The following is a 72089-nucleotide window of genomic DNA, read 5'->3' as shown; positions in this document are numbered from 1 at the left end:
AAGCCCCCAGACTGCTGTGATTGGAGCGATCGATGATGACATCGATCGCTCCAATCAGAGTACCTGAATACAGGTGACCAGGCGGTCACAGGGAGGTGTCACCCCTCTGTGACCCCCTGTGGTGCGTGCTCTGCTCCAGCCATGTCTGATTGGTGCAATCAGTGTCACCAATCAGATGGCTGGGGCACAACATGCACCACAGGGGGTCACAGAGGGGTGACACCTCCCTGTGACCGCCTGGTCACCTGTATTCAGGTACTCTGATTGGAGCGATCGATGTCATCAATGATTGCTCCAAACAGATTACCTCCACCTGTCACCACCCCATCATCACCCTGTGACCGCCCTGCAGACCCTCACATTTGGTGAGGATTTCTACAGAGCGATCACATCTGATGTGTCTATGCTGGGCCTTGTAGTGCCACAGAATATTCTGTGACACCACAAGACCATCTTCTCACTGTTCCAGTCGCTGCTGCTGCCGCTGCTCCTGGATCTTCTGTTCCAGCGTCCTGGATCTTCTGCTCCAGCTCCTGGATCTTCTGCTCCTGACCTGCTGTGGTTCCTGCTCCAGAGCCTGCTGCTGATCCTGCAGAGAAGACTTTGGTAAGTCTGTTCTCCCCTCATCCACCCCAATCCCCCCTCCCCCCTCTTTTTACCCCCCCTTACCTTTTTTTTCTGCGTCCTGCAGCGGTCTCCAGCTCTGGTCCGAGTCTCCAGCTCCACTCCCGGTCACCAGCGCCGGGCTCCTGGTCACCAGCGCCGGGCTCCTGGTCACCAGCGCCGGGCTCCCGGTCTCCTGCTCTGGGTCTTCTGTTCCAGTCCTGCTGACCCTTTGGTAAGTCCATCTCTGATCTCCCCTCATTCACCCCAATCCCCCTCTTCCCACTCCCCTGTCTTTTTACCCCTCTTCCCACTCCCCTGTCTTTTAACCCCCCTTCCCACCCCAGTGTCCCTGTTAATTCTTTTGCTTCTGATCTCCAGCTCCAGTACCGGTCTCCTGCTCCGGGCTCCTGGTCTCCTGCACCGGGCTCCTGGTCTCCTGCACCGGGCTCCTGGTCTCCTGCACCGGGCTCCTGGTCTCCGGCACCGGGCTCCTGGTCTCCTGCACCGGGCTCCTGGTCTCCTGCACCGGGCTCCTGGTCTCCTGCACTGGGCTCCTGGTCTCCTGCTCCGGGCTCCTGGTCTCCTGCTCCGGGTTTCTGGTCTCCCGCTCTGGGTCTTCTGTTCCAGTCCTGCTGACCCTTTGGTAAGTCCATCTCTGATCTCCCCTCATCCACCCCAATCCCCCTCTTCCCCCTCTTCCCACTCCCCTGTCTTTTTACCCCTCTTCCCACTCCCCTGTCTTTTAACCCCCCTTCCCACCCCAGTGTCCCTGTTAATTCTTTTGCTTCTGATCTCCAGCTCCAGTACCGGTCTCCTGCACCGGGCTCCTGGTCTCCTGCACCGGGCTCCTGGTCTCCTGCACCGGGCTCCTGGTCTCCTGCACCGGGCTTCTGGTCTCCTGCTCTGGGTCTTCTGTTCCAGTCCTGCTGACCCTTTGGTAAGTCCATCTCTGATCTCCCCTCATCCACCCCAATCCCCCTCTTCCCACTCCCCTGTCTTTTTACCCCTCTTCCCACTCCCCTGTCTTTTTACCCCCCTTCCCACCCCAATCCGCCTCACCCCAGTGTCCCTGTTAATTCTTTTGCTTCTGATCTCCAGCTCCAGTACCGGGTTCTCCTGCTCCGGGCTCCTGGTCTCCTGATCCGGGCTCCTGGTCTACTGCTCCCGGGCTCCTGCGCCGGGCTCCCGGTCACCAGCTTCGGGCTCCCGGTCAACAGCGCCGTGCTCCTGGTCTCCTGCACCGGGCTCCTGGTCTCCTGCACCGGGCTCCTGGTCTCCTGCTCCGGGTTCCTGGTCTCCTGCTCCGGGCTCCCGGGCTCCTGCTCTGGGTCTTCTGTTCCAGTCCTGCTGACCCTTTGGTAAGTCCATCTCTGATCTCCCCTCATCCACCCCAATCCCCCTCTTCCCACTCTCCTGTCTTTTTACCCCTCTTCCCACTCCCCTGTCTTTTTACCCCCCTTCCCATCCCAATCCGCCTCACCCCAGTGTCCCTGTTAATTCTTTTGCTTCTGATCTCCAGCTCCAGTACCGGTCTCCTGCTCCGGGCTCCTGGTCTCCTGCACCGGGCTCCTGGTCTCCTGCACCGGGCTCCTGGTCTCCGGCACCGGGCTCCTGGTCTCCTGCACCGGGCTCCTGGTCTCCTGCACCGGGCTCCTGGTCTCCTGCACTGGGCTCCTGGTCTCCTGCTCCGGGCTCCTGGTCTCCTGCTCCGGGTTTCTGGTCTCCCGCTCTGGGTCTTCTGTTCCAGTCCTGCTGACCCTTTGGTAAGTCCATCTCTGATCTCCCCTCATCCACCCCAATCCCCCTCTTCCCCCTCTTCCCACTCCCCTGTCTTTTTACCCCTCTTCCCACTCCCCTGTCTTTTAACCCCCCTTCCCACCCCAGTGTCCCTGTTAATTCTTTTGCTTCTGATCTCCAGCTCCAGTACCGGTCTCCTGCACCGGGCTCCTGGTCTCCTGCACCGGGCTCCTAGTCTCCTGCACCGGGCTCCTGGTCTCCTGCACCGGGCTCCTGGTCTCCTGCTCTGGGTCTTCTGTTCCAGTCCTGCTGACCCTTTGGTAAGTCCATCTCTGATCTCCCCTCATCCACCCCAATCCCCCTCTTCCCACTCCCCTGTCTTTTTACCCCTCTTCCCACTCCCCTGTCTTTTTACCCCCCTTCCCACCCCAATCCGCCTCATCCCAGTGTCCCTGTTAATTCTTTTGCTTCTGATTTCCAGCTCCAGTACCGGGGTCTCCTGCTCCGGGCTCCTGGTCTCCTTATCCGGGCTCCTGGTCTACTGCTCCCGGGCTCCTGCGCCGGGCTCCCGGTCACCAGCTTCGGGCTCCCGGTCAACAGCGCCGTGCTCCTGGTCTCCTGCACCGGGCTCCTGGTCTCCTGCTCCGGGTTCCTGGTCTCCTGCTCCGGGCTCCCGGGCTCCTGCTCTGGGTCTTCTGTTCCAGTCCTGCTGACCCTTTGGTAAGTCCATCTCTGATCTCCCCTCATCCACCCCAATCCCCCTCTTCCCACTCTCCTGTCTTTTTACCCCTCTTCCCACTCCCCTGTCTTTTTACCCCCCTTCCCATCCCAATCCGCCTCACCCCAGTGTCCCTGTTAATTCTTTTGCTTCTGATCTCCAGCTCCAGTACCAGTCTCCTGCTCCGTGCTCCTGGTCTCCTGCTCCAGGCTCCCGTCTTCCTGCTCCGGGCTCCCGGTCTCCTGCTCCGGGCTCCCGGTCTCCTGCTCCGGGCTCCCGGTCTCCTGCTCCAGGCTCCCGTCTTCCTGCTCCGGGCTCCCGGTCTCCTGCTCCGGGCTCCCGTCTTCCTGCTCCGGGCTCCCGGTCTCCTGCTCCGGGCTCCCGTCTTCCTGCTCCGGGCTCCCGGTCTCCTGCTCCGGGCTCCCGGTCTCCTGCTCCGGGCTCCCGGTCTCCTGCTCCAGGCTCCCGTCTTCCTGCTCCGGGCTCCCGGTCTCCTGCTCCGGGCTCCCGGTCTCCTGCTCTGTAATCTGATCTCCCCTCATCCAACCCAATTCCCCTCTTCCCACTCCCCACACATTTGTGCGCACATCCAGCAGCCGCCGAGTATTGATCGGTGGCATAGTTCACCAATCCACACTCGTGCTCGCTGTTTGCACCACATACAGTATTTCCTTTTTCCACACACTCTAAATAAAGTACTGACACACACACACTCTCAAAGAATTGACACACACGCACCACATACACAACAAACAATGTCCTGCTCATCCCAAACTCATTATTCAGCGGAGGAGGCTTGCGCTATTCTTGCCTCCGACACTGACAGTGAGGGTGAGGATCCCACATTTCTTTGTTTTTCCGACTCCTCGTCGTCTTCTTCCTTCTCTTCTTCCTCCTCTTCCTCAGGTTCTGCTGGCCTGCCCCGCCGTCGTCACAGGAGAGATGTTCCAGCGCCCCCCACTACTGAGCCTATATGGACTTCGCCCCCCCGAAAATTATGAGCCGCTGATTCCTGATTTCGTAGCGGAATCAGGAATCAAGTTTGACACCACCGGCCTCACAGAAATAGACTTTTTCAAAGTCTTTTTCTCTGAGGATTTTATAAACCTCATGGTGGGCCAAACTAATTTATACGCTCATCAATTTTTAGAACAAAACCCCTCTTCATCATTTTCTAACTGGTCTCCTGTAGACGTAGTAGAAATGATGAACTTTTTGGGCCTGGTCCTTCTTATGGGGATCTTGAAGAAGCCCGAGCTTCGGCAATACTGGAGTGTTGACGTTTTGTATAACACTCCAGTGTTCCGAATAGTCATGCCCCGGACACGTTTTCAGGCCATCTACAAGTTCTTGCATTATCAAGATAATGCAAGGTGTCCTGCACGCGATGATCCGAACTTTGATCGTCTTTTCAAAGTTCGGCCGGTCATCGAACACTTCAACAACAAGTTTGGTGAAGTGTACGTGCCCCAAAGGGACATTTGTGTGGATGAGTCCTTAATTTCTTTTAAGGGGCGGCTTGGATTCTGGCAGTACCTGCCCAGTAAGAGGGCAAGGTATGGGATCAAGCTGTATAAACTTTTTGAGAGTACCTCAGGATACACTCACAAGTTTAGAGTTTATGAAGGGAAGGACTCCCGGATTGAACCCCCTGAATGCCCCCCTGTTCTGGGAGTGAGTGGGAAAATTGTGTGGGACTTGGTGCACCCACTGCTTGATAAAGGTTATCACCTCTACGTGGATAACTTTTATACAAGTATCCCGCTCTTCCAGTGCCTCTCTGCGCGACGTACCGCAGCCTGCGGTACTGTCCGCAAAATTCAGAAAGGCCTCCCAAAGACGCTAATTGGGCAGCTGCTCAAAAGGGGTGAGAGCAGAGCCCAATGTAGCGACCACCTGTTGATGGTCAAGTACAAGGACAAAAGGGATGTCCTTTTCTTGACCACCATACATGGTGATGGCAGCACACTCAGCACTGTACGAGGTTCCACTACACAGGTCGTCAAACCAGACTGTGTAGTGGGGTACAACAAGTACATGGGGGGAGTTGATCTCTCTGATCAAGTCCTCCAGCCATACAGTGCTTTTAGAAAGTCCAGAGTGTGGTACAAGAAGCTGGCCGTGCACATTGTACAGATGTCAATGCACAATGCTTTCCTTCTGTCACAATGTGCAGGCCAGACTTCTGCGTCGTACCTTCAGTTTCAGGAAACAGTTATCAAGGCCCTGATATTTGGCAGCAGTGACAGAGAGGGCCCCAGTACTTCTGGAATTGAAGGACCAAGAATTGTACCAGGCCAGCACTTCCCAGGGCAGATCCCTCACAGCGGAAAAAAAGGAAAGTCACAAAAGAGGTGCCGAGTGTGTTATAAAAGTGGAATACGCAAGGACACCATTTATCAATGTGACACCTGCCCTGACAAACCTGGCCTGTATATGAAAGACTGCTTCAAAAGGTACCATACTTCGATGGACTATTGAATTAATTTCTGAAGTATGACAACCTGACGAACACTGCACAGCTGACGTAGTGTTGGTCAGGTTGTCATACATCAGTTGTGTAGTGTTCGTCAGATTGTCCTACACAACTGATGTATAACACTACATTACAAAATTCAAAAATCAACTAACAATACCAAAAAGGGGGCACTTGTTAGGCATTTCACTGTTTAGGCACATCAAGGGCTCTGAGAACATGACATGACGCCCGCAGACCATTCCATCAAAGTCTGCGTTCAAAAGAGTCACTCCTTCCCTTCCGAGCTCTTACATGCGCCCAAACAGTAGTTTTTTTCCAACACATGGGGTATATGAGTACTCAGGAGAAATTGCACAACAACGTATGGGGTGCAATTTCTCCTAGTACCCTTGTGAAAATATTTTTTTTTGCATTTTTGTGGAAAAAATGTTTTTTTTTTATTTTCACAAGTCAACATTATGATTTGCTGAGAGGCACCTGGGGGTTCAATGGGCTCACCACACATCTATATAAGTTCCCTGGGGGGTCTAGTTTCCAAAATGGGGTCACTTGTGGGGGAGCTCCAATGTTTAGACACACAGGGGCTCTCGAAACGCAACATGGTGTCCGCTAACAAATTGGAACCATGTCGCGTTTGGAGAGATCCTGTGTGTCTAAACATTGGAGCTCCCCCACAAGTGACCCTATTTTGGAAACTAGACCCCCCAAGGCACCTATCTAGATGCATAGTGAGCACTTGGAACCCCCAGGTGCTTCACAAATTGATCCATAAAAATGAAAAAGTGTTTTTTTTTCACTTATTCAATTTTACAAATCAATTTGTGAAGCACCTGGGGGATCCAAGTGCTCATTATGCATCTAGATAGGTGCCTTGGGGGGTCTAGTTTCGAAAATGGGGTCACTTGTGGGGGAGCTCCAATGTTTGGGCACACAGGGACTCTTCAAATGCAACATGGTATCTGCTAACAAATTGTCGGCTCAAATTGTTAGCGGATACCATGTTGCATTTGAAGAGTCCCTGTGTGCCCAAACATTGGAGCTCCCCCACAAGTGACCCCATTTTGGAAACTAGCTAACAAATTTAATGGAAAATCGGCTCAAATTGTTAGCGACACCATGTTGCGTTTGGAGAGCCGCTGTGTGCCCAAACATTGGAGCTCCCCCACAAGTGACCCCATTTTGGAAACTAGACCCCCCAAGGCACCTTTCTAGATACATAGTGAGCACTTGAAACCCCCAGGTGCTTCACAAATTGATTCGTAACAATGAAAAAGTGAGAAAAAAAACACTTTTTCATTTTTATGAATCAATTTGTGAAGCACCTGAGGGTTCCAAGTGCTCACAATGCATCTCGATAGGTGCCTTGGGGGGTCTAGTTTCCAAAATGGGGTCACTTGTGGGGGAGCTCCAATGTTTGGGCACGCAGCGGCTCTCCAAACGCAACATGGTGTCGCTAACAATTTGAGCCGATTTTCCGTTAAATTTGTTAGAGGACACCATGTTGCATTTAGAGAGTCCCTGTGTGCCCAAACATTGGAGCTCCCCCACAAGTGACCCAATTTTGAAAACTAGACCCCCCAAGGCATCTATCTAGATGCATAGTGAGCACTTGGAACCCCCAGGTGCTTCACAAATTGATTCGTAACAATGAAAAAGTGAAAAAAAAAACACTTTTTCATTTTTATGAATCAATTTGTGCAGCACCTGAGGGTTCCAAGTGCTCACTATGCATCTAGATAGGTGCCTTGGGTGGTCTCGTTTCCAAAATGGGGTCACTTGTGGGGGAGCTCCAATATTTGGGCACACAGCGGCTCTCTAAATGCAACATGGTGTCCGCTAACAAATTTAACGCAAAATCGGCTCAAATTGTTAGCGGACACCATGTTGCATTTAGAGAGCCGCTGTGTGCCCAAACATTGGAGCTCCCCCACAAGTGACCCCATTTTGGAAACTAGACCCCCCAAGGAACCTATCTAGATGCATTGTGAGCACTTGGAACCCTCAGGTGCTTCACAAATTGATTCATAAAAATGAAAAAGTGTTTTTTTTTTCACTTTTTCATTGTTACGAATCAATTTGTGAAGCACCTGGGGGTTCCAAGTGCTCACTATGCATCTAGATAGGTGCCTTGGGGGGTCTAGTTTCCAAAATGGGGTCACTTGTGGGGGAGCTCCAATGATTGGGCACACAGAGACTCTCTAAATGCAACATGGTGTCCTCTAACAAATTTAACGGAAAATCGGCTCAAATTGTTAGCGACACCATGTTGCGTTTGGAGAGCCGCTGTATGCCCAAACATTGGAGCTCCCCCACAAGTGACCCCATTTTGGAAACTAGACCCCCCAAGGCACCTATCTAGATGCATTGTGAGCACTTGGAACCCTCAGGTGCTTCACAAATTGATTCATAAAAATGAAAAAGTGTTTTTTTTTTCACTTTTTCATTGTTACGAATCAATTTGTGAAGCATCTGGGGGTTCCAAGTGCTCACTATGCATCTAGATAGGTGCCTTGGGGGGTCTAGTTTCCAAAATGGGGTCACTTGTGGGGGAGCTCCAATGATTGGGCACACAGGGACTCTCTAAATGCAACATGGTGTCCTCTAACAAATTTAATGGAAAATCGGCTCAAATTGTTAGCGACACCATGTTGCATTTGGAGAGCCGCTGTGTGCCCAAACATTGGAGCTCCCCCACAAGTGACCCCATTTTGGAAACTAGACCCCCCAAGGCACCTATCGAGATGCATTGTGAGCACTTGGAACCCTCAGGTGCTTCACAAATTGATTCATAAAAATGAAAAAGTGTTTTTTTTTTCACTTTTTCATTGTTACGAATCAATTTGTGAAGCATCTGGGGGTTCCAAGTGCTCACTATGCATCTAGATAGGTGCCTTGGGGGGTCTAGTTTCCAAAATGGGGTCACTTGTGGGGGAGCTCCAATGATTGGGCACACAGGGACTCTCTAAATGCAACATGGTGTCGCTAACAATTTGAGCCAATTTTGCGTTAAATTTGTTAGCGGACACCATGTTGCATTTAGAGAGCCGCTGTGTGCCCAAATATTGGAGCTCCCCCACAAGTGACCCCATTTTGGAAACTAGACCACCCAAGGCACCTATCCAGATGCATAGTGAGCACTTGGAACCCTCAGGTGCTTCACAAATTGATTCATAAAAATGAAAAAGTGTTTTTTTTTTCACTTTTTCATTGTTACGAATCAATTTGTGAAGCACCTGGGGGTTCCAAGTGCTCACTATGCATCTAGATAGGTGCCTTGGGGGGTCTAGTTTCCAAAATGGGGTCACTTGTGGGGGAGCTCCAATGTTTGGGCACACAGGGACTCTCTAAATGCAACATGGTGTCCTCTAACAAATTTAACGGAAAATCGGCTCAAATTGTTAGCGACACCATGTTGCGTTTGGAGAGCCGCTGTGTGCCAAAACATTGGAGCTCCCCCACAAGTGACCCCATTTTGGAAACGAGACCACCCAAGGCACCTATCTAGATGCATTGTGAGCACTTGGAACCCTCAGGTGCTTCACAAATTGATTCATAAAAATGAAAAAGTGTTTTTTTTTTCACTTTTTCATTGTTACGAATCAATTTGTGAAGCACCTGGGGGTTCCAAGTGCTCACTATGCATCTAGAAAGGTGCCTTGGGGGGTATAGTTTCCAAAATGGGGTCACTTGTGGGGGAGCTCCAAAGTTTGGGCACACATGGGCTCTCCAAACACAACATGGCGTCCGCTAATTATTCAAGCAAATTTTACAATCAAAAAGTCAAATGGCGCTCCTTCCCTTCCGAGCCCTGCTGTGCGCCCAAACAGTGTTTTTTCCCAAAATATTGGGTATCTGCGTGCCCAGGGGAAATTGCACAACAAATTTTGGGGTCCATTTTTTCTTGTTACCCCTGTGAAAATAAAAAAAATTGGGTCTAAAGTAACATTTTTGTGAAAAAAGTTAAATGTTCATTTTTTTCTTCCACATTCAAAAAATTCCTGTGAAGCACCTGAAGGGTTAATAAAGTTCTTGAATGTGGTTTTGAGCACGTTGAGGGGTGCAGTTTTTAGAATGGTGTCACTTTTGGGTATTTTCTGTCATAAAGACCTCTCAAAGTGACTTCAAATGTCATGTGGTCCCTAAAAAAATGGTTTTGTAAATTTTGTTGGAAAAATGAGAAATCGCTGGTCAACTTTTAACCCTTATAGCTCCCTAACAAAAAAAAATTTTGGTTCCAAAATTGTGCTGATGTAAAGTAGACATGTGGGAAATGTTATTTATTAACTCTTTTGTGTGACAAATCGCTCTGATTTCAGGGCTTAAAAATTTAAATTTTGAAAATTGCAAAATTTTCAAAATTTTCGCCAAATTTCCGTTTTTTTCACAAATAAACGCAAGTGATATCGAAGAAATTTTTCCACAATCATGAAGTACAATATGTCACGAAAAAACAATCTCAGAATCAGGGGGATCCGTTGAAGCGTTCCAGAGTAATTACCTCATAAAGTGACAGTGGTCAGAATTGTAAATATTGGCCCGGTCATTAACGTGCAAACCACCCGCGGGGTTTAAGGGGTTAACAAGACGGTTTTAATGCCCCTTGGAAAAGTGGTGGAGGTCACAGTAGCTTAACAAGACGGTTTTAATGCCCTTCGGAAGAGATGTGGAGGTCGCAGTAGCTTAACAAGACGGTTTTAATGCCCCTTGGAAAAGTGGTAGAGGTCTCAGTACCTTAACAAGACGGTTATAATGCCCCTTGGAAAAGTGGTGGAGGCCACAGTAGCTTAACAAGACGGTTTTAATGCCCCTCGGAAAAGTGGTGGAGGTCGCAGTAGCTTAGCAAGACGGTTTTAATGCCCCTTACAAGAGCCATACAGTACAGCATCTTAAAAATATTATTCCCATTATTGGGGAGTGGGTCTCCCATAGTATTTGCTTAAGCCTTCCTAGCAAAAGCTGCCAAAAATTAGGACGGAGGAACTTGCAATGCCCCTTACAAGAGCCATGCACTTCAGCATATTACAAACATTATTCCCATTATTGGGGAGTGGGTCTCCCATAGTCTTTGCTTATGCCTTCCAAGCAAAAGCTGCCAAAAATTAGGAGGAAAGGCAATGCCCGTTCGAAGAATCGTGGAGGTTAGAGTTAATTAAAAACAACATTTCAATGCCCCTTGGAAGAGCTGTGGAGTTCAGAGTGGTTTAACAAGACGCTTTTAATGCACTTCGGAAGAGACGTGGAGGTCCCAGTAGCTTAACAAGACGGTTTTAATGCCCCTCAGAAGAGACGTGGAGGTCGCAGTAGCTTAACAAGATGGTTTTAATGCCCCTTGGAAAAGTGGTGGAGGTCACAGTAGCTTAACAAGACGGTTTTAATGCCCCTTGGAAGAGACGTGGAGGTCTCAGTAGCTTAACAAGATGCTTTTAATGCTTCTCGGAAGAGACGTGGAGGTCGCAGTAGCTTAACAAGACAGTTTTAATGCCCCTTGGAAAAGTGGTGGAGGTCGCAGTAGCTTAACAAGACGGTTTTAATGCCCCTTACAAGAGCCATACAGTACAGCATCTTAAAAATATTATTCCCATTATTGGGGAGTGGGTCTCCCACAGTTTTTGCTTATGCCTTCCAAGCAAAAGCTGACAAAAATAAGGATGGAGGAACTTTCAATAATGGCAACACGGACCATGGTCACCCTGGTGGTATAGTATTGGTTGAGGCTGAGGATAAGGAGAAGAACATAAAACAGCCGAAAAGAGGAAGCGTATACCCATGTGTGTGTGTTAAGCGGTGCATGTGAATACACCTCCCGAAATAACACAGTGGATTTGACTTTATGATACTCTGCTGTCATTTGGTGGTGATGAGAAGTCTGGCCCAATCCAGCCCTTGTTCATTTTGATAAGGGTCAGCTTGTCAGCATTGTCAGTTGACAGGCGAGTGCGCTTATCAGTTATAATTCCCCCAGCAGCACTAAAAACACGCTCCGATAACACGCTAGCGGCAGGGCAGGCCAGGACCTCCAAGGCATACAGAGCGAGTTCATTCCAAGTGTCCAGCTTGGATACCCAATAATTAAAAGGCACAGAGGAATCACAGAGGATGCTGGTACAGTCGGCAAGGTACTCCCTCACCATCTTTTGAAACTTTCCACTTCTTGTGAGAGTACCCCGCGCCTCAGGGTCTGTCGGAAGGGAGGGTCTGAGAAAACTGTCCCAGAACGTTGACAGTGTTCCCCTGCCTCTGCTGAATTGGAGTTGCGTCTCTCTCGCATGTACGCTTTGTTTGGGCAATGAACTGTGACCTCTGCTGCTAGCATTTTCAGATGAGAATTTTTTTAACAGTTCTGCAGCAAGGGCCTTCTGGTACTGCCCCATTTTTGTAGACCTCTCCACCTCAGGAATAAGAGAGTAAAAGTTCTCCTTGTAGCGGGGGTCTAAAAGTGTCACCAACCAGTAATGACTGTCACCCAACATTTTGACAACGCGAGGGTCACGGTTAAGGCAGCGTAACATAAAGTCAGCCATGCGTGCCAGACTGGTAACGGGCAAGACTTCCGTGTCCTCACCAAGATGACGACTGACCATGCTCTCCTCCTCCTCCTCCTCCTCCCCCCTGTCCTCAGGCCACCCACGCTGAACCGACGGTATGACAGTTGTACAGGTACTATCGTCTACAGCGCATGACACAAGCTCCTGTTCTTCCTCCTCCTCCTCTCCCTCTTTGTCCCCCAATGCACATTGGGATGAGATGAGGCTGGGCTGTGTGTAATCGACCGCTACGGCTTCTTGATCCATCTCATCATACTCTGGCTGCAATGCCTCCTCTTTAATTCTCTGCAGAGAGCGTTGCAAAAGACAGACAAGTGGAATGCTGACGCTAATGATGGCATCATCGTCACTCACCATCTTGGTGGACTCCTCAAAGTTTGTCAAGATGGTACATATGTCAGACATCCAGGTCCACTCCTGAGATCTTATGTGTGGAGTCTGACCTGAATATCGACGGCCTTGTTGCAGCTGGTACTCCACAACTGCTCTCTTCTGCTCACAAATCCTTTGCAACATGTGGAGGGTAGAGTTCCAACGTGTGGGGATATCACACACCAGTCGGTGTGACGGAAGCTGCAAACGCTGCTGCAACACAGCAAGGGCGGCGGAAGCTGTAGCCGACTTGCAAAAATGAGCTGACAGGTGGCGTACTTTGACGAGCAGATCTGGCAACTCGGGGTACGATTTAAGAAACCGCTGAACCACGAGGTTAAGCACATGAGCCAGGCATGGTACGTGTGTGATCTCGCCTCACCTCAGAGCCGCCACCAGCTTATGGCCATTGTCACACACGACCATGCCTGGATGTAGGTTCAGCCACAGATCTGACTGCTCTTTCACAGCTGTCCACAACTCACAAGCAGTGTGAGGTTTCTCACCTAAGCTTATGAGTTTCAGCACAGCCTGTTGCCGCTTGGCGGAGGCAGTACTGCAGTGCCTCCAGCTTGTAACTGATGTGGTGATATCTAAGATGGAGGCTGAACATGAGGAGGAGGAGGAGGAGGATGATGCGCAGTAGCTGTACACTGTGGGGGCAACTCTGACTGACATAGGACCCGCAATCCTCGGTGTGGGGAGGATGTGTTCCGTCCCAAGATCCGACTGGGTCCCGGCTTCAACTATGTTTACCCAGTGTGCCGTCAGGGAGATGTACCGTCCCTAGCCACAAGCACTTGTCCACGTGTCCGTTGTCAGGTGGACTCTCCCAGTAACTGCGTTGTTGAGGGCACGGCAGATGTTTTGGGATACGTGCTTGTGTAGTGCGGGGAAGGCACACCGGGTAAAATAGTGTCGGCTGGGGACCGAGTACCGAGGGACGGCCAGTGCCATAAGGTTGCGGAAGGATTCCGTCTCCACCAGCCTAAAAGGCAGCATTTCCAACGCAAGCAGTCGTGAAATGTGCAAATTTAGGACTGTGGCCTGTGGGGCGTTAGCTGCGAATTTCCGCTTTCGTTCAAAGGTCTGGGATATGGACAATTGAACGCTGCGGTGGGACGTTGACGTGAACGTTGATGCTGTTTATTGAGAAACTGCCATAACAAGTGAAGACTGAGAGGAGGGGGCATCTTTTCATGCAGTATGGACAGGGGATTGCCTTGCACACACAACAGGGGGTTCTATTGCACGCACAACAGCGGAAGAAGCAGTGGTGACACCCGCTGACACTGGTCGTGGACCCTGGGGTTCACCCCACAAAGTCGGGTGCTTTGCTGCCATGTGCCTGATCATGCTCGTGGTGGTCAGGCTGGTAGTTTTGTCTCCCCTGCTGATGCTGGAATGGCTGGTGATACAAATGGCCTTTTTGGGGTTATCAGCAGAGTCTTTAAAAAAATTCAAGACTCTGGAAGACCTACCGGTTGTACTGGCAACGTCCCTCGTGTTGGTGTTACAGGGAACTGTTGCCTGCCTTCTGTGTGCGGCCACCACACTGCTTCTTCCTGCCTGTTGGGGTACTCTGCCTCCCTCACCCTGTGTGCTGCTGGCCTCGCTCTGCATGTCCTCCTGCCACATTGGGTCAGTTACTAGATCATCCACCACCTCCTCCTCTTCCACTTGCGCACCACGATCCTCCTCCTCACTTCCTGGCAAATGTGTCTTGTCATCGTCCACCTCTTGTGACAAATTGCCAGCGTCGACTTCCTGTGGCCGTGGCTGTTAAAATATTTGGGCATCGCTACATGGGATCTCCTCTTCCACCACTTCAAGCGGAGCAGGCGAGGGGCACAAATTTGGAAATGGACCAGTGAACAGCTCTTCAGAGTGTCCAAGTGTGGGATCAGTTGCTGTCTGACGACACTCGGCATGGTGGGAGGAAGGAGCATCAGGGTGAGGAGGAGTATGCGGTTGAGACTCACGGCGACTAAGATTTGACCGTGTGGAAGACAGACCGGAGGTGGTGGTGCCCAGGTAACTGGAAGTATTATATGCTATCCAATTAATAACCTGTTAACACTGATCAGTTCGCAATACTGGTGTTGTTCTGTGCTTCCCTAGTAATTCGGTCAAGAAGTGGGAGTGAGAAGATGTGGCTGTTGGTTGTGGCACATTTTCACCTCGGCCACGGCCCCATCCTCTGCACGCACGATCACCAGAACGTCCAGTTCCACGTCCCTTGCCACGCGCCTTGCCCATTGTAAAGGAAGTAAAATAGCTTACACTCGCACTATCAATGGAAAAGGGGTAATAGAAAGTAGATTAGAACTGTGGAAGAGGAAAACCACAGTTCTATTTCTCTGACCTACAACCGACTCTTTTAAACAATCTGAACAATCAGGGAGAAACTATTACTGTTTTTCTTTACGGAAAAAATACCAAAAGCTGAATAATAGAGATTTTTTTACCGTGGAATGGCAAAACCACAGTTATTGTTTACTGGGGTATGCCAGACAATTTTAAATAGATATATTTGCGGCTGAACAGTGAGAGACACACTCAAACTGTTTTTTTTAGGCAAAAATGGCCCAAAAGTGGATAATACAGAGGTTTGAACCGTGGAACAGCAAAACCACACTTCTATTTCTCTGGCCTACACCAAACTATTTTCAACAAATATATTTGTGTCTGAACAATCAGGGAGACACCATTAAATTTTTTTTTTACTGCACAAAATACCAAAAGCAGGATAATAGATATTTTTGCCGTGAAACGGCAAAACCACAGTTATAATTTACTGGTGTATACCAGACTCATTTAAACAGATATATTAGTGTCTGAACAATCAGGAGACACTATTACTGTTTTTCTTTACGGAAAAAATACCAAAATCTGGATAATAGAGATTTTTTACTGTGGGACGGCAAAACCACAGTTATAATTTACTGGTGTATACCAGACTCTTTTAAACAGATGTATTTGTGTCTGAACAATCAGGAGACACTATTACTGTTTTTCTTTACGGCAAAAAATGCCAAAAGCAGGATAATACAGAGATTTGACCCGTGGAACTGCAAAACCACACTTCTATTTCTCGGGCCTACACCAGACTATTTTCAACAGATATATTTGTGTCTGAACAATCAGGAGACACTATTACTGTTTTTTTTACGGCAAAAAATGCCAAAAGCAGGATAATAGAGATTTTTCACTGTGGAACGGCAAAACCACAGTTATAATTTACTGGTGTATACCAGACTCTTTTAAACAGATATATTTGTGTCTGAACAATCAGGAGACACTATTACTGTTTTTCTTTACGGAAAAAATACCAAAAGCTGGATAATAGAGATTTTTTACCGTGGAACTGCAAAACCACAGTTCTATTTCTCGGGCCTACACCAGACTATTTTAAACAGATATATTGGTGTCTGAACAATCAGGAGACACTATTACTGTTTTTCTTTATGGAAAAAATACCAAAAGCTGGATAATAGAGATTTTTTATCGTGGAACAGCAAAACCACAGTTATAATTTACTGGTGTATACCAGACTTTTTAAAATAGATATATTTGCCGCTGAACAGTGAGCGACACACTCAAACTGTTTTTTTTAGGCAAAAATGGCCCAAAAGTGGACAATACAGAGGTTTGAACCGTGGAACTGCAAAACCACATTTCTATTTCTCTGGCCAACACCAAACTCTTTTAAAAAATATATATTTGTGTCTGAACTGTCACAGACACACTTTTTTTGGGGGGGTGGGGGGCCTACACCAAGAGGTTAATAAGATGGGTATTTGTACAGTGTGAAGGAGGAAAAAAAATAAAGATTTAGATAAAAAAAAAGGATTTTTCCTGGCCCCGAGACCTGGAGCTAAGTCCAGCAAATTCAGCAACAGGAGCACACAGGACTGTAATGCAGCATTTGCTGGTATAACCACTGCGTCTCCTATACAGCCTGCCTGCCTGCCTGCCTGCCTGATATCTGGGATGGATATTAGTCCTGAGAAGGACGTTTGTTTGATCTGGCAGCCTTTACAGATCCTACACTAACTATTTTGCAGTATATATCTCTCCCTAAATCAGCAGCGCTGTCCCTACACTGTCTGATCCCTGCCGTCTGTGTCCAAGATGGCGGCGCTCGGTTTTAAATACTCGAGGTGACGCTGTGCGGCCAGCCAATCAATGTAATGCCCACAACCAACATGGCTGCGGCATTACAGTGACTGGCTGGCAATCCCTGCATGTTCATTAGCTCTGTAAAGAGCGCCAAACATGCAGGGCGGAGACCCGAGCTCCCGCCCGAGTAACCCGGAAATGCTCGGTGCTCGCCGAACATCCCGAGTAGCGTGATGCTCGGGCGAGTTCCGAGCAGTGTCGAGCATGTTCGCTCAACACTAGACTTTATCCTTTATTAATTTGATCACTGGTGTAATGCTATGCAAGTCACATGTACTGCAATGCATTATACCTGTCAGTATTACACTGACAGAAGCCTCTTAGACCATGGTGCTAGCATGGTCTAAACAGGCCACCGTAGCTGGCAGACGCAGAGGTCATCATCATGATGACCTTGGGTTGCCATAGCAATGATTGGACCCTCGCGATGATGTTGAGAAGAAGCCGATCGGAAGGGAGAGGGAGCCCCCTCGTTCTCCCTGCCTTTTAAATGCTGCTAAATTTTGGGGATTTAATAGACCAGGGTTGTGCGGGTACCACTCCTAGCGGTGAAAGTTGGGGCTCGGCTTTCAATTAAGCTGAACTGCCGGCCGTGATACTGCGGACACCACTTCTGTGCCACATGAACCCCTGTCATGCTAGGTATGGAGAGAACCCAGCACATAACAAGAGGAAAAGGGGAAGGAGCGCTTCCACTAGGGAAAGAGAGAGTGTAGACCCCTAAACAGATCTAAACAACGAACCCTAACTCCCCTTTAGAGCCTAAATAGGTTTTGCACCTATCGCCGAGCAGGAAACCTGGCCCTAGCTGACCCTACGGCTAGGCCCTAGGTAGGGAGCGGGAGGGTGAACACTAAGTCAGCCCCACTACAAGCTAAAGTACACACAGGGGAAACAAACAGGGCAATACACTGAGCTGCAAAATGACGCTGGAGAAAGCACGGCAACAATCCAGGAAAGAACTCCAAGGTAATTCTAGTCGACTACTAGAATCCCAAGCCTGAATAGGTAAAACACGCCATCACCAGCAACTCTAGGAGCAATCTGAGTGTATTTAAGGACACAGCAATGAAGTGCTGATTAACAGCAGAAAGGTGAGGATACCTCAGGGTCCTGAATGGAAAGGTATAATCCCCAAGCAAGGTGAGGATCACCGCTGGGTCCTAAAGAGAGGAATCATAAAAGGATCAAGGAGATGTTTGTAAGGCCAAATGCAGTGATCTTCTACAGCCGGACACCGTATGGCTGTCTGTCAACCATGACACACCCGTAACAACCCCTTCCTGACCATGGTGTAAACTTACGTCAAATGTCGTGAAGGGTTTAAAGATTGAAGCTGCTAGAACGTGTGAACTTTTATTTATCCACTGAATCTTAGCAATGGATCAGTTACCAACAAATGAAACACTAATGAAAATTAAAGTAGAACCTTCCGCATTTTTATTCAGGATACTTATAATACTGAGAGAATTCTGTCACTTACTGAACAGAAATGCGCGGGCCCACCGAAGACAGTTTGCATTGTTTGTCCAGCAGCTCCATCCTCCTGTCCTCCTATAATCCTGTCAGAATGACTGAGATAAATGTTCTTAGTCAGGCAAAGGGAGGTTATCTTCTGCTTTAGTCGCTCTGCTCCTCCGCTTGTCTTGTCAGGTTCAGTGAACAGAGGAGTACGTGTTCAGGATACCTGACTGGACACGATACACTCGCCCGATGTCTGTCGGGAGCAGACATCTTTACGTAGCTCGTCTTACTATGTCATAGTTGGGATGGCTGGTAAACTGCTATGGGAACTGACATATTTAAAACCCTGACAGGTCACTAAATAAAGATGACCTTTTTGCTAAATTTTTGCTAAAGATATTTAGTAAACTTTATAATATTTGAATGTATTTTATTTATTTTATTCAAATTCTCAGAAAAGCCCTGTAAATGGTTGAGTCTAATTCACAAAACGGATGAGAATAGGACGTTCTCTGAGTCTCCTGGACAAGAAAAACGATCAGTTTTTAAAGAGAACCTGACAGATGATAGATGCTGCCCAATCCGTAGGCAGCATGTATCAGGCACTGGCTCTAAGATCTCAGCCAGGTATGTTTGACTTGGGGACTGAGACTGCGCTGTAGATTTGTTGGATAGTTGGGTCCCCGATGGCTTCTCTCCACCTGCGACCAATAAATGACAGGTCTCTGCCTATAAACTCACATAGGCAGAGACCTGTCAATCCAGGGCAGTGAACGGGGAGAAGCTGTCGGGGAGCAGACTGCCCGACTGGTCTATAGCACAGTCTCAGTCCCCAGTGACTATTACAGTATTTTTTTTCTGAAACACCGCAGCATTTCAGAATCAAACATACCTGGCTGATATCATCCAGCCAGTGCCTGATACATGCTGCCGATGGACTGGGCAGTATGTATTATCTGTCAGGTTCTCTTTAAAAACTGAGGTGTGTATGGATCAATGAAACTCTATGCATCAGTGTGATGTCTGAATAAAAAAACAGACAGCACGCGGACATGTCAAACGAATATGTGACTGCAGCCTGAACAGTATAAAAGATAAGATTACTCCTTTTTGGGAGAGCTCTGCTATGTTTTTGTATATTTTTTGCATATAGTCAAAAAGGCAAATAACTTGTAGATTGTGAGCCCTCGCGGGCAGGGTCTTCTCTCCTCCTGTACCAGTCACTGACTCGTTTTTGTTCAAATTATTGTACTTGTTGTTTGCTATGTACACCCCTTTTAAACTTGTCAAGCGCCATGGAATTAATGGCGCTATAATAATAAATAATAATAATAACTTATAGTAAAGGCCTGGCCTCGGATGCCCTTTAACATCAACCCCATTAGCCTCTACAAGCAATAAAGATAAAATACTGATTGTTAATGAATTACTCCTCTTATGATTACTATTGGAAAAATAGAGAAAGTCACGCCATATTCAAGAGTAAACATATTTTTTCCAGCGTATATTGTTATACACTTTATAACTATATACGGAAATATCTCATGTTAGTGAACAACTGCTGGAACCAGTCTGCCATCTTATGGCTAAAGGAAGTAAACTGCAGAGTTCTAAACATGTAAAAGCAAAGATCATAGATTGTAATGTTGCAATGCAGTATTATAGTGTACAAATAGCAATAAAAAGGTAGTGCCTAATTGTAAGCATAGTCTTAAGATTATTGTAGATTATTATTATTATTAGTAGTATTATTATTATTATTATTATTATTATAGTCTTGTGCCCAGCAGTGCCATACATTGGCCAAAAGAGCAGCAAAAATAAAAAAAACAATGTACTGTAATGTTCCTTTGTAACAGTGTTATACATTGTGTAATTAATAGCACCATACAGTACTTGTATAATAATATAAGCTTACGTGACAAAATATTATATAAATAATATTAATATTTGTGGTGGTCAAACCATCTGGTCTATCCGCACACAGGTAGTAAACCCCTAAGGTAAAGCCATGTTGAAATGTACTCCATTTAGAAATTCAGTCCACAAGGTGAGATCTGATGGAACCACAAACTGGGAGCAGGTTTCTTTTTATTATGAACACATGCTTTTAATACTGCATAAAACACAACGCACAAAAAAATATTTCTATACCAATATTTATCTAATTATACCACTATAGGGACCAAATATTACAGCCTTAATGTGGTTAAATATAACCTGTGGTCAATATTATCAGTGATGCCACCATTTAAGTGTCAAACTAATATCGCAACACCATGACGTTGACATTGCTAAATAGCCACTAAGTAACATCTCCGTGCTGTAAGTTAATAAGAACCACTATACAAGACCGATATAACCAACTAAAAGTGACTATATAGTGATCATTTACCTACAAAATAAAATAATGCACTCCTGTACATATTATTGATCGACCCCTCATGCCATACAATTCTACTAAAAACTTAATGGTTCAATACCATGATTTATAGAATAGGCAAAAAGTAACAGATGGATAAGGTGAATAACATAGTATGTTTATTTGTATCAAAACAATTACTATATTTTTCGGACTATAAGACGTACTGGACTATAAGACGCACCTAGGTTTTAGAGGAGGAAAATAGAAAAAAAAATGTAACCAAAAAATGTGGTCATGATGCACTATTAAGGGGGAGGGGGTCTGCTGCTGATACTGGTATAGGGGTAATGTCCCACAATTCTGCCATGCGCCCTCACACTGTGAGATGCTGTGCCGGAAGACTCACTGCTCCCCACACTGGGACTGTGTGCGTGGGGAGCAGTGACCATTCATTCTCCCTAATAGCGCTCACACTGTACCGCAGCACGGCTCCTGCAGCGGATGGCGGTCTGTGTGCCCGCTATTACAGTGCATGAATATGACTAGCCCAGGGGAATGGGGATGACTCGGTACCCGGGCCTTTAGCCTTAGGGATGTCGCGGTGGTCGGCTCCCGGGCCCGTACCCTGGGGTCGCTCCTTAAAAGGGTTAATAGTTGTTTATGTTATACAAGTTCGTGACGCCACCTGTGGCTTCTGGTGAGGATCACCAGTGCTGCGCAGTCCACTGAGGCTGGTGATAAGGCAGCTCGATGGTATAGCTCCCCACAGGTGGAGCTAGGCCTCAGGGCAGTGTATGATGGGGAATGCAGGACAGATGAGACCCAGCCGGGTCAGAGCAAGAACGGGGACAGACACGATAGTCACTTCAGTACCTTTTACTGATGGAAATTCAGGCACGTCCCGGAGCACTGTAGGGTGAAGGGTGTATGTCAGGAACCTCCCCAATGAGCGGGCTTTGGGCCTCCTGCTTCTTGCTTCTGCGTAGTAAGTTTCTGACCTGCCTGGAGCTAGGCCTAACTTTGTCTCTGTCCTGCACTGGCTGACCTTGTGGTAGGGCCTTTTCTTGGAGTACACGCTCCTTAGCTGCTGGCCTATGTGTCTCCTGGTTCTGTTACGTATCAGCACTTTAGCGATCCTGGGACTTGTAGTTCTCCAGGGATTCCGGTTATATCTTACTGGGTCATAGAGATCCCAGTAAACTTCGGACCCGGTGTCCGGTAAATTCTTCGGGGTGAGCAAGTTAAGCTCCTCTGCCCCCTATGTACTAACTCTCCACTCGCCTTCAGCCTACTCGGGCCCTCACTAGGCTACTCACACTAACAGCAGCTTGCCGCGCTTCACCGATCTTATGGCGCCGGCACACCTAAAGCTCACCTCTCTGAGCTACGCGGAGTCTTGATCTGGATAAGCTCCACTGCAGGATGGCAATTGCAGGAGCTGGAACAGGCTTTTGTCCTCTGAGGTTACTCTTCTCAGACTGCACTGGACTCACTGCTACACCAGACTCAACTAGACTCACAACTCTGACTAACTGCTGCCTGGCTCCACCTTCCCTATTTATCTATCCCTAGCGGGCTCCATCTGGTGGTCTGAGGTGGAAGGTGGAGATGTGTGAATGGTTATGGGGGCCTCTTGTGGAGGAATCCATCAATACACCCTTCTAGGATCTGTGATACCAAGCGCAGCTGGGCGTCACAAATATTCACTACATCCCATGGGAGTGGAGCCGCGCTGTGGGTACAGTGTGAGCGTTATTAAGGAAAATGTATATTCATGCACATGGGCGTGGGGAGCAGTGAATATTCATTTTCTTTAGTGTAGGCTGCAGCAGGCGGCTCCTGCCTCCTGTGCTCGCTCCTCCGCCACTGCCGCTCCCCCACCACCCACAGCCACCATATACAGCCATATACATTCGGACTATAAGATGCACCCCCCCACTTTCCTCCAAAATTTTGAGGAAAAAAGTGTGTTTTATAGTCCGAAAAATATGGTAATCGATAACAATTCTATGTAAAGGGAAAAATTAATAAATGTGTCACGTGAAGATACCAGACATTAGTGAAGGACCAAAATCATGTAGTGTTCTCACAACGAAAAGATCCTGCACTACGAAGGCAAAAGAAACTCCAATACCACACATCAAAGGTGAAAATAGTATAATATCTGCCATATGTCAACATGCTAGGTACCCCAAAGGTAACATGTAGAGACATCCAAGTGAGTCCATCAAAGAAATCTGACACCAGTTTTTGGCCGCTTAATCTGAGAGCAGCCTAAAGTAGAAACAGAGACACTGATTACAATCATGCATCAATTACTGGGCTGCTTGCTGTAGTTTTGATAAAATCCATGTTTGATCCGCAGGTGATAATCATTAGAAGACTAGTCAAGCATAATCATGAGCTTGATAAAACCAAGCCCCCACTGTTAACAGGTACGCGGATACAACAGTGCAGACAATGAGAAGACAGTGATACTTAAACCAACAACTATTTATTAGATTAACACAATTAAAGGGTTGCCTTCAGCACAATATCATGGGATGGCGCAAACAGTGAAAATTAAACAAGCTATGTTACAAGAAGAATACAGTAATTCAAATGAACGGGATATTGACACAATGCTATTTATACACTATTGTTCTATTATTACATTAAATAACTGTTATCGTCAGTGATGTCTTAGTCCTTATACCCCAAATAAAGGGCGTCACTTTTACTGGGCCCGTCACCGTCATTAATCTCTAGGCAACACTAAACTTCACACAGTCCCTCACGGGAATTGATGTTTCTCGGTACTCTCATCACACTGGTCACCTTCGTTCCCTGAGGCGCAGCCCGTACCCACTTTGTACCGCACTACATTTGAAGCGACAGCTCACATGAACGTCCCTCTGCAGTAGTCTAGTTGTCTCTCTCTGTGCCCTGGTTCTGCTCATTCGGCTCAGGTCTCCTGATTACGGTCTCTCTCAGCTCCATTATTCAGGTTCTGGTCTCTTGACTTCTTTACCCGCATCTGGTCTCCCGACTCCTTTACCTAGATCTGGTCTCTCAACTCCTTTACTCGGATCTGGTCTCTCAACTCCTTTACCCGGGTCTGGTCTCTCAACTCCTTTACTCAGATCTGGTCTCTCAAATCCTTTACTCAGATCTGGTCTCTCGACTCCTTTACTTGGATCTGGTCTCTTTTAATGGAGGCTATAAGTAAGCTCACTGTACTGCATGTCCGTCCTGCTACAGGTTCGAGTGCCAACTCTTCCCCCTTCTTGGCCTTCCTGGACCTTTTATAATTACTAACTGCGCCACAGCTATCACTTTACTTGGTGTCTCCTCCAATCTCTTCCCCGAGGGAACATGCACCTCACTCTTGAGTTATTACTAATGCAATTCTTTCTGATTTTACTTTCTCTATCATCTTTGACCAGCAGATAGCAGTGTTTGCTTGCAGCCACTCCGTTAGGCATTAGCTGTGTACGTCTTTTCACTTGTCTATCTCCTTACATCACCACTGTGGCAGCTTCCTGTGTACACTGTACATATCAAGAAAAACAGGGAATTTATCAAAATGATAGCAAGCAGCTCGGTAAATTACATATTACTGGAATTAGGATCTCTGTCTCTACATTAGGCTGCTCTCAGATGGGATAGAAAAAAACTGGTAACAGATTTCAGATAAGAAAAAAGGTGAACATAATAGATTCTAGTCCACAGTGCAACAACAATTATGCTCTCACTGTACAATGCAATACATAACTGAAAAAAAAATCCTTTAAAGCGCACGTGTCAGCAGGATTGTGCTTAGTAAACCACATACACTGTCAGGTGGGCACCATTACACTGAGTAAAATGATACCTTTGATGATGAAATCCGTCCAGAGGTTCTTTTATAATCTTTATTTTCAGTTCTGCCATAATAATATGCATGTGGGGCGGGACTTTAGGAAGGAGCTGTAGCTGGTGCTCTCATTATGAATGTCTATCTCTGGCCTCTGACAGGTCACTGTGCTTTCAGTCACCTGCCTACCATTTGCTAGAGGAAAAAGAAATTTGCCTGCAGCAATATGGCCCACGCCACCCGCGCTTACGCAGTAGCATTTCTCGATTGCCAAGAGATGTTACTGAGCAAGCACGGCGCCATATTGCTGCACCCAAATTCTTTTTCCAAAAGCAAAATGGCGCCCGCGCATGCGCAGTAGCATCTCTCGGCAACCGAAAGATGCTACTGCACATGCGCGGGCATCGGCGGCCATTTTCGGACATGTAAATTTCACATTGGCAGAGAAATTACAAAAGCAAAATTTAAAATAGTAGGCAGATCACTGAAAGCACAGTGACCTGTCAGAAGCCAGATATAGACATACATAATGTGAGCACCAGTTACAGCCCCTCCCTAAAGTCCCGGGCCAGAGCACAAGCATATCATTATGGCAGAACTGAAAATAAAGATTATAAAAGAATCACTGGAAGGATTTCATCAATAAAGGTATCATTTTACTCAATGTAATGGCACCCACCTGACAGTGTATGTGGTTTACTAAGCACAACCCTGCTGACAGGTGCGCTTTAATGCAAAGACCACATAGACTAATGAAGCACACTATAAGGGCACTGTACATAACATTTTGCACAATGATTAGTGTAGTAATGCAAAGTAATGTGGCTCAGTGGTTAGCACTGTAGTCTTGCAGCGATGGGGTCTTGGTTTCAAATCCTACCAAGGACAAAATCTGCAAGGAGTTTGTATGTTCTCTCCATGTTTGGGTTTCCTCCCTGTATGGCACTGTAAGTCTATAAACTACTAATTCATTTTTGACATTTTTTTTTAATATTAGCACTTTATTTGCCTTATAAAAAGCAGTTTTCTTAAAAGCACCACTCAAGCTTTTTTTTTAATGCAGCGCTGGAGTGGTGCTATTAATCTAAGTTTGCTGTCCCTAGTCTTATATTTACCAGCTGCTATCATCATCTTTTATTGGCACCGGTCCGGTTAGTCTCCAGCAGTTAGTGACCTGCCGGATCGCTCCAGTGTTTACTGGATGAGCCGAAAGTCACAATTCAATGCATTGTAATCCTAGGAGAGCAAGAACAAGGATCACAAAGACTTAGGCCTCTTTCACACATCAGTGTGTCCAGTACGTGTGGTGACAGTTTTCACACGTACTGGAGACACTTACATATGTAGACCCATTCTAATGAATGAATGTGCACAGACCCATTCTAATGAATGAATGAAAGAATGAATGTGCACAGACCCATTCTAATGAATGGGTCTGTGCAAATGTTCACCTCAGTGAGTACACCGCAGGTCGGGGGTCCTCTCTCACTGCATCGAGACATTCTCCTTTGCTCTTCAACGTGAGAGACTGCCTCAAGTCACCGCTTATGTTGATGAGCAAATATCACACAGATGGATTACGGAATGAGACACTAGGCATTCTTTCAACTTCGGACAGGTGAGGGACATTGGTTTTTTTTCTTAATTTTACACTTGTTGTAGACAGTGGGGGCTGATTACAACTCTCAACATTGTCCCCTGCTGACACTGATCTCAGCGTGAGCAGGGGACAGTGATGAGGATTACCTCCAGCACCCGACGCCAGGAAACAGTGCCGATACATGTGATACAGATGCGGCACACGGTTGCCACACATATGCCACACATGGACACACAGACACACGGACACTGATATATCCAGTACTGTTTTTTCCAGTACTGGAAATATCAGGAAGTGTGAAAGAGGCCTTACACTGAGAACTTGGGACCGTTATCTTCAACTTATGGTCAGAAGTTCCGGTCACAAGATGGTAGCGCGCGAGTGGAGCGTTGCTGGGAACAGTTGAAGAAGGCAGCTGTATAATACTAGGGTCAGGGAGCTAAGATTAATAGCACCCCTTCAGCGCTGGAATAAAAAAAAACATAGGAGCTTAAAACATAAATAAATAAAAGAATCCCTGACTGTAGAATCCATTGACTCCACAGCAGTTTAGTGAAACAGAAAAATACTGACCTTACTAGTGATCTTGCACAATGCAGCTCTGACAGCTCCTACCTTGTGACCAGGGAACACAGGCAATTATCCCCATGGGTAGCTATATCAGCAGTTTGCTGCTATTGATTATGACATGAATTGCTTAACTAACAGACTGGAATGTTCTCAATTCTCCACAAAGTCCTGGGAACAAACACATTTTTGTTGCTTTTGGACAAAGGTCCAAAATAAAAGCAGCCCTGGAATATACCGGTAGATAGAAATCCATGCTGTGTTACTTTTGGCTAATCACTTGTTTGGGCAGTAAACAGGCCCCCGTAGCCATTAGATAGCTGTCAGCAGGACAATCGTTCAACTAACAGCTATTTCTCTTTACTCCCCCATCACAGAATTGGCGCTGCCGGACTCTTCTCATGGCTTCTTATCTCGGGAAGAACAAAAGAATCCAACATCCAAAAAGTTGTATCGTTCTCTCTCCTGCCATCATCAGTCAGGGAGAGTCAGAAGGCCACCATACACGTAAGGCCACGGCCCCACTATCAGTATTTGGTCAGTATTCGGTCAGTATTTTTTCTCAGGAGTGGGAGCCAAAACCAGGAGTGGGTGATAAATGCAGAATCGGTGACTTCTTTCTATTATACCTTTTCTCTGATTGTTCCTCACCTGGTTTTGGCTCCCACTCCTGAAAAAAATACTGACCGAATACTGATAGTGGTGCCATGGCCTAATGCAGATGTCGGTGACAGTCTTATGTGTATGGGGGCCAGTAGGGTAAGGACAAACGAAATGGCCACTAGATTGAAGTGTGGCCACATCACACCTGAAAACCGCAATGGCGACAAGCTGTTGTAGCTTTTTTTAAATTGCTTTTAAAACAATCACTTGACTTTGTGAGACATGGCAGCTCTGTTTGGTATTACCCGAAGTATATATGCACACAACACCTTTATTCTAATGGCGAAACAGTGAAGGTTTTCCTGGGCGAAGATGCTTCATGTAAAAGCCTGCTGTCTTTTTTCTGAACCGGCTTCACCTTCGATTTTTGCAGCAGCTCCACTGTCATCGTCTTTTCAGCAAACTGTCAACTATGAATAGTGAACGGCTTCCAAACGAAGACACACAAAAAAATGAACGTGCTGCTTTTTTAACCGTTTTACGGTTTCCAAACCCTGAAGCAGTTAAAATATATGACATAAAACTGAATATGTGCACAGCAATGTCGCTTTTACATTGCTGTGCATTATGTTAATTTTTTGCAGCGCTTTGTCAGGTGGATTCCGCCTGGAAAAGATGTTGTGTGCACATATCCTAAAACTAATCATAATGTAACAAATCAATCGCCCCAAATAACAGATCTGAAAACACATCTTATAACATCAAAGTTATTTACTATTGTGCAGTTTAGTCAACCAGAGAAGTACATGTAGGGGAAAAGGAAGGCAAGGGGTCAAGATTCCTCCTTCTATGTCTCAGCCAGGCTTGCACAGAGCAGGTTTTGCAAGAGCTGCCGCTATGGCCACTTATTGAATAGATATTTACACTTTGATTGACATTGTATATCTGAACTTTCAGAAAATACAGAGCTGTATGCAAAAATCCCATTTCATCTATAGACTATAATATCCACTAGCCCGTTCATTGATCGATGCCACCACAAATAACAGGACTACACTCCGCTGGCATTAGTGTATATAGTAGCCACTCTGCTGCTATAATAGTGCCGCCTGTTGTTTACAGGCAGCACTATTAATGGGGCACACTGAAAATGCTGACTAAAGAGACAGTCGCGCTTTCATTATTTGGAAGTGTTATCTGAATACTGTATAATGCCATTATTTATTAATACAGTATGACAGTTTTATTCATGTGCACTATATGGCAACATACAGCACACTAACATTGTCCATATACAGGCTATATTGAGATTACTTTTTAACTTTGTAATGACTGAACCTAACAAGTGTTTTGTGTGTGTGTGCATGATGCATAAAACTACCTGCAATCCTCTCTTGATGAAAGCTTGCTTACGTTCCTGTTATGCACAATTTACCAGTGTAGTAGTTCTTCATTATATATGACTAGCTCACAGGCTACAGACTTTGAATAATCTAATAAATTTGTCACTCGTTGGGGTAATATAAGTCATGTAACGTAACAGATGACACATGAAAGGCATAGCATGTGTGACGCTACTCGCTATTCACGGACAAGCCATGAGGCTGGGTAGTCACGAGGTCCGAGGTCAAATGCCAGGAGGGTATATCATAGACAGGAAATGGTCCAACGTCAGAATTCCACGAAGATAACGGATCACGACAAAAGGGCTAGGCAAACGGATAGTCAAGGCAAATCGAAGGTAGAGCAGCAAAGATCAGAAAACCAGACTAGGAAAACAGAGCAAACCCACACCTCTTGAGCAAAGCTACAATTGACAATGACCTAACATTGGCTGGCAATTATCCAGAAAGGAAAACACCTGAAGGAAACCCCCAAATACTACACTGACAGCCCAACACGCCCCTGCTATCCATAGGGCGGCTGAGTTGTCACACATAGCCTCTCTGGACAAGTCCCCCCTTGGGCTGGACGGACTTTCCCGCACTTTCTCTTTGGGTACTCCACGATGGGCAGGTGCATCTTGCCATTTCGCGCCGCTCATCGCCATCTTGTCATGAGTGTTCAGCACCATCTTTGTTTCGACTGGACCCTTCCCCGCAACTTTCAAGCTTGATTGATGCATGGATCTATTCTGACGACTACGCCAAATGTAAGGTGCCCGAGTGGGGTAGACGTGGGCAAGCTACAGCTCCTGCACACTCTGGCAACCCTACAGGAAAATCGTGTCCCATCCTCAGGGTACTGTAAGGTGTGGGGTGCATCACACTCACTTGTGGGCCATAGGCCTCTACTGATTCCAGACTTCCATCTTCCGGAACTGCCGCACACAATCCAGGGGACACCAAGTGCTTTTCATTAGTCAAACTTTTGCTAAACAGTTCACAGTCATTACAGTGGAGCATGTGGGATAGGACACAAAAGGTTACAGTCTTTCCCTCAGGTACCGGATGTAACTTCAGGAATAGACACAATGGTCCTCAAATATAATAATGGGGATCCCATCAAAAGCTATGCATGTAACCTACAGAGAATCATGAAGGAGTATATGATCCAAAAAGCGAACCATCATACCAGTGCTTATATCTCTAATTAGTATATTTGGCATCTACCGATAACATGCAAAAATATAGTGCATATGGATCCAAGTGCTCAGGCTATAATGGTTGAAATTATAAGCCTAGCCCGTATACAGTTGTAAAGAATCATATGAAAGACATAATATGAAGTAAATGTCTTTTATAAATATAGATAAATTCACCATTACCTGAAGCCATGGTAAACCACATGATATGTAAATGGGGCTGCCTAGGACCTCCGCACCTCAACGCGTTTCACCGCTCCCTGCGGTTTCGTCAGGAGGTAAGTGTATAACGATCTAGTGATTGGTGTATATATAATATGTCTCATTTGTAAATGAACCACACCTGAGACCCCAAAATGTTGCCGCCATGCCAGGACCCTGAGATATGCCGCCTGACATATCCAGAACGCCGCACCACAAAGCCCGAGGCAGCGCATGAGTGGTGCTCGCTGACAGGAAGGCTGAAGGTAAGAATAAGACAGAGTATCGTATGGAACATAGTGTATAAGGACTGATCTGCAATGGGCAAAGTTACTATGGTACGAGGGGGTAATCCAGATATACATAGACCAATAATGAAAGGTATTTAGGAGCAGTACCTAAAGGGCCAACATAAGGTCTACACATAACTATTAAAGGCCCCTGTATAAAGATGGAAGGAATTATTCTGACTTGTACCTAAATTATCACCATCACTGAGGAGGATGCCAACTAATGTGGCCCTTAGAAACAACTCCATATTAAAAATGTTTATCTGGAATATTCTAAATATCTATCGCCAGCTTACTATATCAAAAATGCATATATACTGTATACAGACACACATGAACACAGCATAAAGTGTGTTCATTAAATCTGTAAGATGTCCTGATATCTTGTCATGAAGAATAGAAATGTGATAGATGGCAAGGAAAAAAATATAAAATATAAACAGATAATAGTGCTCCTATGCTACAGTTATAACCATCTTGAATTCATTATATAATAAATTCCACAAGCATGCGTGGTCCTGATACTAAAATCACTACAATAGGGGACATAACGATACAAGAGTAATGACCTTACCCATGCAGTAAAGATGTAGGAGCAGACTAACTCAAGGTGCATTGCCATAAGGGTGCCATAAAGAATGGAAATTGACATTGACCACAGCATACTTGTAAACTATACTCATATAACAGTCCGTGTTTAGATTGGATGTACATGGCGATTATCATAGTACGTTATTGTATGGTGTCATGCAGGTTGCAGAATAGACACATCTTCACAAGACCACAGGACCCACAGCAGACAGTCCAAGCGCCAAAAGAACAGCCAAAGGTCAGCCATTGGAAAGACAACACAGCGGTAAGTATTGTGCACAGAAACATGAGACATATCAAAGATTTAATATAAAAAACATAAATACATATGTGCACATTAAAAACAACAAATTATCCTATAAAAACATACACTAGATAAAGGGTCTGAAGCTCAAACTCTTGTTCAATCCTTTTGGTGCCATGGTGTTAAGGGAGACGATCCATTTGCATTCTCTTCTTAATAATTCTGTCTTATAATTAATTACTCCCGCTATCACCCAGGTGGACAAGGTCAATACCCCTTGACTTTCAAGTGTCTGGGGTTACTGTCATGACATGCCCTAAAGTGTCTAGGAATGGTTTTGAGACTTTCCCAGTTAGTAGCAGTGGATGTATTTCTAATGTCTCTGGCATGCTCCAATACCCTCACCCGAAGCTGTCTAGTTGTCATACCGACATATATAAGCGGGCAAGGGCAGCGCATATAGTACACAACCATCTCTGATTTACACGTGATGTGGTGTGTAATTTTAAAGACTTTCCCACCATCACTATCTGTGAAGATGTTGGTCCTCTCCATATAGCTGCATATTGAACAGTCACCACATTGAAAAGACCCCCAGATGGGTGCCACACTCCCCGTAAACAAGTATCTAGTTGGAGGTAGATAATGACTGCGGGTGATCAGGTCTTTTAATGAGACAAATAGACGAAGTAGCAAAAAATAACGAGGTGATTATTATGGGGGACTTCAACTACCCCGATATAGACTGGGAAACCGAAAGCTGTAGATCTCAGAAAGGAAACAGGTTTCTGTCAATTATCAAAGACAATTATTTGTCACTAATTGTGCAGGAACCAACTAGAGGGACGGCCCAGTAGGGTGCCCAGCAAGGAAGTCACAAAAACACTGAACTTCAGGAGGGCAAAGTTTGATCAGCTAAGAGATGCCCTTCACCTTATAGACTGGGATAGTATCTTTAGTAATAGGAGCACGGATAGAAAATGGGAAATTTTCAAAACAGTCCTACATAGTCACTGTAGAAGGTACATACCTTATGGGAATAAAAGGGCGAGGAATAGGAGGAAGCCAATGTGGCTAAATAAGGAAGTCAAGAGGGCAATGAAAAACAAAAAAAGGGCTTTCGGTAAACTTAAACAAGAAGGCAGCGAGGAAGCGCTAATAACTTATAGGGAAAAAAACAAAACCTGTAAGAAACAAATAAGAATAGCAAAAGAGGAGACAGAGAGACTAATTGCCAAGGAAAGTAAAACGAATCCCAAACTGTTCTTTAACTATATAAACAGTAAAAGGATTAAAACTGATGGAGTTGGCCCATTGAAAAATAACCTGGGTAAAATCATAGAGGGCGATGAGGGTAAAGCAAACCTACTCAATAGCTTCTTCTCCACTGTTTTCACAAAAGAAAACAATTTATCGGAGGAAATGCAGAGTGATAAAGTAAACCCTCCGCTAAATATCACCCACCTAACCCAGGAGGAAGTTCAGAAACGCCTAAATAATATCAAAATAGACAAGTCACCAGGCCCAGATGGCATACACCCCCGGGTACTAAAAGAATTAAGTACTGTGATAGACAGACCGCTGTATCTTATATTCAAGCACTCTTTATGGACAGGGACTGTCCCACTAGACTGGCGCCAAGCAAATGTGGTACCAATATTCAAAAAGGGGTGTAAAAGTGACCCTGGGAACTATAGACCAGTAAGCTTAATGTCTGTTGTGGGTAAATTGTTTGAAGGATTTCTTAGAGATGCTATTGTAGAATATCTTAATGATAATAACTGTCTAACTCCATATCAACATGGATTCATGAGGGATCGCTCCTGCCAAACAAACCTGATGGCCTTCTACAAGGTGGTGAGCTCACAGCTGGACCGGGGAGAGTCAGTGGATGTTGTATACCTTGACTTCTCCAAAGCGTTTGATACCGTGCCACACAAAAGGTTGGTATATAAAATGAGAATGCTTGGTCTGGGGGATAATGTGTGCAAGTGGGTAAATAACTGGCTGAGTGATAGAAAGCAGAGGGTGGTTATCAATGGAGTAAGCTCAGGGTGTGTCAGGGTTACTAGCGGGGTGCCTCAAGGGTCTGTCTTGGGCCCTATATTATTTAATATATTTATTAATGATCTAGTGGAAGGGTTGCATAGTAAAATAGCAATATTTGCAGATGATACTAAACTTTGTAAAGTAGTTAATACAGATGAGGATAGGGCACAGCTACAGGAGGATTTAGATAAATTGGGGAGTTGGGCCAAAAAATGGCAAATGGGGTTCAATGACAATAAATGTAAGGTCATGCACATGGGAAAGAAAAACAGCAGTCACCCATACATATTAAATGGGAAAACGTTGGGGAAATCTGACATAGAGAAGGACCTGGGCGTCTTGGTTAACAGCAAATTAAATTGGAGTGCCCAGTGTCAGGCAGCAGCTGCAAAGGCAAATAGAGTCATGGCATGCATCAGAAGAGGAATAGGGGCATATGATGAGAACATTGTTCTTCCTCTGTATAAAGCGCTGGTAAGGCCGCACTTAGAATATTGTGCACAGTTCTGGGCTCCTGTGCTCAGGAAAGACATATTGGAGCTAGAGAGGGTACAAAGGAGGGCGACTAAGGTAATAAAGGGAATGGAGGGACTAGAATACCCAGAGAGGTTGTCAAAATTAGGCCTATTTACGGTGGAAAAGAGAAGGCTTAGGGGAGACCTCATAAACATGTATAAATACATCAGGGGGCAGTACAGAGATCTCTCCCATGACCTGTTTATACCAAGGATGGTGACAAAGACGAGGGGGCACACTTTGCGTCTGGAGGAAAGGAGGTTCCTGCACCAGCATAGATGGGGATTCTTTACGGTCAGAGCCGTGAGACTCTGGAACTCTCTGGGAGAGGAAGTGGTGATGTCCAACTCACTTAATGAGTTCAAGAGAGGCCTGGACGCCTTTCTTGAGAACAATAAAATTACATCTTATGCTTAGTGATAGTTAATTAATCCAGGGATTTAATCTGACTGCCAGATTGGAGTCGGGAAGTGAATTTTTCCTCAATGATGTAAATTGGCCTATACCGCATGGGGTTTTTTTGCCTTCCCCTGGATCAACGCTGCGGAATAGCTGCAGTGCACAAGAAATAGGCTGAACTGGATGGACGCTTGTCTTTTTTCGGCCTTATAAACTATGTAACTATGTAGGTGTGGCGGATTTGTGGATAGGTTGTTCGACTTGGTTTCCCTCTCCCAAACCACTCAGATTTCCTAAAAAATCGCCACATGATTTCTCAGATCTCAGAGATGTCACTGATGATGACCGGGATAAAGGTCTCTTTGAGTTGGCTTTATATTGTCACTTATAAACTCGTTTGTTGTGGTAGTCCTGAAGATCCCGCTGATATTTGCGGGTTTTTAATTCCTGAATTTCTTTCTCCCACTTAGATAGATCCTTATCTAAATCTTTATCAAACTTATTGCACTCTTCTGGTGTTAGCAAAGCTTGGATCTTAATTTTAAGGGAGTCAATCTTGCTCTCAATAGCTTCTAAGGCTTTTTTATTACATCCAATAAGTAATTCTGGGAGTGTCCGGGAGCACTTAGTCAGGATAAATAAAGGATTAGTATTATCTATAGTGGGTTAGATCTGAATATGCAGTGTATAACTGCATAACTTCAGCCCTAGCACTCGTTCCTGATAGATCATCCATTTCCTTCTGTCTCCACTGCTTCTAGGGATCCCTCTCCACCGATGGCAGTGCATCCAGATTCCATCATCCTCCGACTTTGAGGATCCGTATCCATCTTCCCCTGCAAGCCTGCCGGTGCGAGGTCCAGCACTCGATAAATTAATCCACAAGGAGAAATTGTATTGCAATCCACTGACCTCAGTGATAGACCCATGTTGGCCCTAGCAGCCCAATGCACTTGAACTCCATTAAGAACTTGCTTAAACCTTTCACTTTTCCTAGCCACATATATCCAGAAAGTACATTTCCTTTTATTAACACTATTCCCCTCCCATCTATGGGGTTGCACCTAACATTAACTATTCCCTATCTATTTCCTATCTCTGTGGTATATTACTAATAATCCTTACTCCCTTTAATCCATAAAACACTTATTTTTATACACTATCATGGGGGTTTCACATTTGCCCCACTATTCTACACATTACCATAACACATTACATAGGGATTATACACATGCATATTAAATGTATAAAAAGCATAACACTGTTCACATTACACATATGCATATAGCGGTTGTCTTAAGGGTAGGTATGGGGTAAGACAGTCCATATCCTAACAACTGCACATCAAAACCATGTAGTCAAGAATAAGGCATCTGAACATAAAGGAGTATTCTCAAGTTATTAAACTGCTTTAGTTAGACAGCATGAAAATAAGCGAGTTTGCCATTTACTTGCTTTTTCTATCTGTTGTCATTCTCCTATAATGACAACTTTTATCTTACATAATGTACTGCTGATTTCCATGGAGCTCAGCCACTAGTGCCTGCCCAGACCCTTATCCGAGAGTGCACAGTAGTTACATTCCAGGAGAGGAGTTAACTCCTAACAAACCATTCAGTTCTATCTAGCCCACTGATTTCTATACTGCAGTTAGCTGCTCACCTCCCGCCCACCCCCCTCTTAGTTCCTGACAAGTTGCTTTTATAAATCTTGCAAAATGACCGGCTCCCACTATTGGCTGCTTCCACAGCACTTCAGCTAATCACGGCAGCTTAATTGTGTGATTGATCAAATGCTTGATCAATTTACAATCTCTATGTGTAAATATAGTGATACCAGTGTAAACAAACCACTGATAGCTGCATGCACACATAATGAGATCGCTAGCGAGATCGTTGATACGTCACGGTTTTCGTGAAGCAATAGCGATCTTGCTAGCGATCTCATTATGTCTGACAGGTAGCAACGATCAGGCCCTTGCTGTGAGATCGCTGATCGTTACAAAGCTTCCTGGACCATTCCTGGGTCGTTGCGCTCCCGCTGGGCAGTGTGCATCACTGTATTTGACACCTTATCAACGACCTCGTTAGCGATTCAGAACTGAGACATGTAGGCGTGCATAAATTGGACTTTTCCGCGCCCCTCGTCCCCGATTGGTGGTCGCTACAGCGTTCTCATTTTCCGCCGTGCATAAAGAAGGCAACTGAATAGCGATTCCATCCTTTGTTTCTGACCTCGTGCTGGATTGCAGATCCTAGCAGAATTCTCCGGGCTGTTGATATCCGTTCATTCGACTGAGTCCTGATTTTGCGGATCATTGTAGCGTTCTCCGGCTGTGACTGGCCGTACATCTGGTCTTGTCAATCTTGGTCAATCGGAGATGAGGGGGCGCAGAAAAGTAATTTTATGCACGCCTTTGTGACACAGTACAGTCCCTATCAAGGTGTGGATCGTTGAAATAGCTGCTGTGTGAAAGCGTCCCAACGACCGCCGAGATCATTAGTTAGATCGCTGGGGCGGCCAAAATCGTTGGGAAGTTCTGCATGTTTGACAGCTCCCCAGCGATCACGAAATGACTCTCCAGCGATCCCAAAACCGTGACGTAATAACGATCTCGCTAGCGATCTCGTTATGTGTGACGGGGCCTTTACTCACTTGTGCAAAGATTATATACTTCCACTAAACTACAGACCTGCTGCTTACCAGAACTGTTAGTTTAGGAGGAGAACCCAGCCTGCCAGAAGCAAGGAAGTAAGGAGATTGCAGAGTTGTGAGCTGCTAAAAGCCCCTGTCACACTAAGCGAGATCGCTAGCGAAATCGCTGCTGAGTCACAAGTTTTGTGACGCAACAGCGACCTCAGTAGCGATCTCGCTACGTTTGACACTTAGCAGTGACCAGGCCCCTGCTGTGAGATCGCTGGTCGTGTCGGAATGTTCTGGACATTTCTTTGATCGTTGAGGTCCCGCTGGGTAGCATGTATCGGTGTGTTTGACACCTTACCTTGTTGACGACTCAGACACAGAAACACATAGGCGTGCATCGTTATACAGATCATTAAGGGTCACCGCATCGCTGCTGCGTCGTTGGGAAGATCTGACTGTTTGACATCTCACCGGCGACCACATAGCGACGCAGCAACGATCCCTGACAAGTCATATCGTTGTCGGGATCGCTGTAGCGTCGCTTAGTGTGACAGGGCCTTAAGAGACAACTTGAGACTACTCCTTGAATCTTCTGAACATACAATTGTTTAAATGGTAATGAACCTTGATAAAATAATTTCTGAGTAAAATCTCTATTTTTAATCATGGTAATCCCCGTGTTAATTAGATATTTTGTGTGAGAAGGGTGTGACTAAAATGAAGTCAGCGTGCTGTCTGACGTCATGAATCATACGAATTGTTTGAAGACCAGCTGTTATAATATTGACAACATTAGCAATGAATGAGACAGGATGATTAATTTTACTGTAACATTATGCAATATCCATACTTAATGTATTGTAGTAATAAGTAGATACAGTTGTGGCAAAAAGTTTTGAAACTAAGAAAAATTTTGGTTTTTACAAAGTTTGCTACTTCAGTGTTTTTAGATCTTTTTAGGCTGATGTTTGTATAGTTACTTAAGAACAGTTATCAGCATTTCATACATTTTAAAATTTTTATTGACAAATGCATCAAGTTTATGTAAAGAGTAAAGACTCAATACTTACAGTGTTGACCCTTATTTTTCAAGACTTCTGCAATTCGCCCTGGCAGCTGAATATCAGCTTCTGAGCCAAATCCTGACTGATGACAACCCATTCTTGTCTAATCAGAGCTTAACCGAAAAGAATTAACTGGAGTATAAGTTGGTATGCATGCAAGATAGGAGAATGTTCACACTGGCCATTAAACAGACAAAACCAAAGACAGAAACAAAATGTTAATTTTGTTTCTGTCTTAGGTTTTGTCTAATCAGAGCTTGGAATTTATCACAGTTTCTGTGTTGTTGTTTATCTTTTTGAAGATTTTGATTTTCAATGGGATTGAGATCTGGGGAGTCTCTGACCATGTACCCAAAATTTCAATGTTTTGTTCGCCAAGCTACCTCATTATTACTTTTCCCTTGTGACATGGTGCTCCATCATGATGGAAAAAGCATTGATTATCACCAAATTGCTCCTGGATGGTCGGGAGAAGTTGCTCTTGGAGGATGTTTAGATCCCATTCTTTGTTCTTGGCCATGTTCTTGTGGGTGAGCCCACTGCCTTGGATGAAAAATAAACCCGGATAATGGTCTTAGGATGCTTTACTGCTGGCATAATGTAGGAGTCATGATTGCGCTCACCTTTTCTTCTCTGGACAATCATGCTTCCGGATGTCTGGAGGAGATATTCCATGTTCTTAAACCTAAAAATCATCACTTCTATCATATCATATGATATGTGAACCAACATCCATAGACAACTTAGTCAACTCACAGTGAACAACTGCACATTTAACGTCTCTCACTCCCACACTACCACCTCACCCTGCCCCCTCTCTGTTGGAGTCCCTCAAGGCTCTGTCGTAGGACCCCTACTCTTCTCAATCTACACCCTTGGCCTGGGACAGCTCATAAAATCCCATGGCTTCCAATACCATCTGTATGCTGATGACACCCAGATCTACCTCTCTGACCCAGACATCACCTCTCTGCTGTCCAGAATCCCAGCATGTCTAGCAGCTATATCCTCCTTCGTCTCCTCTCGCTTCCTCAAGCTCAATGTGGACAAAACTGAACTCATCATCTTTCTCCCATCTCGCATATCTTCCCCACCTGATCTTTCTATCACAATAAATTACATCACACTTTCCCCTGTACTAGCAATCTGCTGCCTCGGAATAACCCTTGACTCTGCCCTGTCCTTCAAACCCCACACCCAAGCTCTCACCACCTCCTGTCGCCTCCAGCTCAAAAATATTTCCAGAATCCGTCCTTTCCTCAACCCTCAATCTACTAACCTGCTTGTACATGCCCTCGTCATCTCCTGCCTCGACTACTGCAACACCCTCCTCTGTGGTCTACCTGCTAGCACTCTCACACCCCTCCAGTCCATCCTTAACTCTGTTGTGCGACTGGTTCATCTCTCGCCTCGCTACTCCTCTGCTACCCACCTATGCAAATTCCTCCACTGGCTCCCAATTGCCCAGCATATCCAGTTCAAACTACTAACACTGACCTACAAAGCCATCCATTACCTCTCTCCTCCGTACATCTCTGAACTAATCTCCCAATACATTCCCTTACGTAATCTCCGATCCTCCCAAGACCTTGCCTCCATGATTTCTCCCGAATATCCCCCATCCTATGGAATTCTGTACTTCAACACATCCGATTATCCTCCACATTTGGATCCTTCAGACGGAACCTGAAACTCATCTCTTCAACAAGCTTACAGCCTGCCATGAACTTGCTTGGTGCCACCTCAACAACACCGGAGCTACTGCAATCCCCCCAACCTATTGTCTCCTTCCCCGTTCCCATAGAATGTAAGCCCGCAAGGGCAGGGTCCTCCTCCCTCTGTACCAGTCTATCATTGTTAGTTTTGTTTACTGTAAGTGATATCTGTATCTGGTATGTAACCCCTTCTTATGTACAGCGCCATGGAATCAATGGCGCTATATAAATAAATAATAATAATATCAATGCTAGAAAGATCAGCAATATAGTTCTGGGTCCGACATTAATACTTGGGAAACATGAAGATTCATATCATTGTTGAGGGATTTAAAAGCATCTTGTTTGAACCTAGTGCAGTATGAGAAGAGTCAGGGGTCACCTTCCTGTAAAGGGGTTGTCCATAAACCCTATTAGGGAATATGAGTATCTTAGGGGTCCAGTTCTGCCAGACCTGAACCATCCTTGTATTACATGTATGGCTGATCTTCTGAGTGGTCGACATATAGTACTATGTTACTATTGTTAGAACTCTCCTGTTAGGTTTTTTCTAGTTTGCTGGTCACATGACCATTTTTGCCTATTTAATCCGGCTCCGCCCTCCTGGCCTTGCTGGACTTCATTGTATTTACTACTCTTGAGCTAGCTTGGTGCTCTGTTACCGTTCTCTGTTAGTTTTGCTAGGTCTTCGGACCTCTATGTTCTTTGTTGTGTGTTTGTCTTTGACTGCTACAATTTCTGCTAGGAGGTGTCCAACTTTATCCCAGTCCCTAGTTCTTGTAGGGATCCCTCCCTTGCATCTATAGGTCTTCGTACAGACTAGCCGAGGACTTTAGCGGGTCTGATCGCAGGATCAGGTTCCCCGTTACATCGTAGGGATCCAGTTTAGTTCTATTGTAGGGACAGATCTCCTGTCTTTCCTTAGTGCTTGTAGCAGATCATAACAACTATGTTACTACCTCAGTGCCCGCAGCAGTGGAAATGCTTGCCTGGCCTTAGTTTACACAAGGAAAATTGTCATTTTGCCGCAGGTCCTGGCGCCTTACTTTTGAAAAGAGTTGTCTAATTAGACAGCCACATTATCCAATATATGAATAAATTGCCATTTAATTAACTAAATTTGTTTCAATATGGGAGATGAATAATCGGCTCATAACATTGTCAAGAGGATTTGAAGAGCTTAATGCTTTATGAGGGAGTTAACCATATACAAGCAAGTCAATTATACAGGGGATGAGTGATCAGGATGCTGCATCCTGCTTGGCAGACTAATAAAGCAAGCACCGAAAAGACCAAAACAGGTCGAGCTGTTTGTGTCCTGACAAACTAGTAACACGTGTATTATGGAGGGTAATTCCAAGCTAATATTAGTGTTTGTTACTCTTAATTACCATACACTATATTTAACTTTTGTAATTGCATCGACAAATAGAACTACTTAAAGGGAATGTGTCACCAGGTTAATCCTGTTCTTGATGGCAGCATAATGGAGTGTCAGAGACAATGATTCCAGAGCTGGATCACTAACTTTATTGTTGCATCCACTTTCATAAAATCCCTGGCGATCTGCTGCAGCGTTAGAGGTGTTATGTTCATGACTTGCGGCTTGAAATTGTTGGAAAAATCTTTAGGGTTTTTCTAAGAGATGCTATCCTGGAGTATCAATATCAATAATATCATAACTCAGCATCAACATGAGTTTATGAGGGATCAGCCCTGTCAGACTAATCTGATCAGCTTCTATGAGGAGGTAAGTTCCAGACTGGACCTGGGTAAGGTCATGGACATTGGCTATCTGGACTTTACAAAGACGTTTGATACAGTGACACATAAAAGGCTAGTATATAAAATGAGGACAATGAGACTAGGGGATATGTGCAAGTGGATTAACAAGTGGCTCCGTGATAGGAAATAGAGGGTTGTTATTAAAGAGAATATGTCAGCAGGTTTTGGCTATGTAATCTGAGGGCAGCATGAGGTAGGGGCTGAGACACTGATTTCCGTGATGGGTCACTTATTAGGCTGTGTGCTGTTGTTTTAATACAATAAGTATTTTAACATCAGTGTTTTTATCACTGCCAGTCTCCTGGTCCAACCACGCTTCTCAGCGCTGATTAGCAGCTTATTGTCAATATACAATGTGCATAGAAAGCAGTGGTGTAAGTGGGGTTAGCTTTCTGAGCTCTGCTATATCTACAGCAGAGAAAACTCTGATTGTATGATAACTGTTGCACCCAGTAAACTAAGTGATAGTGCTCGCGGTGATCTCACTGAGGTCACCGCAGTTCATCGTCCCAGCTCAAAGTGAAGTGAGCCTGGGAACGCACGTTCAGTGACTGGTGGTAACCTCTATAACATCACTGCTTGTCACTGAAGCAGCGCTCTCAGCAGTTCATTGTGTCCTCGTTTATAAGCTGGACGGTTGCATCTTGGCACCGTTTAGGTTGTAAACCAGTTATCATAGACAAGGATTACGGTGTGGGACAGTATGTTGGACAGGTGAGTATTATGGTTATTTTTTTATTTTATTTTTCCAGGTGACATGGGCTTCAGGGGATTAGGTGTTAAGGTGAGTATAAGTATTTTTTTTTATTTTATTCTTAATTTTACACCTGTTGTTACACCTGTTGTAGACAGCGCGGACTGCCTACAACTCTCAACATTGTCCCCTGCTCGCGCTGATCTCAGCGCGAGCAGGGGACAATGATGAAAGCTGCTTCCAGCAGCCGCCGCCAGGGATCAGCACAAACTTTACCACTGATTTCCAGGTGCCGGTATGTGTCACGTTGATGACACAGGGATGTCATCCGTGTGTCATCAGTGTGCACGTGTGCAGCACGCATTTCGTGCGAGCTACACAAAAAAACCTGACATGTCTGCGGGTTTTTCACACGGATACAAGGTCCATTTGAGAAAGCTGACATGTGCACACATCCATTGAATACAATCGGTGTTCGTAAGTCTGTGTTTGCAGCCCTTTAAAAACGGGCTACATACGGACATAAAAAATGGACATGAAGGAGGCCTAAGTCTATGTTCTGGCCTCATTCTGGCTCTCATAGACTTACACTGAGTTGTGACTTACAGATCACCCAGCTATCACTGGAGCGATCCGGCAGGTCACAACCAGCAGAAGACGACCAGAGAGGTGCCGATAAAAGATAATGATGGCATCTGGTAAGTGCAGGACACTACTACAGCGGTAAAATAAAAAAAAACTGGAGTGGTACTTTAAACATAAGCAAAACTAACATTATATAAATTACACTTATACCTTTCTCATATAATTGACAATACATTCAATTTTAAAAGGAAACGTAGAAGAATTTAGATATTTGCAAAAAGATTTGATAAAATCTGATCTAATAAATGGAATCTATAAAATATTCATAACCTACGAATGAGTGATGTCCCGGGAAATTATTTTACTAATATGAAGAATTGCATTCATTTTTTTTTTCCAAACCCATGGATGATGTGGACCAAGATTAGAATATGAAAAAGTACCCAAATGTTCTTTATACTGAGCCTTTATCAGAATTAATATAATATCCGAGTTGAATGTCAGCATTTAACAGAATAACATTTGAAGAATAGTTCTTGATGTCTAACATTTAAACAACCGTACAGGGGACAATCCTCAGGCACCTGGACCCATATTAAAATGAATGTTTAATAATAAACGCAATGATCTCCTCTTAACATTTTCCCAGCTGATATTATTAAATAAGCATTAGAATAACATTTTAAGCTCATTTGTATGTATTACAAAATTTAGTAATTCTTTACAGAGGGATTACATGTGATAAGATAAAAGAATGAATCATCAAATAAACCTTGCTTTCATATGCTGCCTGTATATGCAGAAGGTTTTTTTTTTCCTGCCATAACATTAATTTTACTCAATTTTGATTGACAATATTAGAAACATTTGAACTAAACACATAGGAAAATAGCAGCAGATAGCTACAAATCTACTCCCACTGGTGTAACTATAAGCAAGGCAGAAGTAGAAGTCACAACTGGTGGGGTTTTTCACATTCAGATATACAGGTGAATCTCACTAAATTAGAATGTCATCAAAAAGTTACTTTATTTCAGTTCTTCAATACAAAAAGTGAAACTCATATATTATATAGAGTCATTACAAACAGAATGATCTATTTCAAGTGTTTATTTCTGTTAATGTTGATGATTATGGCTTTCAGCCAATGAAAACACAAAAGTCATTATCGCAGTAAATTAGAATAATTAACAAAAAACACCTGCAAAGGCTTCCTAAGCATTTAAAAAGGTCCCTTGGTCTGTTTCAGTAGGCTCCACAATCATGGGATCATGGGGAAGACTGCTGACTTGACAGATGTCCAGAAGGCAGTCATTGACACACTCCACAAGGTCCCAAGGTTCTAATTTTCATTTGGAAATCAAGGTCCCAGAGTCTGGAGGAAGAGTGGAGAGGCCACAATCCAAGCTGCTTGGGGTCTAATGTAAAGTTTCCACAATCAGTGATGGTTTGGGGAGCCATGTCATCTGCTGGTGTAGGTCCACTGTGTTTTCTCAAGACCAAGACTGGGAAATTTTATAGCACTTCATGCTTCCCTCTGCCGACAAGCTTTTTGGAGATGGAAATTTCATTCTCCAGCAGGACTTGGCACCTGTCCACACTGCCAAAAGTACCAATACCTGGTTTACAAACAACAGTTTCACTGTGCTTGATTGGCAGCAAACTCACCTGACCTTAACCCCATAGAGAATCTATGCAGTAATGTCAAGAGGAAGATGAGAGACACCAGACCCAACAATGCAGACGTGCTGAAGGCTGCTATCAAAGCAACCTGGGCTTCCATAACACCTCAGCAGTGTCACAGGCTGATCGCCTCCATGCCACGCCGCATTGATGCAGTAATTGATGCAAAAGGAGCCCCGACCAAGTATTGAGTGCATTTACTGAACATACATTTCAGTAGGCCAACATTTCCAATTTTAAAATCATTTTTCAAGCTGTTGCTATAAAGTATTCTAATTTACTGAGATAATGACTTTTGTGTTTTCATTGGTAGTAATCCATAATCATTAACATTAACAGAAATAAACACTTGAAATAGATCACTCTGTTTGTAATGACTCTATATAATATAGGAGTTTCACGTTTTGTAGAACTGAAATAAATTAACTTTTTGATGATATTCTAATTTAGTGAGATGCACCTGTATATGATGCTGTATATGATGCTGTAAAGTAAGAAAGATTGCTTTCAAAAGTGTTAATAGTAGATATGGGCAAATTTATTTGAGAGCCATTGAATTCTAAAAAATTTTAAAAATCCTCATTATGGAGAATGCGGATCTTTTGTCATTTGCTCTTCACAATTCAGCAAAATGATGGCCAGATGTAGCCGTCATCTTGCTGAACAACAGAGGGCAAGCAAAAGATTAAAAAGAGAAAGAAACATAGCTCACCGCTCACCTTTCCAGCTACCCTCATTGCTATTGCCTGCGCTTGGTCCTTCATGTCTCCGTCACACCACGTCTGCAACCCAGTGTTCATTCCAGTCTGGGGCTTCAGGCCATGAGCATACCCTATAGTTCACTGCACAAGCTCTAGGGCCTACTTTCAGCCAGAGGCCCAGTTTCAGAGAAAACACCGGGCCAGAGCATCAACTCTTCTAGGTACACTTGCACACAGTTTTTAAAGGAACCCGGCAGGCAGGTTGTTCCAAACATCATGGAGAACTAACCACAGATCTTCTGTGAATGTAGACTTGTCTTTTCATGTAATCCCAGACAGACTTGATGATGTTGAGTTCAAGACTCTGTGGGGACTATATCATCATTTCCAGGACTTCTTGTTCTTCTTTGCGCGTCACCTTGATCTGCACAGATGCGCTGCAGAACCAGCCACCACTTACAGAATAGTGAGCAGTGCTGTGTGCCATGACGGTAATTGCTCCCTGCACCATCTCTATGACTAAAAGATGGCGACTCCCGGGAGGAAATAAGTTAATTTTTTTCTGGTAGTCATACTTTCAGTAAGGCGATCAGGCAGCATTGTCACTCCATTTTGAAGCAAATTATCCCTATATCTGCAAGTAATTAGCGTTTTCCAGGGTGACAGGTTCCCTTTAATGACATTGGCTGGATATTTGGGGTTGTTGTCCTGCTGCAGTATAAATTTATAGCCAATTCGATGCCTTCATGATGGTATTGTGTGATTGTAAATTATCTGAACGTTACTCTGCATTGATAACACCATTAAGGGTATGTGCCCACGAGGCAGAATTAAAGCAGAACATTTCCGCAGCGTTTCTGCATGTTCTTGGCAGTAAAAACCCTTGGGGATTTTAAACGCGTTTTTGCAGCATTTTACATGCGGATTTGACTTGCGTTTTTCAAATGCATTGTGACCTCAAATCCGCATGCAGAAACGCACAAATAATGGACATGCTGCAGATTTTTCCGCAAGGAAAATCCGCTGCGGAAAATTCTGCAGCATGTGCACAGAACATGCGAATTTTCATTGGGGATCATGGGGCACAGATTACCAAGCGTTTTTCAAGCATTTACGCTGCGGAAATTCTGCATCAAAAACGCTTGAAAAACGCATAGTGGACACGCAGCCTAGTACTGAAAAATCCCCAGCTCCATTTGCTGTTTTGTATCGTCTGAGAGAGGAGAACTTGCTATTTTTCAACTTGCTATCATTGAAAAGAACAAGGAATTATCAAATTCTAAAGGAAAATGTCAAGACATCTTTCCATGAGCTAAATCTCAAGAGAACATTGGTCATGCAGCAAGACAATGGCCCAAAGCACACAAGTCTTTCTAGAAAGAATCGTTAAAGAAGAATTAAAATAAAGTTTTGGAATAGCGAATACAAAGTCCTGACCTTAATCCTATAGAAATGTTGTGGAAGGACCTGAAGCGAACAGTTCATGAGAAAAGAAACACCAACGTAACAATGTTGAAGCTGTTTTGCAGGGAGGAATGGGCTAAAATTCCTCTAAGCCGATGGCAGGACTAACAATTGCCGGAAATGTTTAGATTCAGTTATTGCTGCACAAGGGGGTCACATCAGATACTGAAAGCCAAGGTTCATATACTTTTACCCCTCACAATAAAAAAAATTACAAAGATTAATATTTATGACTCACTTGTTTGTTGTGGTTTCTCTTTATCTACTTTCAGGACTTGTTGGAAAATCTGATGTCGTTTTAGGTAAAATTTTTGCAAAAATATGGAAAATTCTGAAGGGTTTACAAACTTTAAAGCAACACTGTGTATAGACAGTACACGTATATATTTATTTACATACACAGTACATATACAGTCATGATGAGAAAAATTAAGTACACCCTATTGGAATCCTATAGTTTTACATACCGAGATATAATAGAAATGGTCCTAGAAGGTCTGAAAGTTAGGGAAATACAACCTAAGATGAACAACAACACATGAAAAACTACATCGCGTATTGTGCTGTTGTTCATTTGTGGATGTATTTACCCAATTTGACGACCTTCTAAGGAACAGATGCTTCTTTTTAATTATGGCATAATATGTAAAACTATAGAATTTGAGTACTTTGTTTTTCTCATGACCGTATATATATATTTTTATATATAAAACACTTAAAAGTAGTAATGCAAAGTTCGGTTCTTTTCATACTAGCATCTTGATTTCACTTTTTACAAAACAAATGCTCACAGAATTATAAGGGGCCCATTGACTATAAAGCGTTTTATCTGGTTTCCATTTTGCATCCGGTCTTTGAATGGACTTTCTTTGTTCTTTTTAAAAAAGAACAAAAAAAAAGACGCTGCATGCAAAAGATGGATGATTTATAAGTGCTTTCTGGGCAGTGTGTGCAATATTTATCTGTGCACTGATCAACAGTATTTACCCAGGGATGGTATAGCATTACAACAATGTATTTTAGAAAAATGGGCATTACTTAAAGTGGTTGTCTCATGGATACATTTTGATTTATTTTGGTAGATCAGGCAAAACCAGTCAATCACAGACATCCATCAGCGGGTGAGTGCAGGGGCAGCACTTCCCACAATGTACTTAATGTGGGAGGGGATAAAGAGAGTCTGTCGACAGGTTTTTTCTACTCCATCTGAGAGTAGCAAGATGTAGGTGCAGAGACCCTGTTTCCAGCGATGTGTCACTTACTGAGCTACTAGCTGCCATTTTGATAAAATCACTGTTTCATCTGCTGTAGATCCAGCAGTTCTCTGAATGCTGAGCTCTGTATAACCCCGCCCACACCACTGATTGGCAGCTCTCTTTTTACACTGTGCACAGGCAGAAAGCTATCAATCAGTGATGAGGGTGTGGGGTTCTACAGAGCTCATGAATATGGAGGACTACATGGCATATGGTTTACTAGTTCTCTAGTGATAATCTCCTGCTGATAAAACAATGATTTTATCAAAACTACATCAAGAAGCCCAGTAAGTGACACATCGCAGGAATCAGGGTCTCTGTTTCTACATTATGCTGTTCTCAGATGAGGTGGCAAAAACCTGGTGACAGATTAAGGTAAAGAAAATTATTTAGAACATTACAGAAATCTTTAAAAAAAAAAAACATTTATGTTTTTATTCCTCATGTTAAATGTCTCATAGGAAATGCCCCGTTTTCACGCACGGACCGATATCAATAAATAGTAACCTTCACAATCTGTGCAGTACAGCCTGGGTACTACATGCTTTCCTTTTTGATCTGAACACATAGTACAGGAGATTTTATTTGTATCTTTGTTTCTTTCTTTTGTTGAGAAAACTTTGTATTTGTATTATCACATCAATGTCACAAGGAATGAGCAGTCATTGAACCTCAGATATTTTAAGGGTCATCATCCTGGCACCATTCACTGCTTCAAAGTACAGCACGTCTCCATTGTTTACTTTGCTGTCACAAACATGTCTTGATTTTCATCCTCAGACATTATTTCCTATTTTTTCTTTAAAGAAAATAAAAGATATTTGATTTTACGTGAACCTTTACTTGTTTTAAAAAAAAGTTGTGTTCAGCATTACATGGGAAAAAATGGAGCAGATGCCAAATCCTTCATTACAGGTCTGAGTACCTACACAAAATACACAATACAAATAGATGGATTTGTATGTTTATATGGTGAAGGTTGGGTTTAATTTCCACTGTTGCATCAGCTCTTTTCAATCTAAAGGGCTCCCATGCAAAATTGGTAATGGGCTCCTCACAAACCAAGTGCCCTTTTTTACAATTAGTTATGAGGCCAGGGTGCATCTGATACTCCAGCACTACAGTTACATCTTGTTTGTATTTTCTATCTTCCTCCTTATTCGCAGTGGCATAAGTGATAAGGTTTGGATGTCACCAGATTTCACAATACAGATTGCATAATTATTAAATTATTCTCTTAGATCTGATGAAGCTGGTGTATTTATTGTGAAAACAACAGATGTCAGAATGTCTGTAAAATACATTTTTTAAAGATTTCCTTCCTGAGCATTTCAGCTTTATCTCCTGAACTAGTCCGGCCTCAGGTGCTGTAATTATGTCCCTTTGACATCCTTTTCACTGTTAGGATTTTTACCCACACCAGTATTTTTGATCAGTGAGAGATCTCCTGTGCTAAAGCTATGACAGGGGACAGTGAAGAAGATGTTAATCATTCCAGGGAGACATGATAACAGCACCTGAGACTGGGCTAGTCCAGGGAAATAGATGCACAACCAGACTAGTCCTGAAAAATTAGCATATAATTTGCATATCATGAGCTGTAATATAAAATTGTTTTTGCATCTCATGTTAGCAGAATTTAAGCAGCACACATTTCATTGGAATACAGCTCTAAAATACTGGTGGCAGATATTCATACATTATTAGATCGACCTATGTACTTAATTAGGTTTACTCTCCCTTAATTAATTAGGTGCTTACACAGATGAACAAAAGGGTAACAATGTTTGAACTTTCGACTTTCAGGCTCCATATCTCACCATCCACTATTGCTTCCAATGTGAGACTACCATCATTTTATAGACAATCATCTTGGCTATCTCATACATAAATTTGACTTGCGACCATTTAGCATATGATTAGTTATGCGGATTCTTGTAATGTCACTGTATTGTTACTGTTTTGCTCCTGGTGGTGAAAAAATCTTTTTCTTACTGTATACTACAAAATACAACCTGTTCTCACATTCCCTAAGGCTGTGTGCCCACGCTGCGTTTTTTAAGGGTTTCCGCAGCGGCAAAAATGCTGCAGAAACGCTTAAAAAATGCTTGGTAGAAGGCCTGCCATGTTCCCCAATGATAATCTGCATGTGCTGTGCACATGCTGCGGAAATTTCCGCTGCGGATTATCATTACGGAAAAAAGCGCAGCACTACCAATTATTTTGCGGAAGCGCTGCATTTTTGCCGCCATTAGATCGCATGGATTCCACTTCACTAGATAAGGACATGCGGAATACACGCGTTCCAATGTGCGGATGGTACCCAGGTCTAGAGGAGAGGAGACTCTCCTCCGGACCTGGGTACCATAGAACCTGTGAAAAATAGAATAAAATAAAAAATAAAGATTATATTTACCTTCTGACGGCCCCCGGTCTCCTTGTCTGTGCTTGTCGGCAGCTTGCGATGGACTGGAGGACCTGCGCTGACGTCATAGTCATGTGACGGGTCACGCGACGCTGACATCGGCGGGTCCTTCAGTGTACCGCTGCCTGCAGCCGGGACCGAGTGAAGCAAGACACCGGGGGCCATCAGAGGGTAAGTATAGATTTATTTTTTTATTTTTTACCATTCTTTCGGTCACAGTATATAAATCCATGCCGTTTGCATGGATTTATATAGTGTGACCAAGATGACAAGCACTTTCCAAGTGATGCTAAAATCGCTTGGAAAGCGCTTGTCAACCCGCATGCAGAAATGCATGTGAAGACCGCTTCATTTCCGCATGTCCCTGGCAGGAAAACGCATGTACAATCCGCATGTACAATCCGCATGCGTTTTTTTCTGCCAGGGAGATGCAGAAACGCTCAGGAAAAATCCTGAGCATTTCTGCATCGTGGGCACATAGCCTAATAGCTCTGTGTGTTATTAGGCAGATTCTCAAGTGAAAGGTCACTGGTTTGAATCGAGGAGCAGCCATGATGATTTCCTGAAAAAAGAGAAACCGCATCATCTAGCTTATCGATAGCGATCTCTTGGCCAAGAAAATTGCCAAACTGCATCATGTGAGCGCCATGACAGCTGGAAGAATCCGAAATAAAGTCCGTCCATGCGTTCAAAAGAGGTGAACGTCCAGGCAAAATATCAGAGTCAACAAGTCAGCTCATCACAAGGTTGCATCTTTGTGGAGGTTTTTTCAGCAGCCAAAACCTTCTCTCTTGGAAGTTAAAACGCCTGCTTTTTCGTGGTGTTTTTTGGTGCATATTAGTTGTGTGATTTCTCTATAGTACAGATTTAACTTAGCTTGTTTTATTCACCAAAAACACTGCACAAATGCTTATTTGCATGTTTGCACTTTCCCATTGCTTTCTTTAGGTGAAAAAAACTGCAAAAATGATTTTAAAAACAATCTACGGAAGATTTCCAATTCAGTCCGGAGAGAAAAAACAAGAGTTCTGAAATCTTGTATCTTTCGCTGCTGATGTGCATAAAAAAACACAGCAAAAATGCACCTGTGAACATAGCCTAAACCTCATCTGCCATGTGTTTGACCATGCAGACATCTTGTCCAGATGGTTTTGTAACATTATACTGTCAAGCTCAGTTTTTATTATCCTACATAGTTTTGTGTCATCAGAAACAGCTGACACTTTTCTCTCTATCACATCAACAAGATCATTAATAAGAATGCTCATTCCCAATTATCACATCATGTAAATCTACAGCGATGTTCCGACGAGCAAGCAAAACACACATTCATTGATGAGTGATCAGATCTTGTATGGAGGTGAAAAAATTCATTGTTATCGGCATCCACTAAATGCTGATTAACTTGGAGTCTTGTTCTGTTCATCATTAAAATAGAAAAGGAGCTCTCTAGAGAACAGGGCAAATGTTCTTTTAGATTGTGAGCCCCGATAGGTTTTTGAGTAATGACAATGTATTCAAAGTCCTGCAAACTATGTTGGTCTTATATAATCAAGTATAATAAATAAATACCTAAGATTAAATACATACCTAACCTAAGATTTAGGGTACATGGTACTTCACCATTCTTTGTGTGATATTGTGTAAAAAAAGATAATTTAACGTCCTTCAGCTCGATTTCGAGCCATGGCGACTTGATGGATGAACGATTTGTAGGAAGATCAATCTTATGCAAGCCTAGATAGGTCCTCAAGGGGCTTCTCCGCTGTTATCTTGATAGTATCAAGCCATCGGGTTGCTGGTCTTCCGCTTTGCCTTGTTCCTTTTGTTCTTCCAATCATGATGTCCTTCTCCAGTGATTGCTCCCTTCGTATGATGTGTCCATAGTAGGCAAGTCGTAGCTTGGTGATCCTTAATTCAAGGACCAAACTATGTACGAGCCGTGTCTTTGTTTCCAGTGAAATGTTCCTCAATTTGAAAACCTTGTCCAGTGACTTCATTGTTGATTTGCCCATAGCTATTCTCCTATTGACTTCCAGTGTCATCGATGAATCTTGAATGATCATCAATCTGAGAAGGTTGAAGCTCTTTACAACTTCCATCTCATCGCTGTCTATTTCAAATGTGTCTCGGTTGTACCTGGCAGTAGTCAATATTTTTGTCTTCTTTGTGTTGAGTAACTTTCCCGTGTTCGAGCTTTCCATCTTGACACTCCATAGTAAGTCCTTCATTTCATCTACGCTTGTTGCTGTCAATGTTGTATCGTCTGCCTATTTAAGATTGTTGATGATTCGTCGAGCAATTTTGATTCCTTCTCCTTCTTCGTAAAGTCTAGTCGTCTGCATATAAATTGAAGAGAATTGGTGACAAGATGCAGCCTTGTCTGACACCTCACTCTACTTTGAACCATGCTGTGTTCCGTTCGGACTGTTGCTTCTTGGTTGATCTCAAGGTTCATAATCAGACTGATCAATTTATTTGGCACACCAATATCCTTCATAGTATTCCAAAGTTTCTTGTGATCAACACAGTCGAAGGCTTTACTGTAGTAGATTAAGCAAAACTAGATATTTTTGTATTCTTTGGCCGTTTACATTATCCATCTAATGTTAGCAATTACATTGCTTGTTCCTCTGCCTTTTCTGAATCCTGCTTGTTCCTCTGGCAGCTCTTTGTCCAATTAAGGCTGTAACCATATTTGTAGGATCTTCAGTAGTATTTTCCTGGCATGAGATACTAGCACAATAGTCAAATAGTTTGAACAGTTGGTAGCATCTCCCTTCTTTAGAAAAGGAATAAACACTGATCTTGTCCAGTCCTTGGGCGATTTACCAGTTGTCCATATCTATTGACACAGACATGTAATGACATCAACTGCTGCTTCAGAAGACTTTATTAGCTCTATTGTAACATTATCACATCCAGAGGTTTTGTTGTTCTGCAAGGTGCCCAGGGCGGTAGCTGTGGGCGAACTGTTGCTTCTCCACACCCTGGCACTTTACAAACACACAGTGTCCCAGTCCATATGTGTAGTGCTATGAAGTTTGCTTAGCATTCACTTGTAAGCCAGAGGCCTCCGCTGCATTCACATCCTGGTTCCATGATCAGCCACACTCACATCAGGGGACATCAGGTTCGTTTTAACAAGATCAACTTTACTGGACAGTTCAAGTACATCAGTCTTTAACACGCACAGCACCCTCCGGTTTCAGTTCTACAAACACAGTACATTTTACTCCTTTGCTTATGTTCAGCTCGGACTATTCCTACATTTGATCCTCTTGTCAGCCCCAGGGATTTCCCATCCGGCCCCACAGCACTCCCGAGATCCGAACATTTCCCTCTCGCGGCTCCATGACTGGCTTCCTCTGTATGGAAGGTATTAAGGCACATTCCTCAGTGCCTAGTTCGGGACGTAGGCCCTGGACGTAACAGGAAGGTCTGCAGGAAATTTCGTATGACCTCATGCTGCCAGAACGATATGTACTCCTCATGCCTCCGGCCCACTGCACCTTGAACTTGATCTTCACACGAATCTCACACGACATCTAACTAATGTCAATATTCACACTACACAAACTGCTGTCTTCACGGGCTGGTACACGACAGTCTCTGTCACACCCTTATAGTTTGACAGAAGCTTTATCGCAGCAAAGACTTCATCTATTAGAATGTTCATCTCTCTATCATTTCCAGTCTATTTCTTCTATCATTTCCAGTCGTTCTTGTAGAGGTGCTCTGTGTACTCTTTCCATCCTTCCATGATCTGCTCTGGCAAACTTTGTTCCTGTTGGCATCTTCCAAAATGCCCACTCTTGGTCGAAACTTTCGTCGAATCTCTTTGATCTTTTGGTATGCCTTCTTGGTCTTGCACCTCAAATGCTCGCTTTCTATCTCTGTACATATCTTTAATAAAGTTCTTTGTCTGCTCGAATGGCTCTCTTTAGTCTTCCACTGATGTTGTCTGCATCCTGCTTGTTACCTTTTGCTATTCACCTTTCTTCAATGATCTTTACAGTGTCCTGTGTTAATCATGACTGCGGTGGTCGCTTCTGCCTCTTTTTTATTGTCTTATTGGGTTCTTCAGTAATACTAGTCTTTATATCTGTCCATACATGTATGGACATATAATAGGACTGCAAAAAAAATATTAAAACCTAAGCAATGGATGTGCTTTATGATTATTTGATTGTATATTTTGAATGTTCTTCTTACTATCAATGGTTATTTAATTATTGATTATTGATATGGTCTAATAATTTCCTGCAGGACAGGAACACAACCTTCCCAGATAAGAACACTGAACTGATAAGATCTTCCACAAACATTTACTACCAATACTTTAGATGTCCTATATGTTTAGTATCTGACAGTAGTTCAGTTAACAATTAACTGAAGGAAGCATACCACAGCACAATATTTACCACAGAGGACATATAAACCTTGACTCTGTATTCTACAAATATTGAAACATACAAAACATAGTTCTTTATTTCTCCAGAAGTATCACACCATGAGAGGAGAGTGACCTTGCACAGAGGCTGATGGTAGCCATGCACTTTACATGGCAGTAGGCAAAACAAGGTATAAATTCCAACCTCAACTCAGCATGTGTTGTCAATGGGGAGAGGAAAATAAGCTGCTGCCATACACATTTGACAAAGGGTTATCTCCAGTGATAAAGATTAGGCATGCTAAATTACAACATGCCCAATCTTTCTTTTCTCTAACAAAGGACAGTTGGGACATACCCATGCATATTAAATTGTCTGCCAATACTGACGATTTTGATATGTATCTAAAGTGTATGAGAGAAAGATGGCCGCGGGGTCACCCAGGTAGGGTGGCCTGTAAGCTCCTACTCAGAGCAGGAGCTGACATGCCTCCTCCCTGTCTGCGAAATGCTGATCTAATACCCTGCAATGCAAAAGCATCAGCGATCAGGACAGGGAAAGTTGATGTCCCATCCTGGGACAAGGTAAAAAAGTTTAAAAAAAAAAAGTTTTTAAACATTGTAAAAAAAATTAATAAAAAGTCACAAAATAAAGAACATAAAAAAATGAAACCTATTAACCCAATAAATAAAAAGGCACCATACAGCTCAATTAGCGGAAACATTAAAAAAAATAACTCTCAGAATAGAGCTACGTAAAAACAATTCTTTTTTCTATAAAATAGTTTTTATTTTGTAAAAGTGCCAAAATATTAAAAAATGGTATAAATGTGGTATCACTGTAATCGTACTGAACTAAAGAATAAAGTTGTCTTATCACTTTTATCACACGGTGAACGGAATAAAAAAGGAACCAAAAAATTCCTAAATTGCTGTTTTTTTCCCCAGAGGGGTATAATTTCCAAAATGGGGTCACTTGAGGAGGGATTCTGCTTTTCTAGAACTAAGGGACTCTGTATATGAAGTCTATAAAATATTCTAGGATCATTTTTTCTTTGTCACTCCCAAGTCTCGACTTGTAGCTAAGCTGTACTGTACAGCCAAATATGGGTATTTCCACGTTCAGCAGAAATCGTGCGACAAATTTTGGTGCCATTTTTACCCATTTCCCAGTGTGACAATGTAAAATCCGGGGCTAAAACATTATTTTTGTGGTAAAAATGTAATAAATTTTTCTTCACTGCCCAATGGTATAAAATTCTGTGACACACATGTGGTGTCAATATGATCACTGCACCCGTAGATGAATTCATTGAGAGGTGTACTTTGCAAAATAAGGTCACCTATGGGGGGGTTCTGCTGTTCTGGCACCTCAGGGGCTCTGCCAATGTAACATGGCATCCTCAAACTATTCCAGAAACATAGAAAAACCAAAAACAAGCAAAATACCCAAATAACTGGGAGTAAATGGATAGATCACACAGTGCAAAAATAATAATAATAATAATAAATAATAAAGGGTATTTGGTTAACATAATTTCGATCAAAATTATGTTAACCAAATACCCTTTATTATTTATTATTATTATTACTTTTGCACTGTGCGATCTATCCATTTACTTCCAGTTATTTGGGTATTTTGCTTGTTTTTGTTTTTTCTCTGTCTAGTGGCCTTGTGTGAACATGCATTTACATTTTGCATGCACATCAATTTACGTTTCAGTTCAGACTTCTAGGTTTTTTCTAGTTTTTTTTATTCCAGAAACATGTGCACTACAATATGGAGCTCCTTACCTTCTGAGCTTTGCACTGTGCTTCAAAAGTAGTTTTCGACCACATATCAGGTATTGGGGTACCCAGGAGAAATTGACTAACATATTTTGTAGTCCATTTTCTTCTATTATCCCTATTGAAAATTTGGGCACAAACTAACATTTATTAGAAAAATTGGTAATTTTCCATTGACTCACCCCAATGGTATACAATTCCATATTGCCTGAGTGTTAAAAATGCTCACTACATCGCTAGATGAATTCCTCAAGAGGTGTAGTTTCCAAAATGGGCTGACTTGTGGGGGTTTCTGCTATTTTGGCATGTCAATCTGTTCCTGCTAAATTTCGCTCCAGAATTCAATTGGCACTCCTTCCTTTCCAAGCCCTGCTGTGTGCCCAAACAGTAGTTTTCCAACACATATATTGAGTTCATGAAAAAAGACACAATTACAAATGTAACAGCGGGGGGAGGTGAAGCGTTCGGAAATAGTTTACCTAAGACATTGGCAGAGCATTGAGTTTGTAGGACACTGTTTACTTTAACACTTTGGTCAACCCTTGAGTTGACAGGTAATGTTCAATTTCACACCTTGATCAGCCAATGTTTACTTTTACACACATCACTAATTTAATTAAACTGTACTAATCCTAACTGTCATTCTCAGGTGAGGCGACCAAGACATTATGGTTTAAACTTGGGAAAATCACAAAAATAAATGGGTTTCACATACTGCTGTACATGTTTTTTTCAGTAAAAATGCAGCAAATCTGATGCTTGCATTTTTTGCTGCATTTTTGTACTTACTCATTTTTTTCTTTGGGTGAAAAAATGCGGCAAAAATGCTGAAAAAATGCTGAAAGGAGTGACATGCTGCAGTTTTCAAAAACATAGCAGTTAGGAAAAAAAACAATGTGTGTGTATGAGATTTCTGAAATCTCATAGCTTTTGTAGGTACTGTAAAACACAGCTTTTAATTTACATAAATTTGCACAAAAAACACAACGTGTGAACATATAGCACCGAAAAAGGGTCAGGGCAACAATATTCATTGTGGATCAAGACTCATAATATATAACTAACCTACAACGCACCAAATAAGAGTTATAGAAAGATCCAAAAAGTCAATCATTTGGAAAAAATAGACAGTTTTATTAGACAAAATTCATACAAATACAATAAAAGAGCTGGGTTCAAATGAACACCAGAACAAGAGGACAATGCCTCATACAGTTAAGACGAGGTCCAGATATAGGCTTCAAAGAAGACATTGCAGTGCAGCTCACATGTTTGTGCATACGAGGAGAGGGAATAAGACCAGAAAGTACCACTGGTCACAGAACACTAAATCCCTTACCATGAGTCATACATCACATTTATGCATGTTATATGTAAGTTTAACTCATGGAAAAAAGGGGTAATTTGTACATGAAGCAAACAAGCTTCATTAGACATAGTATAAGCGTCCAAATCTCTCATTAAACCAGGGCTATAAAAGTTAATAAACATGTAAAGAAAATCTCTCCATGTGATAAGTACCTACCCTGATTTTCTGCACTGCTGGATCAGTACCCCGTGCCCCTACGCACGTTTCGGTGCATATAGCACCTTTTTCAAGGGGAAAGTGACGTGTGAACATAGCCTTATGCTTTTTTTTAATAAACCTAGTGTCAACTAAGTACTCTATGTTATTTATATGTAATATTACTAGGTGTTTATTTACTTACTGCAGGGCATTTGCTCATTTTGTTTTTATCCTAGGTTATGATTGTTAATGGCCACAGTGTGAATGTGCACCTACATATTGCACTCATACCAACATATCTTCCAGCCCATTTCTTTTGAATGTTGTAATTGCGAATTGCGCAAAATTTTTTTGCAACATTTCAAAGAGTTTTTATGCCAGAAAACCAGCGTAGACTACTTGATGAATCAGGGTCTTTGTCTAATCCAAAGATAGCGAACCCAGGACACAACCCTCATAAACTCCAGGTTATGGGTCTACTTTAACCCTTCATGCCGTTGGCCATTTCCGTTTTTACATTTTCTTTTGTTTCCTCCCCATCTTTCAATGGCCATAACTTTTTTATTTTTTCATCCACATAGATGTATGAGTGATTGTTTTTTACAAGATGAGTTTTACTTTTGAAAGACCCAATCACTTAACAATACAGTTATATTTAGAAGCTCCTTAAGGGGTGCACGCGTGCTGGGTTGTGCACGCATCTTCTTGTGCAAAGTGGCTTCGGAGATAAGTGGCAGTTATTTCAGAGGCCATGGACTGACACCCGTCTTCTTCTCTTTTCACACAGGTACATGCTCTGCTCCTGCACATTCCTCTGCTTGCTGTATATGTCGCCATCTAATGCTCTGCTCCCCTGATTCAACTTACAGGTAGAATTCTCCGCTTGATATTTCTGCTTTATCTGTCCCATTCCATTCAATACTCACATATGTCTGTCCTTTCCCCACTGTAGATTTTATCTGATGTTTAGAGGTGCCAAACTGCAGAGCCTACAGAGTCCTAGCTCTGTCTTTGATCACCCAGCCATCTCCTGGTGAGGTGAGCAGCTGCTAATTAGAGATGAGCGTTGTTCTACTCGAACTGTTCGCCAATCTCAAATTCGAGCTGTTTTGGGCGGTGTTCGAGCCGGTTGGCGAACACGAACAATTTGAGAAAAATTCGGCTGTTCGAGGTTATGTTCGATAACTGTTCGTGCACCAAAATCATAACTGGATTTTTTCTCAGTAATGATGAAAATTAATGTTAATACGCAGTTTGAGTGTACAGCGGGGCGGGGGGAGGGGCAGGGGATGGATCTCTGCAGGAACAATGAAGATCTCCATTTTTTTTTTCTCTTTCCCGCATTTGCAGTGGGGAGGTGCAATCTGTCAGCCTATCAGCAGCGCACACACGGAGCGAAGTGCTTTTTTTCACACAAGCAAGGGCATGTGTGATTGGCAGTGTATGTCACATGTCCTTGCCCTATAAGACCAAGCCATTTTCCCCGTCGCCACCATTTTCTCACTGCTGCAGCTGCGTGTTAGACGGCACCGCTGTTGCTGTGTGTGCTATACCTTGTTAATTTCAAGCCAATTTTCGCACAAATATACAGATAGCTTGGGAGTAGGGAATAGTTGTGATTGCAGTCCTTTTAAGGACTAGGTTACAGCATTTCCTACGACTTTTATCAGGCAGGTCTGTGCTCTTAAATAGATAGATTGTGGGAGTAAAGACTAATTGTAATTGGAGTCCTTTTCAGGACTAGGTTACATCAGTTCCTATCAGTTTTTGCCAGGCAGGTCTGTGCCAGTGCTGTGCAAGTTTTTTTCACAGCATTTGGCTGAATCTAGCAAAGCTAATCCTTTTTGGCCTATTGCAGAGTGTGTTAGTCAGTGGAGTAGCCTATCTGTGTTGCAAGATATACCACCTGTGTATAGAATACCAATTTTTTTACTGCACCTAGTGAAGTAAAATCTTTTGGGCATAGCATCATTCTATTAGTCCATCTATACTGACCTCCATCAGGTTGCAAATTAAAAATAATTTTTTTCTTCATTTAGCTCTGAAAAAATATTTGGGCTTCTAGCAGTGTGTGGGACTTGTTCTATTAGTCCTTCTATACTGACCTCCAGCAGGTTGCAAATTGAATATAATTTTTTTCTGCATCTAGCTCTGAAAAAATATTTGGGCTTCTAGCGGTGTGTGGGACTTGGTCTATTAGTCCATCTATACTGACCTCCATCAGGTTGCAAATTAAAAATAATTTTTTTCTGCATCTAGCTCTGAAAAAATATTTGGGCTTCTAGCAGTGTGTGGGACTTGGTCTATTAGTCCATCTATACTGACCTCCATCAGGTTGCAAATTAAAAATAATTTTTTTCTTCATTTATCTCTGAAAAAATATTTGGGCTTCTAGCAGCGTGTGGGACTTGTTCTATTAGTCCATCTATACTGACCTCCATCAGGTTGCAAATTAAAAATAATTTTTTTCTGCATCTAGCTCTGAAAAAATATTTGGGCTTCTAGCAGTGTGTGGGACTTGGTCTATTAGTCCATCTATACTGACCTCCATCAGGTTGCAAATTGAATAAAAAAAATTTCTGCATCTAGCTCTGAAAAAATATTTGGGCTTCTAGCGGTGTGTGGGACTTGGTCTATTAGTCCATCTATACTGACCTCCATCAGGTTGCAAATTAAAAATAATTTTTTTCTTCATTTAGCTCTGAAAAAATATTTGGGCTTCTAGCAGTGTGTGGGACTTGTTCTATTAGTCCTTCTATACTGACCTCCAGCAGGTTGCAAATTGAATATAATTTTTTTCTGCATCTAGCTCTGAAAAAATATTTGGGCTTCTAGCGGTGTGTGGGACTTGGTCTATTAGTCCATCTATACTGACCTCCATCAGGTTGCAAATTAAAAATAATTTTTTTCTGCATCTAGCTCTGAAAAAATATTTGGGCTTCTAGCAGTGTGTGGGACTTGGTCTATTAGTCCATCTATACTGACCTCCATCAGGTTGCAAATTAAAAATAATTTTTTTCTTCATTTATCTCTGAAAAAATATTTGGGCTTCTAGCAGCGTGTGGGACTTGTTCTATTAGTCCATCTATACTGACCTCCATCAGGTTGCAAATTAAAAATAATTTTTTTCTGCATCTAGCTCTGAAAAAATATTTGGGCTTCTAGCAGTATGTGGGACTTGGTCTATTAGTCCATCTATACTGACCTCCATCAGGTTGCAAATTGAATAAAAAAAATTTCTGCATCTAGCTCTGAAAAAATATTTGGGCTTCTAGCGGTGTGTGGGACTTGGTCTATTACTCCATCTATACTGACCTCCATCAGGTTGCAAATTAAAAATAATTTTTTTCTGCATCTAACCCAGCCAATAGTTTTGGCCTAATACCACAGTTTGGCCACTCAGCTCTGCTCGGTTACCATCCATTGTTTTTTTGTGCAAACAACTCCAGAGTTGTGAATTAGTTAACCACCAAAATGAGTGGAAAAAGGCCTGCTGCTGGTGGAAAGGGGAATAGGCGTGTTGGGAAGGGGAAAAAAGGTTGTGTCCGTGGGGTAGGTGCAGAAGAAAGACCATCTTCCAGCCAAACTAAAATGTCTACTTCTTTTAGTGGACAATGTGATAAGATCCCTTTCTTACGGCCACGCCAATCGCTACAAATTCCAGATGAGGCACAAAAACAGCAGGTGCTTCAACGGATATCAAGTGCTCCTATAAGTGGGCTCTCCTCCACATCAACTTCAACATCACAAATACTCCAGTCCTCAAAGGTGTCACCCAAATCGCACTTGCTTCCTCACAGCTCCCAAATCTCCAGCTGCCCGTCTGGGTATGAGGTAGAACAGATGGTTGAGTCTGCAGAGCTGTTTACTCATACTATAGCCTGGGAATCAGAGGTCGACTCCAGCGCTTCTGTGAATCCAGACGAGGAAATGATCTGCACTGATGCCCAGAATCTTTATGAGTCGGATCCAGGACCAGACGCAGAAGGTTCTGACCATAATGTAGACCCTCATTCCCAAACTGTAACTCCTGTTGGTGGAGACAATGAGGAAGACGATGATAAGACTCAAATACCTGATTGGAGCGACAACTTTAGTTTTTTGTCAGGGCAGGAACAGGTTGGCTCTGAGGACGACGGGTGTGATAACGCACAGGGTGATGATGATGAGGTCGGAGATCCCACTTACTGTCAACCCACAGTCAGCCAAGAGATGAGGTCAGCAGAGGAGGTGGAGGAAGATGCTAGTGACGACGAGGTCAGGTTGCGCCTTCCTGGACAGAGACGTAGTACTGGAAGCACGTCAACAACTGCATCCTCAAACACAACTCTGCCTCTCACCACAAGTCGTGGTGGCTCTTCAGGTCGCATGGGTGCTAAGCCTTGCATAGCCTGGGCATTTTTTCAGATCGATAAAGATGACCCAACTCGTGTTATCTGTAACATTTGTCAGCAAAAGCTAAGTAGAGGCCAAAAAATACATAGTTTGAGTACTTCATGCATGAACCGGCACATGGACATGAAGCATAAGTTGCAGTGGGAAGCTCAGTGTGCTACAATGCAGTCTAGCCGGCCGGGCCAACCACCGTCTGCCATATCTTGTGCATCCGCGGCCTCTTCATCCTCTGTGACTGGGGGGACAGCAGTCACACCTGTTTTGGGGCGCAGACCTGCCACCTCTTTACCCGCAACAGCCAGCGTGATTGGCAGGTCATCATTTTCTTTGGAGGTGGTAACACCAGCTGGTCTTGAGCGCTGTCCGACATCGATAGCACCACCTTTGGATCAAGGCAACCTAACATGTCCGCCTGCATCTTCCTCACAGACCGGCAGTTTGCCGGGGACACCCTTATCAACCCCGTCTAAGCACAATAGCCAGCCCTCGGTCCCTCAGATGTGGACAAGTAAAAGACCATTTCCTCCTAGCCATGAGAAAGCTAAGAGGTTGAATTTCACCATCTGCAAGCTCTTGGCTACAGAAATGCTGCCTTTCCGCCTGGTGGACACAGAGGATTTTCGAGACCTTATGTCCGTCGCAGTGCCCCAGTACCAGATGCCCAGTCGGCACTACTTCTCAAAGAAAGGTGTGCCTGCGCTCCACCAGCATGTCGCACACAACATCACCGCTTCTTTGAGAAACTCTGTGTGTGACAGGGTGCATTTCACCACAGACACTTGGACGAGTAGGCATGGACAGGGGCGTTACATGTCGCTGACTGGGCACTGGGTAACTATGGTGACAGCAGGACAAGGGGCTGCTGTCCAAGTCTTGCCGTCCCCACGAGTTGTGCGTCAATCCTCTTTATGTCAAAGTTCCACCACTGCTTCTGCCTCCTCAACCTCCTCTCGGTCTTCCACCTGCACCCAAAGCCTGTCTGGTCATGCCACAAGCTTTCTAACTGCGCAGAAGGGATCCTGCACACCTCCTTACTATGCTGGCAGTAGGGCTCAACGTCATCAGGCGGTTTTTACATTGAAATGTCTGGGAAATGTGAGTCACACAGCTGAGGAGTTGTGGTCAGCTCTGGAGAACCAATTTCATGAATGGTTGTCTCCACTGGACCTGAAACCAGGGAAGGCCGTGTGCGACAATGCTGCAAACCTGGGTGCGGCCCTTCGCCGGGGCAATGTCACACACGTGCCTTGTATGGCTCACGTGTTGAACCTGGTTGTCCAGCAATTTTTAGCCCACTATCCCAGACTAGATGGCCTTCTGCAGAGGGCACGGTCGCTGTGTGCTCACTTCCGCCGTTCGCATCCCGCAGCTCAGCGACTTACATCTCTACAGAAGTCGTTGGGCCTGCCACTTCACTGGCTAAAATGCGAAGTGCCTACCCGGTGGAATTCAACTCTGCACATGTTGCAGCGACTGTGGCAGCACCGACAAGCCCTGGTGCAATACGTTCTGACGTATAGCCTGGGCCAACGAGATTCAGAGGTGGGGCAAATCACGCTGGAGGAGTGGTCTCAGATCAGGGACCTATGCACCCTTCTGCACAGTTTTGAAATGGCGACGAAGATGTTTAGTGCTGACGATGCCATTATCAGCATGACTATTCCGGTGATTTACATGCTGGAGCACATGTTAAACAGAATTCGGAGTCAGGTGGTGGCACAAGAGGAGGTGGAGGAAGTAGAGGAGGAGGAGTTGTATGCGGAAGGGCTAACATCTGCAAGGTCCAGACGGTCGGCAGCACCAAGGCGGCAGGCATGTGAGGGTGGGGGAGATGGTTTTACCAGGGCGCATGGTAGCAGCCAAACTAGTGAGGAAGGTGCAGGAGCCCAGGAAGAAGTGGAGGACGAACTGATGGAAGACTCATCAGATGAGGGAGACCTTGATCACATTTCTGTTGTGCGAGGTTGGGGGGAGAGGACAGAGGAAGGAAGCATGATTGTTACCTCGCCACCAACACAACAGGGACTTGGTGCTCCTGGATGCGCAACACACATGAGTGCCTTCTTGCTGCACTACCTGCAACATGACCCTCGAATTGTGAGAATTAGAAATAATCCTGACTACTGGGTTGCCACACTGTTAGATCCCCGGTACAAAAGTAAATTTGCAGAAATTATTCCTGCCATAGAAAGGGATGCACGCATGCAGGAGTATCAGCAGAGACTGTTGCAGAATCTTACATGTGCTTTTCCACAAAATACCAGTGGTGCACGTAGTGAATCTCACAGTTCCAACTTGCCAACCGTGGGACCGTCAAGTGTTCAGCACTCAAACCGTGACAGAACCACAGTATCTGCTGGTAACATCAATTTTGCGGAATCATTTCACCACTTTTTTAGCCCATCCTTTGCAAGGCCACAGGAGACAAGAAGTCTGACACATAGTCAACGCCTAGAGACGATGGTACAGGAGTATCTCCAAGTAAACATTGAAGCCACGACTGTGTCACTGGACCCTTGCTCTTTTTGGGCTTCCAATCTGGATAAATGGCCGGAGCTAGCCACTTACGCCTTGGAGATCTTGTCATGCCCCGCAGCCAGCGTTCTGTCTGAACGTGTGTTCAGCGCTGCTGGTGGTGTGCTGACAGATAAGCGCACGCGGCTCTCCACTGATAATGTAGACAGACTCACGTTCATAAAGATGAACAAATCATGGATCCGAAACGACTTTTCTACCCCTGTGTCATCCTGGGGAGAGTAAAAGCTTGATGATTGGTTAAAATCACCCTACCAACCGTTTTAAGCTTTCAAATTACTAATCATGTTTATCTGTATCTTGACTGGAAAATAATTTGGGCTTTGTAGCAGTGTGCAGCACTGATCCTATTAGGCCATCTATACTAAAGCTTCACCAGATTTAAAATTAAAAATAATTTTTAGCTGCATCTAGCCCGGAAAATAATTTTGGGGCTCCGAGATGCGCAAGGCACATAAGTGCCTTCTTGCTGCACTACCTGCAGCATGACCCTCATATTGTCAGAATTCAAAGTAATCATGACTACTGGGTTGCCACACTCTTAGATCCCCCAAACTTTTCGATCAACCTTTTCATTTTAATAAAGACCAAAAAAATGGTCATTTTTGAAATTATAAGCATTAGCAGGTTGTTAGAAACTGAAATCAAACAGTTTTCAACTCAAAACTTTATTCTAGGTGATGTTACATTTTCACATAGGGCCCCTTGTTCGAAAGGAGCTTCTGAACTCTCTCGTCCATTGAATTTGTCAGGTTTTGGATGGTTTCTGCTTCAATTGTTTTGCATGAGGACAGAATACCCTCCCAGAGCTGTTGCTTAGATGTGAACTGCCTCCCGCCATCATAGACACTCCTTTTAATGATGCTCCAAAGGTTCTGAATGGGGTAGAGGTCAGGGGAGCATGGGGGTCACACCATAAGTTTGTCCCCTTTTATGCCCATATCAGCCAGAGATGCAGATGTTTTATGTGCAGCATGAGATGGTGCATTATCATGCAGAAAAATGATCTTGCTGTGAAATACACGGTTCTTCTTCTTGAACCATGGCAGGAAGTGCTGTTTGAGAAAATCCACATACATTATGGAGTTCATCTTTAGCGCCTTCAGGGATCCTAAAGGGGCCGACAATCTCTCTCCCCATGATTCCAGCCCAAAACATTACTCCACCTCCTCCTTGTTGGCGCTGTAGTCGTGTTTGCGTGGGGTGTCCATCAACCAGCCATCCTCCACTCCATCCATCTGGACCATCGAGCGCTGCACGGCACTCATCCGTGAACAAAACAGTTTTGAAATCAGTCTTCATGTAATGTTTGGCCCACTGGAGCCGTTTCTGCTTGTGTGAAGTGGATAGAGGAGGTCGACAGGATGGCGCATGCACAGCTGCAAACCTCTGAAGGACCCTGCATCTTGTTGTTCGGGGGACGTTGGAGGCACAAGCAGCTTCAAAAACTTGTCTGCTGCTATGACAAGGCTTTTTTGCCGCTGCTCTTTCAACCTGACGTAATTGCCTGTAGGAAAGAGTCCTCAATTTGCCCTTATCAGCACGCACACGTGTGTACTGTGAATCAGCTACATACTTCTTGATTGCCAAGACACTTCATCCTGATCATCGCACAATGTTGATTGTAGTCATGCCTTGACCTAAACACTCCACAATTTGTTGCTTCTCAGCAGCCGACACATCCTTTTTCTTTCCCATTTTGGCAGAAAATGTAGGCTGCTTAATAATGTGAGAGAGCCTTCTTAAGTAGTCTTGCCTTTCATTGGACACACCTGCCAAACTAATTAGCACAGGTGTCTGCAATTGCTTACAGTGATATAAAGAGCCCTGACACACATCACCATCAATGAGTTTAACTGACAAACAAACAAATTCTTCCCTTATCACTCCTAAACACTTTTTGTATAATAATTTGGAACGCAGTGTACATGTGCTTTTCCACAAAACACCAGTGGTTCACGTAGTGAATCTTACAGTTCTAACTTGCCAACCGTGGTCTGTATGGAGTTGTTCAATAAAGGGCCCAAAATTAAGATAACATAGATGGGAGAGGTCTCTATGAATAGGAATTCCTAAGTATTTGATACCCTGTGAGGGCCAGGCAAAGGGAAAGTTGGACTGGATGGAATCCTATATGGATTTGGGGAGGGAGACATCGAGGGCCTCAGACTTCGCTGCATTGATTTTAAAATTTTACCATGTAACAAAGTGATCTATTTCAGCCATAACAGCATGGATGGATATATGTGATTGAGTGATATATACTATGACATCATCAGCAAATAGAGAGCACTTGTACTCGGTGCCTCCCACCTCAATCCACCTAATATTGGGGTTATGGCGAATTGATGAGAGCAGGTGCTCCGTCACTAGGATGTATAAGAGAGGGGACAGAGGACATCACTGCCTTGTCCCATTGGTGATTGTGAAAGGTGATGAAAATGTTCTGACGCACCCCCTGGGCCTTGGGACACCCGGAGCCGGACCCTTTTTGGTGGATGCTGGTGGTTGTAGTCTTCGTGGCGGCGACCCAGTTCCGTGGCTCAGGGCGGTCAAACCAGTGGCGGAACTATTTATGTGGTTTTCATGTTTAAATGTCCGACTACGCCACCCGTGGATTGCGGTCAGAGTGAACCGCCGCTACAGGGCAGACCACTGAGGCTGGTTTTGTGGGTGCAGCAGAGCGTAGCATAACTCCCCACGGGAGGAGTATAGCCTCAGGGCAGTGTATGCGGAGGATGGGGGTGATGGTGCAGGGCAGCAGCAGTAACGACACGGAGTCAGTGATGCAGTTCAGGGCCTTTACTCACAGTTCTTATTATCCAGACCACGTCTGCAGGTAACGGCTGCCCACGTCGTACTGTGCTCACCAGGTGAGGGGCTCAGACAACTCCCAGATAACTTTGGAGCACTTCACAGGACCCCCTTTGTGTGTCCTTTGTCTGGCCTTTCTTACCAACACTTCTGTCCGGCTGCCTCGGGCCTCCTCTTGGTAAACTTGGCGCCAGTTTCCCTGACCTTATGTGGTGCCTTCCTAGCGGGTGTAGCGAGGGGCTGCGCCACATAAAATGTCAGAGCCTCCGGTTTCTAGCTGAGGGTCGTTTCCTGCCTCCACTAGTTCGGGGACCGGTCTCCCCCTTTGGCCTGACCCCTCCACGCAGGTGGATTCGGGCGTGCGGTGGCGACTCGCCCGTCCGCACCCCTGGGATCCCTTCATTCCTCGTTCCTGGAGCCTTCTCCGCTCCTCTTCCTTCCTTCTCCCTCTTCCAGGCCTGGGCCTCTGTTACTAGGCCCGCCTCCGGAGCAGAGCTCATGCAGAGCCCCTGCTCCCTGCCACTTCTGCTCAGACTTCTCTGCACTGAACTAAGATGGTGCCCACCTTTTATACTCCCTTCTCAATGCACCCAGGAACTGCTTCCTCCCTGCTCCTGCACTACAGGGTTCCCCTTCCTCAGTGTTCCCTCCCCCCACTCCAGCCAGGGACAGGGACTGTCGTGCCCATCTCAGGGGCATATTGGTCGCCCTGCCCCACGGCAATGTGGTGTAATGCATGCAGGTGTCGGGTCCTGATCCACACTCCATCCTTACCTGAGAGTGAGATATCACACCTCTGGGTGAGGTGCAATACGTCTTTAGCAACCGAGACCGCAGGGTGCTACAGTTCCATTTATCTTCAGCCTAGGTGACGTATTGCGATACAGGGCCGTGATTTTGGCTATAAAAGGGTCCCCTAGACCCCTACCCCAAGCTTTTTAAGAGAATCATATATGGCGTGCCAGGAGACTCTATGGAATGCTTTCTCAGCATCCAACGAGAGTATCTAATTACAAATTTTTAACTGCATCTAGCCCAGGAAATACTTTGTGCCTAGTAGCAGTGTCTGCTAGTAAGCGGATTATCCCGGCTGTTAAGCAAGCTGCACCACCTGTAGTTTAGACACTTAATTTTTTCAAAGGAAATGCTTCGGGACCATGGGATACTTAGTGAAGAGCATCAGGAGGCACCCCAAGGCATAGGGGCTGGGACTGGCAGTAGGATGCCTTGCGGTGGACAGCCGAGCTCGATCCTTATAAAAGCTTTTTAACTGCAGCAGCTTTAGTGGACGCTACTGGAGCTGGAATTACCGCGGCTGCTGGCATGAGACTTGCCCTCCAATAGATCCTTGTAAATGGATTTAAAGTGTATTCATTCAAATTAGAGAGACAATTTAAATTAAAAAGCTTAGAGCTGCCTCCACCACAGGGGGGCTCGCTCGACCCACCAGCGGACAGGCACCAGTATTGGGAGAGGGGGGCTGGCCGTCAGGGTTCACCGCGGCTCTGGCACAAACCCGGCGACACGGAGGTGGCACGGGCAGGAGCGGACTGGCCGTGTCGGCTTCTCACTTTTTGGATTTTAGAAGGGCATGACATGCCTATATCTGTGTCTCCCCCTCCTTTTACTCCTCCACCTCTTTTATTTTCGCATGACTATATGTACTTGTCACTTTTCCATGTGTTAGTTATGTCTTCTGAGCAGTTTGTCAGCTTTTGGACACCTTTGAAGGTGTTTTCTATGTGTTTCTATGTGTTTTTGTTTGCCTGCCATTGGTTTTAACGGTGTTCGAAGGTGTTCGACGAACAGTTCGACGAACAGTTCGGCGAACACACGGGTGTTCGACGAACCGAACCGAACTCGAACACTACGGGGGTGGCTCAACACTACTGCTAATTTAGCCACATGCAGCTCCCACAATGCCCCTCACCTGATGGTTTAGTGTGCCCTATATATTTAGAAGCTCCTTAAGGGGTGCATGCATGCTGGGTTGTGCACGCGTCTTCTTGTGCAAAGTGGCTTCGGAGATAAGTGGCAGTTATTTCAGAGGCAGTTAGTCAGGGCAGGAGTCAGGTAACCAACACTTTGACCACTTACTCTCTTTTAACTATGTTTCTGTTAGCTCTCACTTTTTCTTCTATAGTCTTCCACTTTCTAGTAACCCCTCAAATCCCTACATCTAGTTAGGAACTCTTCATCTCTCCCTCCATCCTCCCCATTCATCTCACCTCCCCCTCAGAATTATTCCTCAACATTCAATACTGGATCTCCAAACACAGACAGCCACCTCATGCTCTCTCTTGCTCCCACCTGCTAACACTTTCTCTGCTCCTCCTCACTGCTGGAGATATCTTTCCAAGTCCTGGTCCTCCTCGCCATATCCCCACAGTTACTTCTACCTCCTATCCACGACCTTCCACAAACTGTCGCAACCCTTCTAACCTCATACCCATCCAACTAATCCCCACTTCCTCAGTTGCACTAACAGGAGCTCTATGGAATGCTCGCTCCGTCAGCAACAAACTTTCCTACATCCACGACCTTTTCATTACTAACAAACTTTCCTTCCTCTCCATCACCGAAACCTGGCTCACGCCCTCTGACACAGCCTCCCCAGCTGCACATTCGTATGGCAGATTCCACCTTTCCCAGACCCCCTGCCCGAACGGCAAACATGGCAAACCTCTTTTAAGGTGCACTGTGTGCGCATCTATTCACCCTCTGGCCTCCAACTGGCCGTCATTTACCGACCCCCAGGGCTAGCCACCACTTTCTTAGACCACTTCACCTCCTGACTGCTTCACTTCCTTTCCGCTGACATCCCCATTATGAAAATGGGTGACTTCAACATCCCGATTGACACTTCCCACTCGTCTGTCTCTAAGTTCCTATCCCTCACTTCCTCATTCGGCCTTGCTCAATGGTCTTCTGCAGCTACTCATAAAGATGGCCACACACTGGATCTCATCTTCACCCGCCTCTGTTCCCTATCTAACCGCTCTAACTCACCTCTCCCTCTCTCTGACCATAACCTCCTCACATTCTCTACCCTCTCCTCTCCAGGTGCACAATCCCAACTCCACAAACTTACACACGCTCGCAGAAACCTCAAACACCTTGACCTACACTCACTCTCTGAATCCCTCCTTCCTCTTACAGACATAAATTCTTTACACAATGCAGATGCTGCTGCCGCTTTATATAGCACCACAATAGCTGCAGCTCTCGACTCGATCGCCCCTCTCACACATACCAAAGCTTGCACAATCAACAGGCAACCCCGGCACACCAAACTTACTAAAGAACTGCAACGGGCCTCCAGGGTTGAGGAGCAGAGATGGAAAAGGTCTCACTCCATCGAGCACTTCATCGCATTCAAATAATCCCTCACTATTTTCAAGTCCACACTCACTACAGCAAAACAAACCTACTTCTCATCTCTCATATTCTCCCTGTGTCACAACCTTAAACAGCTATTTAACACTGTCAATTCTCTCCTTCGTCCCCCAGTGCCTCCTCCCTCTTCTCTCATCTCAGCCGAAGACTTTGCCTCATTCTTCAAGTAGAAGATTGACACCATCAGACAAAGCTTTTGCCTAAAGTCCGCACAACCCCTCCTCATATCTACTGAGCCTTCCTCCTCCAAACCACACTTCTCTACCATTACAGAAGGTCAAGTCTCCTCTTTACTCTCCAAATCACACCTCACCACCTGCGAACTTGACCCAATCCCATCCCACCTCATCCCTAACCTTACCACAGTCTTCATCCCAACCCTAACCCACCTCTTCAACCTGTCATTAACAACCGGTATCTTCCCCTCATGTTTCAAACATGCCGCAATCACACCCATCCTCAAAAAGCCCTCCCTTGACCCATCTTCTCTGACTAGCTACCGCCCCATATCACTTCTCCCCTTTGCCTCAAAACTACTAGAACAACGTGTTCACCTTGAACTGTCCTCCCACCTCTCCTCCTGTTCCCTCTTCGACCGCCTACAATCTGGCTTCCGACACTACTCCATCCTCCTCCTTCTGAACCTGTCATCTGCCTTCGACACAGTCGACCATTCCCTCTTACTACAGATTCTCTCTTCTCTTGGCATCATGGACTTGGCCCTATCTTGGATCTCCTCATGCTTAACAGACAGGACATTCAGCGTCTCCCACTCATGCACCACCTCCTCATCTTGCCCCCTATCTGTCGGTGACCCCCTAAGATTCAGTTCTAGGACCTCTGCTCTTCTCCATCTACACCTTTGGCCTGGGACAGCTCATAGAGTCTCACGGCTTTCAGTATCACCTCTATGCTGATGACACACAGATCTACCTCTCTGGACCCGATATCTCCTCCCTACTAACCAAAATCCCACAATGTCTGTCCGCCATCTCATCCTTCTTCTCTGCCAGATTTCTAAAACTCAACATGGATAAAACAGAGTTCATCATCGTTCCACCCTCTCATTCATATCCTCCATCTGACCTATCCATCAACGTCAATGGCCGTTCACTCTCCCCAGTCCCACAAGCTCACTGCCTTGGGGTAACCCTGGACTCTGATCTCTCCTTCAAACCACATATCCAAGCCCTTTCCACTTCCTGCAGACTCCAACTCAAAAATATCTCCCGGATCCGTGCATTCCTCAGCAAAGACTCTGCAAAAACACAAGTGCATGCCCTCATAATCTCCCGCCTT

This window comes from Phyllobates terribilis, unplaced genomic scaffold (assembly GCF_046119375.1).
Source record: "Phyllobates terribilis strain yellow unplaced genomic scaffold, ASM4611937v1 Scaffold_4__5_contigs__length_816908805, whole genome shotgun sequence".
In the NCBI taxonomy this organism is placed as follows: domain Eukaryota; kingdom Metazoa; phylum Chordata; class Amphibia; order Anura; family Dendrobatidae; genus Phyllobates; species Phyllobates terribilis.
Note: the sequence above shows the minus strand (reverse complement) of the source record.